The sequence below is a fragment of the Lonchura striata genome, chromosome 1, assembly GCF_050655825.1.
Source record: "Lonchura striata isolate lonStrDom1 chromosome 1, ASM5065582v1, whole genome shotgun sequence".
NCBI classification, from domain to species: domain Eukaryota; kingdom Metazoa; phylum Chordata; class Aves; order Passeriformes; family Estrildidae; genus Lonchura; species Lonchura striata.
This window is the reverse complement of record NC_140703.1, coordinates 58,191,110-58,263,198: the sequence shown is the minus strand read 5'-3', so window position 1 is coordinate 58,263,198 and position 72,089 is coordinate 58,191,110. Positions and strand designations below refer to the sequence as shown.

At 36.4% G+C, this 72,089-nt stretch overlaps 1 long non-coding RNA gene across 1 annotated transcript; it reads left to right on the top strand.

Annotated features, from left to right (window-relative positions):
* Positions 1 to 53,848: 53,848 nt before the first annotated feature.
* On the top strand, positions 53,849 to 60,906 carry LOC146768685 (uncharacterized). Its single transcript, XR_014954388.1, has 2 exons — positions 53,849 to 58,608; positions 59,709 to 60,906. It is a non-coding gene; the product is annotated as an uncharacterized LOC146768685 (long non-coding RNA).
* The last annotated feature ends 11,183 nt before the right edge of the window (positions 60,907 to 72,089 follow it).

Sequence of the window (72,089 nt, the reverse complement as noted above, 5' to 3'; positions counted from 1 at the left end):
CAATGAAAGAACATGGATATGAGCATGGGACATACTTTTAAAAACACTCTATGTTGAGCAAATTATTTTCTTACCACTCATTCTAGTTATTGATATTTGAGTCCTACCTATCCAAAAGACTGCATGTAGCTCAAGTCTTCACCATATGCCCATTGTCCTCATAGTGTTCAAGAGTAAAGCTTTCCTAATCAAGAAAAATCACACCATATAGCAGATAATTTGTTTTCTATGGCCTCTCCCTGCAGTAACAATGCTAAAAAAGCAGTTGTGTTGAGTACATGATTGAATAAATGCATGTGACTATTCAGCTTGCTGGAAGAGGTGGGGGCAAAATACAAAAATTGAAGTGGTTTTGAGCACTCGCTTTAATCTGTCAAGTTTAACATCTGTCTGATACAAAGACTTCCAGGACAGGATATTCTGTACCACATGAACATAGGCACTCACTAGATAAAAGCACACAGGGAAATTAACTATCAGATAAGAATTTAAAACAGGAGGTGGACATTCATATTCTCAGAATATTCTACAAAGCAGGGAGCACACATGTGTGAAGGAAGCTTACTTTTAAGGGTTTCTATTATCAGTACTGCAAGAGAGTTTTGTTAAACTTCTGAAAGCAGTAGTATTGGAAGACAGCCTCTATTTAAAAGCCTCATAAGGAGATGTGACATTCAGGACAGAAACTGAGATATTTTTGTCTTGACAAAGATAGACATTTGAAAAAAAAGCACATTAATTTTCAGAAAAAAAAATCCCTGGAATTCTGAACAAGTATCCTGCTGAGATCCAGTATAAAAAAATCTAATCAAAAGAAACAATTTGAATGTTTCAAAAAAGACTGGTCACATAAAGACCTGGTTTCTGAACTAGTTTTTCTGGTAGAAGCTGACATGACTGTGCAGTGAAAGTAAAGAAATATGAGACTCATAGGAGAGAACCTCCAGTAGAGAAAGAAGAGTTTTTACTATCTGCTCAAAGGTACCAAACTGCTTTAAATCTTCCCTGGAGTTTTTTAAACACCTAGGCTATTTAGATATAGAAGTTTGTTTAGCCCTAATCCATGGCTAAAAGTGTATTGCAAAGCTGTTGCATATTTAATTAGTTTGCTGTGCAATTCTTGTAATAGAACTGAGGGAAAGGTTCATTTTATTGAATATCAGTCAAGCTTGTAGAGAAGTGACTTTGGGAGATTAAATTAGTCATCTACGCTTTCTCTGAAGTAAATGGACAGACGTAGACACCTCCAGCAGGCAATTCATTCTGCCTTAAGTTATCTGTCTAAGGCTGTTTGGATGAATCACCTTTTGACAGTATCTCTCTCTTTATCTCTTTTAGAGGGCATCTTGTTAGCATCACAGAACTTAAATTTTTTAGGAATAGAAAACTTTACTAGTGTTTATACACAGCTTCTTTTAACTGAATAAGCATGGACACTTGTTATGATTTTTAGAGTTTTTAAACACATTATTGACCCAGAACTGAAAACAATCTCTATGACTCTGGAGGAGTACTCAAAGTTCTAATAAAAACCTAAGAGGATAGAAAGGTCACCAAAAAAACCCAAAACAAAAGCCAAAACCAAACCAAACCAAACCGACCTAACAAAATCCCCAAACACCCCAAAATTGTACCTTGGAGCACTAGGAAGCACTGACTTACAACTCTGACAAGAAGATGAAAGAAAAAAAAGGTCCTCTATAAGAAACCAGAAAAAGCATGTGTTAGTGACCTTGATGAGAAGTATTAAGACTGTGTTTTCATATTAATTTACATGTAATAATATCCTCTTTCCACTATCAACAGCATATGTTCAATTACATAGAAAATCGGCACTTTTCTCCTTTGCTTAATGTTTTTGAAACAGGAAAAATACAGGAAAAGGGGTATTGGTTTTATTTCCTGTGATGACTCATTAAGTAATAAAATTACAGTTGATTTTATATATTTTAAAATAAATTCTGTTGTTTTGCAGAGGACCAGTAGATCAGTTCAGACAAGCTATATTCATGTATTAGAGGAAATACTTTTTCTGGACCAGTCTGTAGTGTTTTCTATTGAAATACATCTGTGGCAATCAGATATTCTGTGTCATTGATGTTCACCTTTCCTATGTTACGTTTAAGTTATGTAACTTAATTGGGGTTTTTTTCATCTGTATGCATATATCTCCACCCCAGTCTCTTTTTGTCAGTCTCTTCATATGTACAGAGACTTTAGATATTCCAAATACTGGTATTCCTGTTAGGATGTGAATTCCTACCCATAAACACTGAGCTATTCATCAACAGAAACTTTTCAAAAGCAGGTATTTCAGTTAGAGGAATTCCCCTCTCTGGCACCCTCTTTAACACTGTCTTCAGACAGTGGAGCAAAAAATGACCTTAAACCTTTCCTCTTTTGAAACTACACTCCCTTTGATATTACACTGAAAGATAACGGAAAGGGCTGGTACCTCCACAAAATAAAATTGTGTGAGGTTGTGTGCAGGCAAATGGGATAGGAGGAAAAGCTGACTGGCAGACTGTGAATAGCATACAGAGCCTTTGCTGATGTGAGCTACTGGTTAGAAGTCATGCTTACATGGATCCAAATCCAAACCTATGCATGATCAATGTGACCCCTTGCAATCCAAGATTTAAACTTAGTCAAAATATTCCTGACAGAGCTATAGTAAATACAGTTCTTTCCAAAATCGGACCACATCTCTCATTCCAAGCCTTTCAGGCTGTTGGTGCTTTAGATCTAAACCTCACAGGAAGGGAGCAAGGAGAGGAAGAGATGCAGAAGAGTATGAACACCACCAGTTAGTGAGGGAAATCGCTGATCTGATTCATATACTGGTTCATAAGTGTGGTTGTCTTCTGTTTCATAGAACAACAGAATTATAAAATTGTTTCAGTTGAAAGGGGCTTGAAAGATCATCCAATTTCTGTCCCTCTGTCATGGGCAGGGATGCCTTCCAGTAGACCAGGTTGCTCAAAATCAATTAAAAAACCCCAACCCATTAACTTTTTTGCCAGAAAAACTAACACCACTGAAAAACCAATGCTGGTGAGTACATCCTGCTAACCAAGTCTATAAATGAAGTTCTGGTACTCCTGATTCACTGATCAGTAAGTCCAAAATGGTAGCTGCCCAGGCTGGCTCCACATCCATACAACCCTAGACGTGTGAACTTTGACACCTAACATGTGGATGATGGGGGCAAAGCCAAACCCCTGCATCCCTCCCATACATAAAGAAAGTACTCACACATTGGTACCCAGCAGCTGGAATCTACACCGCAATTGTTATCTCATCAGTCTTTGGCAGATTTAGATCTTTGCTCATCCTGCTGCTTCATCCATCCCTTATTACACTCTGATAGTCCACAATGCTTTCCTTTTCAGCTATTTTCCTATCAGATACTCCTAAAATGCAATTTTCCAGTCCAAACCAATTCCAAGCATGGCCAATGAGTCTCATTATCACAATGTTCTTGGTAAAATTTAACTTTTAGTACTGTGTTGGTCTCTACCTTCCTCCTATCTCAGCAGCAAGAGCTATAACACAACGACTTCTATTATCTCCTGTCCTAAATCAGTCACATTGTCCTAAATTTACATCAGTCTTAAACATATTCTAGTATGGGTAATGAAACATTCACTCAGCAGAAAGCTTCAAAACAATTTAAAATTGTATTCACATTTTTCAGAACACTAAAAATGTCAGTTTATAGACACAAATGATCACAAATCTGTAATAGGGATTTACTGTATTTTTTCAGATGACAATAATTGTTTCACCTAAATACCACTTCATATCAACACGTAACATAATGGACAATGCACAGGGTGCAGCAATATGATTGACATAATATTTTCTGAAGAACTTTGGGTGGCCTTTCCACAGGTAATTTGAGGAAACCCAGGAAACTAGCAAAAGCAGAACTGATTCTAATAGAAGAAATATTCTCCTTAGTTTGCAAATGAAGTTAGTTTTATCTCTTCCCAACTGAACATGTTGCACTGCTAAATTTGATCCACCCTTTTATCTCAACAAAGATTATCAATTAAATATTGCATAAGCTAATAAAATGATACCTGAAGTTTGTCCAGATGGCTTTATTAGAAACAATAATGTTTGATATAAACACTACTTGGAAAGGGAATACTGCTTAAATATGTCAGAAGTTACAGGAAGTTTTAATGCTATCTTGACAAAGCAGGAAATCTCAATAGATAGTACTGAAACTTAAGGTGACCTTGCAAATAGGTTATATAAAACATTTTATTAAATGGATGTTTCCTGGCATTCCACTTTTTCCACCATTTGCTGTCAGGTTACATTCAGTGAAATGAAACTGTATGAATAGCCATCCTTCAAATACTAAGTTCCATTGTTTTTCCTGCCTCCCAGGGCATGAAATAGCTACCCACCACCTGCTGCTCACAGGCAGGTTTGTCAGGTTGCAAGTCAGAATTGATATACACTGATTTTTTAGTGCCCGAAACTATATTATATCTCTGTAGTGCTTAGGACAGCTCCTGTTGTCCTGTGCTGATCTGCAAACATCCCTAGAACAAAATTAAACCAAAAAATTCTAGACTAGTCTATCTGTATTGGAATTTTACTATACATCATAAAAGGACTTTGAATGAAAATTTTATATTTGGGGCAAGTAACAGAACAGACAAGAGCAAATTTATTAAGCATCTGCAGCTGAAATTATTTTGGATTCATTGATTCAATGTTTTTCATGAAATAATTGTATGTGGCTGTTCAGACTTACAAACAAACACTTCTGTTTTCAAAAACTATGAGAGAGAGAAAGGACAAAAAATTGTTCAAGGAACTTTCTCTTAGCTGACACTCTCCAGGTGCACCCCCTATACGTACATATTCCAGTGTATTTTCTTTTCTTAAAATTTATTTATAACCATTTGAAAAGGTAATAGTATTGAGTTGCTTAATTTTTTTGAATTAGGAAAAGCTGGAAAAAGGTACAAAATAAGGAAGAATCAATCCATATGAGCAATGGGAAAGCTTTCAATCTGTGTTCTTCTTATCACTTTTCACTTGATGGAAAGAAAAAAAAAATCTTTGACATTGGTCCAGCTATCATAAAATGTAATCAAAATTCTTAAATCTCAGAATAAAATGTTCTGAATAGGTTAGGAAGTCAACTTTACTCTATTTTTATGAAGTACCATGTCCTGAAAGAAGTTATATTCCCAAAAGAATGAATAAAAATACTATGTTTTTTCTTGCAGAAAAATACAGGTTTAGGATTTAGTGGCAAACTAACCATAAGACACGCTGTTATTTTTTTAAATACTGAACAAAACCTTGTAAGATCCACAAGGAAGGATTCAGCCAAAAATGAGATACATTTACAAAAACTGCAATTTTTTTAAAAAATGCCCTAAATTTTATTAAGAAATCTCTAATATTGATATGGCTGGTATTGTACATAAAAATATTTTTGATGACACATTTACCCCACTAGCAGTTACCGATCCAGCAGCACTGGCCTTCCCTGTAAGCTGTCACTTAGGCTGTTTGTGCTCTTCATGTTATGATTTGTGCTGGCTTGTTTTTATTTTGTTTTCTTTTGTTTTTACTATTAAAACTCTTTCTTTATTGGCATGAATTTCCAAAGAACCCTATAAACATTGATTTCTCCAGGAAAGCAGAGAAATCTGATAGGTCACTCATACCTGCAAATGTACAATGAAGATATTAAGTACTGTAGTCAGGAAAAGAGTAGGAAAGCTTGATGGCATACCTTCATCCTTTTCATTGAAAGAAAAACAACAGACAAACACCACCACAACAATGAGAAACAATGAGAAACTCCAAAACCAACCAACAACCAAAAACCCAACAAAGAAAACAAAAAGACATGAATGGCTGTGATCTGTTGGCCCCACAGTTGTACATCAGGAAGCCCAAGGTATAATGGAAACCCAAGACTCTGTACCCTTGACTGTCAACTTTTTTCAGAAGCAGTTTAGAAGTTTCATTCATGTGATTTAAAAGCTGCACAAAACAAGCAGAAAAGAGAGAACTGTCTATAATTTGATTAACAGCTAATGGAATAGAATTAAAATTAATTAAAATTACCCTTTAGCCATGGAAGTTAGATACTTCTTTTATTAAGCAAAACAACCCCTTAGCTGGTGACAGAGAAGGAATGATTGCAGCTAAATTGATTGAAACTTCACCTAGTGTCCTTGTGTACTCTGTGTAGTCAGTGTTTATAAGATTCTTTCATGTTCACAAAAGATTGTTTTTCCTTTATAGAAGGCTATACCTCAAAAGCAGTATTGACATTTGCAGCAGACCCATGAGATCTGTGGGAATGAGTGTTGTTCTATACAGTTTAAATAATAATTTTAAAATAAATTCATATTTCTGAAGTGGGAAATTAATTTGCATAAGACATAGCAAATGGGTATATTTTTCACTAAACAATTTTTTTTTATTTTATTGGGCAATATTTATTTCCTTTTCATACTCTTACTGGTTTTTAGTTTTCTATCACTGTTGAGATCCCGAATTGTGCTCCTGTTGGCACATGCCACACATTGAAAAAAATTCATAAATATATTTAAAATTTATTATCATAGAATTGACTTACCTATTGATCCAAAAAACCCCAAACCAAAGAAACAAAAACCTCAAAGCAAGAAACAAAAAGCGAACCTCAGCAAAAACCCCAAACAAAACAAAACACATGAAATGTCAATGATGCAATAGGAGAAACTATTTTTTTCTCAGGCTGAAGCTGACTGAGAACATATCCTATATAAAAAGAAAATGCATTTCTGTGGATGCACTGATGCTTCACCATCTGTCCAACATCTCAGATTTACTCTCCTTAATAACTTCATATTTCACCATGCAGTCCCTAAAGAAGCATCACTTTAAACTGGGTCACATGGAAAAATGTTCTTCAATAAAATCTGAAGGTCTTGCTTTTAGCTGCAAGGACCTCTAATCTAAATAAATGATGTGCTTATACAGTAAGCTGCATTTATATATATGGAAATAGGGAGGAGCAAATGTAAGGGAAAGAACACTAAAACAAAAATAAAGACCAAAGAAAAAAGAAGGAGAAATTAGACTGGAAAGAAAAGGAGAGCTAGGAAAAGAGATGTAAAGAGAAGGAAAAAAAAAGAAAAAAAGAAAAAAAGAAAACAAAAATTTCCAGAATGATGGCAGTGAAAGACAAAGGGATTTTCAGATTTGCAGAGAAAGCCAGAAGATGCTGGCAGCCATTTATCAGTCTGCCTTCATGAAACAGGTATTGGAAATTAACTCAGGAACCCTATGAATTACATTCAATCCATGCTCTGGGCTAAGCACTTGTCAATTTTAGCTGCTATTGCAACCTGTTACTTACAGACTACATGGCTGGCAAGCTAATGACACTAGAGAGAGTTAAAGAATAGCAGCATAAACTATGTACAGCGACACTTGTCACAGTCTGAGCATATCTTCCCACTGTCTGGTGGGAAAGCTGAAAGCCCAAACTCTTGCCTCCTCAGTTAGCACTTGACCTGATATCAGATTTTTTCACATAGGAGAAAAGTACATACCTGAAGAATTAATCTATGATCTGCCTGTCCAGAGAAAGCTTTCACAAAGTTTTTCTGAGCATTGTGAAAAAGTGTTTTGACCAAACTTTTCTTGAATGTTCTTCCCTCTCCTGGTAGGATAATCCATTCTGAAGCAGAGCTCTCAAAACAGACAATTTTTTCGAATATGTTTATAAAAAAGTAGGCAAATATGCTCTCCCTATAAAATGTAGGCCACTTATGTATACAATGTACTTCTTTGTTATGGATCACTAATGCTTGATCACTTAGGATTCAAAACCACCTCCAAGGGAAGTACATTTTATATCTACAAATTCATGCATTAATAGTGGTGCACTGAAATATTAAAAATACACTTTATTAGAAATGTCCCCACACAATATACGGGAACTGCTTTATTGTATTTTTTCAGCTGATAAGCTTGTCTAAGAGTGAACTATTTTAATAACCAAACACATTTAGAGTAAATGTCAGACACTGTGATCCTGTGAGTAGCAGCTGCTTCTGCTGTTGGTGGGGAGAGAAGGAGAGAGAGAAAGAAGTACAAGTACCAAAAAACAGAGTGAATGCCAAATTAGAACAAATGTTTGTCAAGTAAAAAGGGCAGCTTTTTGTTTGATGAAAGAAACTTAATTAGAAAAGTCACAGAAAGAACCTGTCTTGAAAGTACCAGATCCATTTTTTTCAGATAAGCTAATGAACCACATTGAACTTTGCAAAGAATTGCTGAACCAATAATACAAGAGGAAAAAGAAATCTAGAAAATATGCTCCAGCATCACTTGGAAATAAGCTAGCTAATTCTTAATGTGATGCTCCATCCCAGGAAAGGAATTGAATGACACATTGCCTTACTATTTTTATTTTAGTTTGCGTGAGCAATGGACAAATAAATGCTTACAGAAAGAAATTACTTTCACACATTGTTTCTCTTTTGCAACAGACTGTAAGTTCAAAATTCAAATACCTTGTTTTTTGTGCTAAGTCACCTACATGGTACATTATCTACCCAGTTTGCTGTCTAATTCTATCAAGGTGGGTTTTTTTTCCCCTAGCAGCAACCATAACAAGAACCTATTAAGGAACATAATATTTTGCATTAGACAAGGGCATCTTGACTGTATTAAATAACTAAGTAAACATAATTCTTTTAACAATGACAAAACAAATAATGAAAAAAAAAGCCAACCCAAATAAAAATTATTACATAGAAACTCAGTGTAACTTTAAAGTTGTCTTAAAAAAGAAGATATATTCTAAAGTATTTTGGAGAGTTTTATGTTTCATTGGTATTCTTTAAGCGCTTTTCTCTCAGTTTTAGCCTTTCACATTATACCCATGTTTGACACAATATTGCAGGATTGGAATTCAAGTCTATAGCATGTATATAATTGAATCATAAAGCACCTATACTCCTATGCCACCAATTAAGCAAAAATACTTTTTTCATGATAGGACAGACAAACAAAAAGACTCATTAAAAAAAAAGGCAAGTAAAAAATATCAGCAGAAGTTAGGATATAAAGATCCACAGAAAATTCACATTATATGGATTTTCTAAACAGAAAAAAACAAGCCTTTAAGAGGTACTTTCCCACATTTTCTTTCAGTTTATCTTTAAGCTTTTGGAATTGAGCCTTTGTGTATGAGGTTCTCAAAAGGCTCATTGAAATCTTCAGAAATTTTCTATCTGTATATAGAATGCCCTTCTCAAAGGACAGAAAAGCATGGCTAAAGATAGGACTTTAAAAGTTTTGGTATACATAAAAATCAAATGCTTATCTTAGCAGAAGATGTTATATTTAACTAACAAAAAACATTAAGTTGATTTGGTAGAGACCCTCCTACTCTGGGAGAGTGAGGAGGAGTATAGCTCAAGCTCATACTCCTTCATTTTTATAACACAATAGGTAACATTTTATAAAGAGATTACTCTAATAAATATAGTTTAAACATGATCATAAAGACGATAAAATACAAATATTATAAAATAATAAATTATTTGACTCTGCAAATATACACTTATTTTTAGTATGGTTTTATTTATCCCAAACCCACAGAAGATTCCAGTTGTTTTACTTTCTGCAGGAAACTAAGAAATCCTTATGCTTTCAAACCCTCTTTATTTTTTTGGTAAATAACAATCTTTGGATGAAGAGATAATCTGATTAAGCATTTTCTCTAGTGTCCTGTATTGTAAGTCAAGACCATTTCTACATTCTTGTATGAATGATACCAGAAATGAATCACTACCCAGAGAGGTGGTGGTTGGAGGATGTGTTATCTTCAGGGAGACTGCAGCCTCTGATAATGAGTCTGGGGGGTTCATTACCATATTGGGTAACTGATGAGTTCCTGCAGAAACCCTGATCAGACCAGATCTGGATATTATTCATATGCATGCTAATACTGTTTTAGATTCCAGCTGAATGAAACAGCTCAAAGTATTTAAATTATTGGGATCTTAATTACTCCATTGGAAGAGAACTCATGCATTGTAGTGGTAATTAGTTTACATTTTTCCTTTATTTCTATATAGTATCAATGTTTGAATAGAACTGTGTTGTGGTCTGCACTAAAAAGCTGAAATTTACTATATCATGATGGACTACTAAATACAGACACATATTTCACTTTTCCCTAAGTTAAAAAAAAAAATAGAAATAAAAAAGGGAGCGGTTCCATATGACAACTCCATGGAATTTGTTTTGTAGTCTTGTCTCTGCCTTAACCATCTTGGGTGTGTCCTACCTTTGAATTTGAGTGAGAGAGAGCTAAGATACACTTTAACTTCCCTTGCAGTCCAGTTTCAGTGAGGGAAGAAGCTTGCTGCACAGACTTGAAGTCCCACTAAACCCACATTATTTCCTTCTCTGGTTAACTAAGAAACCATGTGTGCAGAACAAACCATTGCTTTACAGTCTATATACAGGTTGTGCATGCCAGCTTCAATAACAGATAAATCATATCACTATATTTAGTGTCAAAAACAGTGAATCGAGTGTAAATCATTGAGTCATATTTACGCTGAAAAAGACATAAGAGTAAATTGGATAAAAGCAGGAATCTTAGCTGTAGAATTAGTCCAAGATTGCCCTTTTCAAAACTAGCTTTTTAATATATATTTACTTTTGTAGAGTTAGACTAAAATTTTGTCATATTTTCAGAGTCAGAAAATATGGTAATCTTGCTATTTTAATCTAATTTGCAAGCTATTATTTTCTTGAAGTATGTGAAAGATGCATTTTGTTTCCTATACATACAACTATTTATGATTCAGGTAAATTATTAGACTTATGACTTGATCAGCAATTTTTATTTCACATATTTTACTATGTAAATTTCTTTAATTTGCCTTGTACTGAAAATATTTATGCTGACCATCAAGCTACCTCTGATCAGCTACAACTAGTTAAAGGAATATTTTATCTTTTCCATTATTTACAGTCATTCTTGGCTCCACTTACTTAAACCAATATGTCACCTTCTTTTCATTTTTCATGCGTGGTCACAGCTTACAATGAACTTGAAATAGATCTTTATGCCTCTGTGAAATATATCTATAATTTTCCTTTTACTTTTGTAAAATGGAAGTCAAGCTGGAAGAATATAATGTGTGATAAATTGGTATATTTTTCATTACTAAAGAATGTGAACTATTTTCTCTACTGTATATTTGGCTGCTTTTGGCTTTGAACTTTTGCACTTCAATCAAAGTGCAATTTTGAACAAAACTGGTTTTTAACTTTTATGGGAGGCTCAGCTAGATTTCTTTTTTCATTGTAACTAACTTGCAAGAGAAAAGTTACCAGCAGAGAAGACCTCATTATCAGACATGGATCAAAATATATATCAAAAATAACCAAAGGTACACATATATGTATATATGTAGCCAGGAAGTGATTATGCTGTGTGTCACAAAAGCAGTGATTGCAAGTAATGCTTAGAGACTTGCTGCCTTTGTATTGTATTCCTTCCCCTTAAACTTTTGCTCTTCCTGCTGCCACCACTGAGATAACAGTAGGAGCAACAGCAGAGACAAAACACTGACTGGCTGCTGTTATTGCTTGAATCAGGGCATCTGGCCATCACAGGAAAAATTGTCAGTTACTTTTCTAAATAGAAATTTTAGAAGTACCTGAAAAAACCCATATTCATTCACTTATTTCTTGATTTGATGAAATTAATGCATTTGACTAATCCTGAAATATTAGTGGAGCCTTATCACGCTCTACAGTTCATTTATATACTACAAATAGCTGCTATTTGTCATGCTATTGTGACGCCTAGAACTACCTTTTATCTTTTCCATTTTTTGTCCTTTTTTCTTACTTCGATCACATTTCCCATGTTGAACAGCATAACATTTGCAAATGGATGGATATTCTAATGACTGTACACTAAAATTTTTATATATGGCACACTAGTTGTCTCTGTCCATAAATTCTCAGTACAAACTTCCAAAGCTAACCTCACAGTATTAGACAATTTAGGAGAAAGGAGCAGGTTATTGTCATTTTCCTGATTTAAGAGAGATTATTTTTCCTTTCTCCCTACAACAACGACAACACTGAAAAGTGACCTATTTATCTTTTATTGTCCGGCTCCTAGGAGACAGAAGGTATAGGCAGAGAGTGAACATGCATGTCCAGCTTACGGATTTTTTCCACCTTGTTTTCTGTGGAACAACAAAAGAATTCATGCAGCTGGGATCTGCATTTACTCCATTGTTCACCACTTCTCATGCACACTGGAATTAAGGTTGCTTTCCTCCAGAGATGAATTCACGAGACTTCAATAAATTAAATAAGACACTGAAATTGAATTCTAAGAAACCAAATATCATCCATTGCTGCAAACAATGGGTGAGGGGAAGGGAGAACAAATTAAACAGTGAATTTCCCCAAGTTCGTCTGACACAGTTCTTACCCTTCTTATAGAAGTTCTGACTTATGGGATAGATTCAATTTAAGGAAGAAGTTACAATAAACCAACCAAATAAAAAAACAAAAATAGTCATTTGTAAGCAGATAATGGAATAAGATAGTAGTTTGCTCTTGTCAGACAAAGTCTATTATATTCCCATTCTTTGGGTGAATAAAACATGAAAAAATAAAGTAAAATTAATCACTTCCTACCCTCTGAAGTTTTTGGAAAACCAAGCTTTAAACAGAAATAAAAAGCAATTGCCAACAAAATGCATACAGATAACTATCTCTTTCTTATTTATTTTAAAGCATTACAGATGCATTCTGATGACAAGTCATCAGTCAACAGTGACAGTCAACAGAAAAATATATAAGAATAAATTGGGTTTTAATTTTTCTTGACTAAATATAGACATCTATCATAACTAATGCACTTCTAATAGCACAGCATTTTTTCCATTAAGTAATCTCATCTATTTTGTTATGTGTCTTAAACCCAATTAGAAAGCAACAGTCCTAGCACTTAAAAGAGGAAAGGCAATATTTCTTTTGACCAATGTAGGTGAAATCTACTGCAATTAAAGTTATGGCAAAGTTTATGCAAGAACAGAGAGATCATATCTCTGCTAAATAGGCTGTGAAGTCCTCCTACTTTTGGTGCTTAATTATTGGTGTCATGCTTGTAATAGTGGCATCTGTGCACACTCAACACTCTAATGGGCAGCTCCTACAGGACTAATGAATTTTAATTGATAGTGTTTAGCGTGGCTTTTGGTTTGTGGCTCTTGTAGAGGAGGCTATGCCCTTCTGCTCTTCTGTCCCCAAGTGAGCTGCATCTCTGTTGGGGAGCTCATAGGTACAGATGGTCAACAAAAGGTGAAGAATTTCAGAACTCTCTGGGCATCAGTTGCTTTTCAGTAAAGATAAAGCTTGAATTGCTAATCAGCTTCCTTTTTTCCACCCAAGCTGTTTACGCTGTGGGCTTAATGATAATCTCTTTTAGTTAGATGACACATTCCTTTTTAATTCAAAAAATGCTTCCTAGTTTGGCAAATCAGAAGGCAATCTCCTGCCCAGCCTTCCCATAGGTAGCTTTAAATGTAGCATCCTTTGTCAGAGGCAAAACAAAAAGACCTCATGGTTGCACTTAATAGTTTTATCCAATCCCTGAGCTTTTGCAAAGGAATCAAAACAAATACGTCTTTCTAAAACTGAACTTTCCTTTCCAAATATTAGTCTTTCTGTATGTATGTTCTTTTCACATCAAATATTCAGTCTTCACATTAATACTTCCTTCATTTTTGGTTACAAAAATATATAATAGAAGGCAAAACTTATTTTGTAGAACTATCATTATTTTTGCTTTGTATAAAAGATTTCTAAATGCGATGGGGAAGTAATTTGAAAAAAAATATGAGTGGCATGAGTTTATTATTCAAAATTTCCATCTTTGGGAAGAACAAATCTTTAAATTTGCAACACATCAGAGGCTACAGAGAGATATCCTCTAATAAAAATCTGATTTATATAGAAATTGGAAATTGTCCACCTCATGGCCAGCTACCTAACAAAGCTGTCATTAGTTTTTAGAAAATTGCTTGCCTGTTTCCTTTAGCCTATTCATCTAAAATGAAAAAATCAAAATGTAGGAATGTGCTGCTTGTGAGTAATATTTCTGAAAGACTACCACATTCTGTTAAAAACATCATAACAAAATGAAAAACAAGATCCACAAAGCCCTATTCCTTTAAGCACCACCTTATACTTTTCAAAAGACAAAGAAATAAGGAAGATTTTTCTGGAAAAAATGTATTAACCACATTAACTAGATATCACTATGAATCATTACTTCAAATAACCATAATTTAGTATTTTTTCAGATGAGAAGAAGACTGAAAGAGTTTAATGTGGCATTTGCTTGTTTGAATACTGAAATAAACAATATTTGTATTGCTTTCCAAAACTCATCTGTTCACACCAATTTTGATGTACACAAAGAAGCCATAATGCCAAACACAGGCATTCAGCTCTTTAAGAAGCTATACCTTTTTAACATGTGGCTCTTTTTTCTAGAAACAAGGCCCATGTCCATCAAACATTAAGTATGCATGCCATTGTTCACTGTGACTTCTAGAAATAATGACATAATAAACTGTTCCAGTGGAGTTAACAAAAAGAAATTAATAAAATGAATCATTAAAAAAGTGCTGCTTTTTCTTTGTATTCCAAGCTCAAGCAGTTCAATATGAAGGGATTTCTGTGAAGCTGTCATTATTTGATAACAAGAACATATCAGCTAAAGGTGATATAGTTTTATACAAAAGATGTTCAGAATCTCACATCTATTGACTTCAACTTGCAAGTAAAGCTTTCAAAGCAGCCTTTAAGAAAGATAGTTCTATCATTTGTATTTGTGAGGAACAGATCTTAATAATTCAGTCAGAATTTGGAGGGCAACAAGAACTAAAGGAAAAAAGATCCCTGTAAGCATTTGAAAGCTTTTAGAGAAGTTGGTCTTCCATAATGTTTGTGCATATATTGGGTCATATATGTTAATATTTTCTGGCTCTACTGGCCTGCTTTATGGGTGTAACACAGCTATAAAAATAATAATTTAAAATAATTTAGCTACCTGGCAAAAAAAGGTTTATACCTGTTTAGAACCAATTTTTTTTTTATAGTGCCATGTCTCCAAGTCACATGAATGTGGACAAACAATACGACACCTACTTAAAATCTAGAAATAATATTCTCAGAAGAAACAGGCATATAACAGAAAGTTAAAGGATTTTTTCTGAGTACTGATGAAAGTTTCTTAAAACATTATTGGAAGATATACTTTTATTCAAACATTAACATTATGTGCTTGCTTTGAACAATGAACATCATCAAACATGCAGTGCTTGCAGTCTGATATTTCTAATTCAGGAATTATCTGTGCAGAATTTCATATAAAACACTGGATCCATTAAAAATGCTTTCTGCAAGCCAGCTTTAATATCTTCTGTGCCCAAGAGGGTTGGTAACAATATGTGAGGATCATAGCTGGGGTGATCAGACCTTTCTGTTACCAAACAAACTTAGTTATTTCATTTGCAGAAATGGCACTCCATTTATCAAGTGAGTTAGAATGCCAATAAGTGGGCAGGTGAAAAATGTACAAAGATGAGGTCAATGAACGATGTACAAAAAAGCCAGTGAGTGCAGCAAAATATTCCCCAATGCTGCTGAATACTAAAAAGTAAGGTACATGGTAGATTTAATGGCATCATACGGAGTAAATAATCTCTAGAGTGCCAAATATCTTAAAGAATTATGTATGTCACCTTCAGATAGGGTTATACTCTGTTCCCTGATCATTGTGAAACAAATGAAAAAAAAACAAAACTGTGTATTGTTGCCATTATTTTACTTTGAAGATGTTAGAAATATTTCTACAGCAAATGGAAAGTAATACATCAGATCACACTCAGATCACTCTATATTGTTGTTACATACATATATGCATACACATACAGAGACTGAAAGAAGTATATAAACCACAAGTTATCTAAATAATTTTATAGACACCATGGAATTCTGGGAAGCCTATCAAACCTGCTTAGAGATTCCGTGCTCATCATGAACAAAATACAGGCACAGAATGCAAATCTGGAGGGGACATGTTTTTCAAATATGAGCAGTTATTCTAAAAAAAAATATAAAAATCTAAGACTTCACATTATAGTTTCCTCAATATAACAGCTCACTGGCAATGAAGGAACAGCCAGTCTCCCAACCCAGCCCTTTTCCTAATCCTATAACTCTTACTGTCTTTGCACCCATATGATTTCTCATCAGGTCTTCAAGTGAGACAGAATAAAGAACCAAACTCACAGAAAACTATTTGCATTTCCTCTCCACCACTTTTATTTTGGGTGGTGTTGGAATAGGTGATATATTTTAAACGCATTTTAAATTTCTAAGTTTATTCATTATAAGGTCAGCCATCCAAAACAAGGCAAGCAAGAAGAGTGTGGCTACTCCTACCAGTGGGAGCTATTTGTTAAATTGTGACAGTTTAAAAGACAGCACTTAATTCTGAGATCTTCTGATCAGAAAGAATTTGACTTGAATTCACTACAATTACTACTAACAGGTCCTTGTCAAGTGGATTGCCTAAAGTACCAATCACTAGGCAGAAATATCTTTGATAGAATGATGAGTGATTAAAAAAAATTAAGGGGAGAAAGACCATGTTGTAACAAACATCATTGGTATAATAAGACCACCTGTATAATAAATGTGTACCATCCTTTTTCAAATAAAGTATCATATAAAAGACTTCAGTTGTTATTATCATTGGTGATAAGAAATTAATATTCAATGCTATTTCCTTACACAGGCATTTTTTCCTGTGCTTCAGTACAAAGCTGTCTGGATCTTGTCAAGTAGCATTTTTGCAGCTGCCTCTAGATGCCCTGCCATTAGAAGGCAGCCCTTTTTTAACCTAGGAGATAACCAGGAGTTATTCCATCTACCAAAGAAACAAATCGGTATCAAATCAGAGTTCCCTGGCAGGCCTTCTAACAGTGACTAGTGCTTGCTATTTATGCCTCCAGCAAAGAGGATTGCATGCTGTAGTTTTTTGGTTGCAGTAGTTTTTTGGCAGATCACCATTCAAGGCACAGTGCCAGGGGTTTACCCAAGCCTTGTTAGAAGCCTGGATCCATGGGTTCACCTGCCATCATGAGGTCAGAAACTTGAAAGGCACTGGTATTATTTAAGGCAACAGTTCAATTTACTTTAAACATGAATTCCACTGTAAGAGTAGCTTGATGCACACTTATGTTGAACAAATATATTGATCACCCTTTGCAAAGATGTACTTTAATATGTTGTAAAACATTGCTAATATAGTATAATAAATAAAATTGGAGAGGGTTAATTGCATGGCATTAGATCAGCATATTCTGCAGGAGAGATATGAAATAGCTCAGGGCACTTGCTTCCTTGCTTCCTAAAGGAACATTAACTAGCTTCCATATGTTAGTCCAGTGATCAATAGGCAGTTCTATTCCCAGACCTTTGTTCTAGCTCTCAGTAGCATGATATCTAATCTATGTCCTATCCATTATCACTAAAAAAAAGCATAGTGTAAATTGGCATATTGCCATCACCTCCAAGGGAACCCTGTTAGGATGCTCTGGGGCAGACCTCCATCAGGATACTCCAGATTTCTTGGTAAGAAAAAGAAAGTCAGTAAGGAAAATTCATGCAAAATAACTTCTCTGTAAGCCGGTAGAAATAGTTTCTTTAAGCAGGATGAAATCAAAGTCAGATAGATGTAGTTTTTTCGTGTGCAGATTTTCACATTTCACATTTGCAGCTTTCTTGCCTTTCTTATTTGTTGGTTCTGAGCATCCCACACCTGGGATCTGTCTTTCCTCTTCTCATGTCAGCTGTTCATTGGCAAGAAAGAGACCTTTCAAAGTCCTTTGACTCCCCAAAGCTCTAGGAAAGCATTCATGGTGATGGTTCTATGTGAAATACCATATATGAAATGGCACTGATAAAAAAAGTAGCATGTTTTTGAGATTCCATCTTTTGCTTACAACATGCAATTTCCACCCTGCAGAAATTTCCACCCTGCTTTTTTACAAATTTTCATGGAATGTTATTGACTGAGAAGAGGGAGGAGGAAATGAACCTTCGCTTAAAATTACAAGGTTTCTTGTAAATATAGACTAATATGTGTTCTATAAAGATCTTCAGGAAGGAACTGTACATATCATTGTGTGATATGTACAGATAATCAACATAAGAATACAGAGTAAAGTATCTTTCCTAAGCATCCAGCAGGTCACAGAGTACCCGTTGATTCAACTTCTGCTTTGCTTAATCCATGAGTCACACAGAATAGACAAAGGTCAGGTATTCTCGTACCTTTGACTCCCAGGAGCACCAGGATTGCCTAATCACCATGAGGCAGAAAATTTTTTTTATCACTGATAATCTAATAAGTAACCATTTCTGCACCATCCCACTGGTAGTAGGGAAAGAGTGGTGTCATCTCCATGCTGCTCACTGAAGGACATAAAACTGAGTTATCCCTCACCTGGAGCAGAGCAGAGGGACATGATATATGGTGTTCTGGCATCTCACAATAAATAAAAATATTTACTCAAGATTTTCACTGTGGCTTGATGCAGCATCCATATGAAGCCAAAAGTCTGCACAGAGATGCTATGGCCTTGATATGTTGACTTTGATGGAGTAAATCCAAAGCCTATTGGTGTAACCAAGTGAAGCATCACATTTCAATTGTGCTGAGGCTGAAAATTTGTGCCACTTCTAACATACCATTTTATTTTTTAAAGTATTTTTTTGAATAGCTGAATCACTGTATTAATTCTGAAAACCTTCTGCAACAGGGTGTTATTTATATGTCTAACAATCACAACAATCAGTACAAACACCAAGCATAATAAACACAAATTTTCACAAACAGTTAAAGCAGCTGCTTTTCATGGTCTAAGCACCAAAGAGAAATATTTAAATAAGCAATACTTACAAAGACAATGAGCAATACTTAAATGTAGATCTTTCTGGGGAAAAACAGCAGCTCCTTCCCCAGTCCCCCTTCCCAAAATCCACAGATGAAAGAAGATTGGGGATGATTTTTGGCAATAAAAGCTTTAACAGGAAGAAGGCACACACAAAAGATGATAAGATATGATTATTAGAAAGTCTGCAAAAGTCTCACACTTGCACAACTACAAGATGGCATTGCTGTGAAAGCAATTAAATCAATAAAGAGAAAAGGAAGAGAACAAGATTAAGCTGTATTTATTTCTGCCTTTGTTGTTGCCAGTGTTTTTGCGCAGAAGCCTGGTCATTCCAAATGTTTATCTACATCTTACCAAATCACACCTAGTTACATAAATAAATAAATAAATAAATAGGCAAATAGTAGAGAAAAACACTATAAATAAATAAATAAATAAATACAAAATAGGGATGCATTTAATCCATTTTTGCCAAGGCAACTTTATTTAGAAAGCTGTTTACCTTTCTGAAAAGCCTCATTAGGCATAAAAACAAAGAATGAAGTTGATTAATGTGCTCTAAGTGTGATGTTCAAATTGTAATTTTCATATACGTAAATGGATGCTTCTGCTGTATTTTGTTTGATAATTTACAGAGTTAGAACCATCCAAACCACTAATCAGTTTCTTTTTATGAAGACAGCTGCAGAAGATCCTTTTAGAATGCTAATTTTCATTAGTGGCTTCGTTCACCAAGAACTAGGGCCTTCCTTACAGATAACCTCATCACTGTACACTGGGGAGACCTGGTTCACTTGAAATTCAGCTTTTTGGGGAATTCTTTTTTAATTTTGCTTTTCAGTAGGGTAATCTGAAAAGAAGAATAAAGGACAGCACAAAATCACAAGTGGATGGACTTAAAAGATAAGAGTGGCTATAAATCATGACCAAGGTAGTTTATATCATCCACTCTTCCTCTTTTATTTTTATTTTTTTTAAGTATTATTATCTGCTGACTTGGCAGGGAAAAAAGTTGCACTAAGGTAGAATTTCTGTAAGTACTATCTGTATATCTTGTAGGATGGTGACATTAATACAGATTGGTTTTGACACTTCAAGTTTCTACTAATTCTTTTCTAAAACTTCTTTAATGCTACAAATCATATACACTGAGGCAAGAAGCAGAGAAGAAAAAGTGATTAATACATTTGGTTACCATGTATGAAAAATCATGTTCAATCAGAAGTAGTTATAGCATGTTGTGTTGTATTTTACAGAATTACCTCAGTTTCTCTCAGCAGTGCTGAATCTGGCTCAGTGGCAGCATTAGTTTCTGTTAATTTAGAATTTTCATGCTCTAGCAACAGTATTAATTTTTTATATCACTGTAAATAGTAAGTAACCAATCAAACAGTCTAAATATATTAATGTTCTGTCTTTGTGCATAGGTATGAGAAGATTAGACTAATTCTGCTGTACAAAGAAAACAGCCTCATAGTAGCACTGAAAGTACATTGCAAGGAATGACTTTCCTTTAAATATTTTGTGCAGAACCAGAACAAAATTAGAATACTCTCCTAACTTTAATACTGAAAAGAGCAGTAATGAAACAATCTATCAGCTTGTATAGAAAAATCCAGGTATAAAGGTGTTGAATAAACTGTGACGGTTTCAGTAATCAGTCTGAGAAGAGCTGACACAGGTTCAGGAGCTCCTGGAGTATCTCCACAATGATTAGAGATCTGAATCTACATTTCAGAATGTGCTCTGTTGTCTTTCTCAGAAATATGTGCTTATTCCCATAAACTCCAATTTGAGCCCTTTCCATTAAATCTTCCCAATACTTTCACTTAGTCTTCACTGTGCCTCCTCTCACCCACCCCTTGATTCTCCAAGCAGCATACAGATGCCTGTTCCCCTGGTCTAAGTGACTGAAATGGTTTGTAGGGTTAAGCAAGTAGATTTGGGATCCCTCTTGTGGAGAAAGGGCCACACTGATGAAAATACATAAGCAGGATGGGTTTTTCCAAAAAGCAGAATGGTGTCCTGTGGTTAGGCACTGTATCATCTTTCTGTAAGAAAAAAGCTTTGCCTTTGTGAACTCTCATTCTGCCTAAACTCCATAATTCATTGACACAATGGGAAATGTTTTCCATTGATGTAGCAGAAGAATGAGAGATTATGGAAGTTGCGCCTTAATGAGAGCTGGAGTGAGGAAAAATGTTTTCAGAGTGTTACTAAACTGAGAGGTATGTACTAAAAAACCTTGAGAGAAGGCAAGGAAAAGATTCCATAAAAATTAGTGGCATGAGCAGTGCAGCAAATGTAAATGGCAAAATGAGAAAGGGTAACAGAAACACTTAGGTGTTTCTACCATTGTTTGTACTGCTACAATACAAAAGAAGCAGTCTGTTTATGCAAAACAGCTGATTTTAGACAAATAAACTTCCAAAGCAGCTATCCTTTTAGGTGCACAAGAACAAACTGTCTAGTTGAGATATGTGGAAACGAGACCATCTTTACAGTACATGTTTTCTGTGATAAATACAGCAGTCCAGAGTGAGTGAAAGAAGAGGAGATAGAAAATGCTCCTGGGTCATAAGTGATTATCACGGTTAGGGTACTGAGGGTTGATAGCAACAGAGGTCTTGGAGTCAGAGAGGCAGAGTGTAAGAAGAAAAATTAAGGAACACTGCTAGTGTTAAAGAAACTCAGCAATGAGGGCACTACAAAAACATCAGTTGCTGATTTTTTGCCAATTTATTTGTATTTCAGTTATGACTGCTGATTGTCACTACCTAATTCTGTTGCTGCTATTCCTGCCTGCAGGGTCATGCCAGGCTATAAAAAAATAAATTAGCAGAAAGGAGAAGAAAAAAAAAACAAAACAAAACAAAACAAAAAAAAAACCAAAAAAAGTAGTTAGGCAGTAAGTGATACTGCTAATCATTAAATGCTGGCTTTAGCAGGTCTTTGACAGCCATTTGGCATCCACAGAAATAATTTGTCATGTTGACAAGCCAAACACAGCACCTGATACATGAGTGTATCAATATTCTTTATAACAACTGTAAAGTAGGGATTGTTCCATATGTTTCTTACATTTCATAGTTTGTCTCAGAAAACCCATAGAAGTGTAAACATGAGGTATGCAATTTCTCTTAGCAGGAGAAACACTTTAGCTGAATTTTCCGAAAATCTAGGTATTTCACTTACAGTGATATAACAACTACATTATTCTACTAATTCATATCTGTTCTCAAGAAAATTGTGTTCATATAAATAAACAATCACCAAATTGTCACAAACACAGAAAACAAAGTGTGCCAAAATGAAGTTACCTATTAACATGGAGCAAAAAACATCTGTGTGCTGGCACATTGTCTCTATTTGTGGGGAAGTACTTTTCCTCTGAACTTCCCCCAAAAGCTTTGTCTGAAACATGCTTCACTAAAAACCAAAAAAGTTATGAGAAAATAATACTTTCACCTAATTTTGTCACAAAAAGGAATGCAATCTTTTCACTGAAAAGGCACATAGATGGTCTGAAAGAGATGAAAGAAGGTATTAGTTTATAGCAGCTCTTCCTCAGAGTGATAACTGAATCTAACAAAACACATTTCAGTGTTAATTGTCCCCATTGATGTCTAATAGTTTAATTATATTATTTTTAAACTTACTTAGTGCCCATATGGTTTCCTTTTTGCCCTTGAGTGTTACTCAAATAAAAGACAATATAAGAAAAAATTTACTTCCATTAAAATTTTTGTAGTCACATAGCACATTTAAGGGACTATAGTAACTGCAGTGCATTCTGATGTCCAAAAAATTTTGAAGATCAGATGACAATGGACAATTTCAAGAGTTAGCAACTCCTTTGGACTCATTCTACTTTTTCAACATCTGCCTTGCACTGGGCAGCCCTGCACTGAATGCAGTGACCCCCACGTGCTCTCACAAGTCCCACAGGGCAGGGACCACTTTCCTCAACCTGACACTGTGTTCTTCCTGCTGCAGTCCACCCTGCCATCAGCCCCAGGGCACGCTGCTGAGCCATGTTCAAGTTAGTGTCCTCCAGGACCCCTGCCCTGCACTGCAAACCCCAAACTCTGCCATTTCTCTGAGGCGAGAGCCGGCTCCCAGACTGTACCGGGGCAGGGGCTTATTCCACCCCAGGTGCAGGGCATTGCATTTCCCCCCAGTTAACTTCATGGGGGTTTTATACCTCTACTCCTCTGGCCTCTCAAGAGTTCTCTGAACCTCAGCCTTGCTTTCCAGTATATTATCAGCTGTTTTCCATCACAATTTCTGAGAGTGCCCTCCAGTCCACTGCCTATTTCCTTAAGGAAGGCATAATGTACTTTGCCTCCAGGACTGGCCCCTTTATTATGTATTTCATAACCAGACATTGCTGAGCTTTGAACATTGACCCACCACCCTTTTAGCTAGATGAAGCCTCCACAATTTGATCTTGTGCATGATCTTGATTTTTGTTAAATAGTTTTACTAAACAAGTTGAATGGGGACAGAACACGCTAATAGTAAAGATTAGGAAAAACAGACAGAAAGGTTGTAAGTTGGTAAGAGTATCCCCAAAGAAGAAAAAAGATTCAGTTATTAACTTTAAAACTGGATAAAACTTGAAATCTTATGTGGTCACAGAGAGTTAAAACAACATCTTTTACCCCAAAAAAACCAGTTTGGTTCTTTGGGGGTTTCTTGTTGGTTTTGTTTGTTTTCATGGTTGTTTTGCTTGTTTATTTGGAGTGCCTATTTTTTTTTTGTTTCCTTTTTGTTTTATAGGTGAGGCTATTTTGTTATTTTAAAAGGCATTTAAGTCCATAGATGCATTTCTGCTGAGTTTAATAGTCTTACCTCAAAACATGACAAATTTCCCCACTTCTTAAATGGGTTTTTTAAGAGATCAACAGTCTCAATTCCTTTCTTTCTCCTGAGACCAATGTCAACTTCCTACCTTTTATGGTGTCTATACTCAGCTTCATTTTAATATCAGATCTCTCCAGCTCAGACAGCTCCCTTTCTCTTCATCTCAAAATGTTCCTGTTTCAATGGGACAAAGAAGCAGTAGACAAAAGACTCTTCCAGTAGACAGAGAACTGTCTATACACTACATCATAAAATGTCTAATAACCCCCATTGACACAATAAAAGTGGTTACATAAGAAGAAGGAGACTAAGTGTTTTTCATCCTTCTCTTACTGTTGTAGTAAGTTTATTGAGTTGAATGTTCTGTCATTTTATGGCATGTTCCAGTGTCTTCTGAGTTATTCCAGCTGTTTTTTCCCTGTGTTATGCCCACCTACCCGATTGTCCCTCAAATAATCCCTTCCCTACTTTCCGGATTCTTCCCTGCCTATCAAGGCAACCTGACCCCTTCACCCTGTCCATCACCCCAAACCCAACCCTTTATCCTAGAAAGTTCCCTGTCACTCAGACTCAGGTCCAATTCTCAGCCAGACCCTCTCTCCTCCCCTTGCCCTGATTTGTTTTTGTCCCAGAAACCACGCCCTGGAAGTTGCTCATTGGTTGTATTGTTGTGTCCCCCGCCCCATTTTGAAAAGTTTTAAAAACCCACACAAGGTGTGTTTGGGGCTCTTTCTGCTTGTGCTGCTCTGTGACGCTCCTTCATTCCTTCTCCTCGCCTCTTCCAATAAATTTGCTAGACTTTACACAGCAGAAGAGCCTCCCCTGCCTCCTTTACTTGGTCCTCGTTGCTCCTCCAAGCGGTCTCTGGTGCTGAGCATCTGTCTCAGAGGTTCTGGCTTAGGCAGGACCCCAGCCTGGCCAGTTCCCCACTCTTGCCACTAGCCTCGGGACACTGCAGAGCTAGTCAGGGCTCCAGAGGACAGTGGCACTTTATAATACAAGAAAATAAAAAAAAAAAAAAAAAAGTGAGAAAATAAGAAAATGTTCCTTATCAAGTTCAGGAAAAGACTACCTAAATTGTCAGCTTCATCCTTAAATTTTTTAGGCAAGAAAGTGAGGAAAAGAGCTACATGTCAATATCTCAATTATGCATGTTTCATAACTGTCTATAACATGATCCATTCTCAAGACATTTATTGTCTGGCCTGAGAAACCTCAAGATACCATAAAAGCAAGTGTTTGTCATGGCTCTGTTTTTAGGCTTTTTACAGCCAGAAACAAATAGAGCCTCAGGAAAGATGTTGTAGAAAAGATTTGCACACAGCAGACCTAGCTGTATGCAAAGGTCTATCAGGAAATTCTGGACTGTAGCAATTATTTTATGTCTTTCATTAGTTAATGGAGTGTGCTTTTGGAGAGGGTCTGACTTTAGAGTGTTGTGGAGCAGTTCTTGTTCTATCAAACACTCCTGTTGAAACATGCAAGAGACTCAGGTCTCTTCCAGCCTGCATTATCCTATGAGCCAGTTGCAACTTACCACCTCAAAAATACTGAGGCTTTCTTCTACTAACACTGGTCGGGTCTGACAATTACCGTACACTGCTGTGTGTCAAAGGAGGAAAACAGACTTAAATCACACATGGAATCACAGAACAGGTAAGGCTGGAAGGGACCACTGGAAGTCATCTTATCTGAGCTCCCTGTTCAGTCAGGGTCATCCTAGAGCCTCTTTCTCAGGGTTGTGTCCAGAAGGCTTTGGAATATCTACAGAGGAGAATACTCTACAACCTCTCTGGGTAGCCTGTGCCCATGCTGAGTCATACCCTCAGAGTAAAGAAGTTTTTTCTCAGTTCAAGAGCCTTCTGAGTTCCAGTTTTTGCCTGTTACCTCTTTTCCTGTTTCTCAGCAATACCAGAAGGAACCTGGATCTAGTCCCTTTATAGCCTCCTTTCAGATACTGATATTGATGAGTGTCATAGTTTAGCCTCTTTTTCAGGCTTAACAGGTCCACGTTTCTCAGATGTTCCTTGTAAAAGACATGCTCTAGTCCCCTAACCATCTTTGTGGTCCTGTGCTGGACCTGCTCCAAGAGCTCCATGTCTCTCTTGTACTGAGGAGTCCAGAACAGGACACAGTGCTCCAGATATGCCCTGGTGGGAGCTGAGTAGATGGGCAGGATCACCTCCCTCCACATGCTGGAATGTTCTTCCTAATGCAGCTCAGGATGCAATCAGCCCTCTTGGCCGTAAGGGCACACTGCTGGCTCATGGACAGCTTGCTGTCCCCTGGGACCCCCAGGTCCTTCTCCACACAGCTGCTTTCCAGCAAGTCAGTGGTAGCTTGTTCTGGTGCAAGTAATTCTTCTTGAGATGCAGGACTCTGCACTTGCCTTTGCTGAACTTCTCTGCTCATCTCTCCAACCTGTCAAGATCCTTCTGAAGGGCTGTGCAGCTCTCTGGGATATCAGCCACTCCTCCCAGCCTTGTGCTGTCAGGAAACTTGATAAGGAGGTATCCACCCTTTCATCCAAATAATTGAAGGATAAGTTAAATAATATTTGGCCTAGTATTCAACTATCTTAACAATAATAATACCCAATTAAGTCCTAACACCAGACCTGAGATTATATTTCAGCTCTATATTGCTATTACTCTTTGAATCTTTAATCAGAACAGCCTTCTGTGAAGTATTTTGTACATGCTATTTAAAGTGATGTTGAAATGCTCTATTCTAAAGAATTAAAAAGATGTTCTATTTGCTGTATGGTATATGCAGATCCTGCAGTTGTACCTCCACTTACCTATGTGAAAATTAGACACAGGGGAGTATTCCAAGAATTTTTACCTGGTCACCTGCAAAAATTTATCAATGAATTTATATGTACAGGAAGCACATACAAAAAAAAGCCCAACAAAAACACACATCCAATCCTTTGAACTAAATTACTAGGAATTTAGAGAACAGTATTAATAGAATACAGTTTTAGGGCAGAAACTGAAAAAAATAGACCAGATGGGAAATCTAGGAAGGCAGGATGTAATTATCCAAACTGGACTTTCATCAGGACACCAGGACTGGCATAATTATTCTGGAAAAAACAGTGGAATCTCTAATGACCTAGAGTGGCATAAACAATGATTTTTCTCAGCATCTGCCATGCAAGTGTCCTCCTATGTGTTCATGGGACATCAGCCTGATGGTGATTCAGACAAATCTGTCCATGAACCTGTTTTGAAATACCAGTTAAACTGGATGAAATATCACTAAAACAAACATAGGATGTGAAGGAAATCTGTCACAGCTCCTTCAATTTGTTTTTTCATAGGCTTTTAGTTTAAGGAATACAAGAAATGCCATCAGGAAGCATGGCCATGGTGAGTTCAAGTCTCCCACATGTACTATGGAAAGATGTTTGCACAAATGTTCACATTATACTTGCAAGTCATTCTTTGTAAGATTTCCAGACATCCAAATAAGGAATAGAAACTACTTCATGCAATTTATGCAATCATAAATTACTGTTAGTGAAATCCTACTCAAGGCAAATATGCTGAAGTCTGTTGACATAAGTTGATCAAACAATTCTCCACAACCAGATTTCTAAAAATCAAAGTCTACTCCTGGGTAATTTACAAGTAGGAAAAGGTCACACTTTGTTTATAAATGATTCATTATACATAGTCTGCTCAGCACAGCTCATTCAGTCCATTAATAAACAGCACAGATGACAGTCTAATATTTTAAATTTTTTTTTATATATATCCTTTCAGACATCTAGCTTTTATTTCAAAGTTTCAGGAGTCTTCCTTGTTATGTTACTGATAAGGTCCCCAATGTTAGAAAATCACCTAATTTTTCAGAGCCTAAGCCCTCCATCACCTCCAGTGATCTACACATTCTCTCTCAGTAAAAAAAAAGGCTGGTGAATTAGTCAGAGGCAACTTCCAAATCCAAGGATTCATGTACTCTTCCTCCAGTTTGTTCCCATTTAATCCCCAGGATCTGGTCTTGAGCATACCTAATTAGAGCTCACACTCTATCACAGTGTCAGAGTGCCTTGGACATGTGCTGGTTTGGCTCATTTAAAGTTTGGTTCTGCAGTACTGCATTCTACAGAAACACTTCCCTTGATATCCACAAAGGCTGCATAAACCCATGGTACTTCATAAGTAGAAGATAAGTTTAACATTATATCTCAACATACAGTAGAGCTTTTTTCCTTCCTGTAAGAAGCACCATTGACTGAGAGCAGCTGTGTACTGCACAAGATCAAGTTTGAGTGATTTTAAGAAGTCACCTCATGTAGAGCCCATGACAGTAATTCAATTTTGATGGATGAAATTCAAGCATACATGCTCTCCTGATGATTTCCTATCCTGAAAATATTTAAATACAATGAAAGAATTACAGTATTCTAAAAATTTCAGTTTTTTATATTCAATAGGCAATGAAATAGGAAACTCCTAACCACATGGCAGAGCCCTTATACTTTAGGTTCTACAGTGTATATGCATAAGCAGCTCACCACCAGCAAGACTTAACAAAGTAACTCTTACCAGACACTCTGAGTGCATTGCTATCCTGAAACACTGACCTTTTTCTACCTTATAATCAGCATTTATGGATAGCATGTCCCTCTGTGACCAGTCCTGTACTACTTCTGTGCTCTGCTCATACCACTTGCGCAAAATGCCAAAGGAGTTTGCTCTTTTTGAAATATCATCTGAAGAAATAGGGCAATTATATGAAACATTCTCCATAAAAACAAAGAAAGTGATATTACCAGCTTTGCACTCAGAAAGGGAAATTTCATGTTAATGACACCAAAATGCTTTCCTATAGGTATTTCATCACAGGAAAATAGTGTCTAGATAGTATACTGACAGGCAAGCAAGAGAAGATTATGAAACATCAAGACTAGAATAGCTCCCTGCTTTTCTCAGGTGCAAGCTATAAGAGAAGAAAAGGAAAAGGAAAAGGAAAAGGAAAAGGAAAAGGAAAAGGAAAAGGAAAAGGAAAAGGAAAAGGGGAGGGGGAGGGGGAGGAGAAGAAGGGGAGAAGAAGGGGAGGGGAGGGGAGGGGAGGGGAGGGGAGGGGAGGGGAGGGGAGGGGAGGGGAGGGGAGGGGAGGGGAGGGGAGGGGAGGGGAGGGGAGGGGAGGGGAGGGGAGGGGAGGGGAGGGGAGGGGAGGGGAGGGGAGGGGAGGAGAGGGGAGGGGAGGAGAGGGGAGGAGAGGAGAGGAGAGGAGAGGAGAGGAGAGGAGAGGAGAGGAGAGGAGAGGAGAGGAGAGGAGAGGAGAGGAGAGGAGAGGAGAGGAGAGGAGAGGAGAGGAGAGGAGAGGAGAGGAGAGGAGAGGAGAGGAGAGGAGAGGAGAGGAGAGGAGAGGAGAGGAGAGGAGAGGAGAGGGGAAAGGAAAGGAAATTATATAGCAAATATAAAAATTAGAGAACTCAATCCAGTGTGAAATGACAACAAAATACTATCACATGAGGCTGTATCAGTAACTCTTTACTGAAGATTTTTTTTTTCTACTGAATAATTTTAGAGTAGAAGTGAATGTTGTTCTGATGGAAACAACACTAACCATATCAATGAAGTATAATATACACCCTATTTATCATAAAATGAATGTCATATTTCATGTTGGATTGCAAGAAGATCCATAAAAAGAACCACAGAAAAAGCAGAGAGAATAGGTGCAACTGGCCTCATTTAGTAGCCCATAACTTCAAACTTCAAAGTCACAAGGTAGAATAATTAAATTTGATAGAAACCACCTCCCATTATTTGAAATTGCCCTCATTTTAGGAATGCAAGGGCTGCATAGTTCAGCTTGAATTATCCAAATTATTCAGTGTCTCATAGTAATGAGATAAAGGATTTTGCATCATCTTAGAAGAAACAGGTTTGGGGAAAAACACACAGTATAAAAAAATATATGCCATAGAAGGAGGACAGATTAAAGAAATTTTGATTCTCAGCACAGCTTAATTGGGTAGAAAGTTTCATGAGAAGAACACTGTAATAGAGTTTGAAAATTAACATATCAGTTAAATAGTGTGTTTTGATCAGTCATTTACAGGCCACTCACTTCTGTCTAAGAATAAATATTGTAATTGTCTTTATGGAGTAGCTTCAGATAGCATGTAGAGGTCAACATGCAATTTAGATCTGGTACAGGGTTGCCCAGCAGGAAAAGCTTAGGAGAAGGAGCCTTGGGCTGCATAGCACAATTTTTGACAGTAAACTATTTCTACCCCTTAAAGACATGACAGTTGTCATTTGATTGTTCCATTTTTATCTTAGCACTAGAGAGTCTTTTAGTCTCTTTTGCTTGGTTTCACAGTGATCTGATCCATACTTGTAACCAAACTTTTATATATTTTTCATGGCATTAATTGAGAGCCTTACTAGGAGCTGTCCTTCTGTATTGCTCCTAGCTTCCTGATCACCAACAAGCCCAGTCTTTTAGGAACAACATCCCAAAGCAGAGCAAACAAATATTAGTGCTTGCTATTTTTTGCAAACAGAAGAAAAAAACACTGATGGCTCATTGAAAATTCTGGGAATGTACTGCTAATGCCAATAATAGCCAATAGTAGACAATTTACTATTTCAAACAATGGCAACACTGTGATCGTGAAAACACTGATTTGCATGATATATCCATCATTGCACAGCTAAGGATTGCTCCATAACATATAAACCAACACATGGTTTGACTGAGGATTTTCAAAAAGATTTGGCAGAAAATAATAGGTGGGAAGCATTATTGAAATACTGACATCTCAAAATACAGAGTTGTCATCTTCTGAAAGTTTAATCTCTACAAAGATGACACTCATCAGGTAATTTAACTCTAAATAGTATCCTTGAAAGTTCTTTTAATATTTAGATAGAGAAATCTGTCCAAGAAATCTGTAATAACAAAAACAAAAAAAAAAAAAAAAAAAAAAACCACAAATACAGGTGGAACAACAAAATATGCATTATGGTAGACTTGCAAAAGTGCAACTAATATTAAATATTTTTCTCTTCATGTATGAAAAACAGGTATCCTATGACAAACTACTCAAAGGAAAAGAGAAAAAACTGTTTTATTTATTAAAGGCAGTGTTTAGTCTCAATCATTTATAGCAAGGATTCTTATCTATTATAATAATAGCTTGTAAACAGAAATTTAGGAAATCTAAATGCATATATGCTTATAGTAATATACTAATATTAAATACAAAATAATAGCACTCTAGTTATATGATTGTAAATTATACTTCAGGAAAACAAACATGACAAAAAGTTCCAGAAAGATTATGTTGCCATACACCAATATTTTTTAAATAGTTTTTTTTTTATTGCAGCACATCAAACATTTGTTGCTGCAATGGAAATTGAAACCTACAAAGCTTCAGGATGGTTAATGATTGTATCTTGCTATTATGCAAAGATTTGATGTAGCTTTTACCCCTTTCAACATCAGTTATCTTCATTTTTACAAGGCAACAGTAAACAAATTTTAAAATTATACTATTCCATCTGAAAATAAAGAAAAATAAGAACATGTCTAACAAGGAGACAAACAAAATTCAGATCATCTGGAACAAGAGCCAAGTGAAATGTTTTGTTGTCGGATACCCTGCATAGATGGACAACTTAGGTTCCTCTATTGTTTCCATGTGCTTAGAAAAATAAAAGAATTTAGTGGATTGTGTTGGGTTTTGCTGGGGAAGAGTTAATGATCTTCAGAGCTACTAATATAGGCTGTGTTTTGGATTTGTGCTGGAAAGTATTGATAACACAGGGATGTTTTTGTTATTGTTGCGCAGTCCTGCCTGGAGTTGAGGTCTTTTCTGCCTCTCACCCCACCCCATCAGAGAGCAGGTTGAGGCTGCACAAGGAGTTGTAAGGAGACACATCTGGGACACCTGACCCTGGCTGACCAAAAGGATATCCCAGACTGTATAGCATCATTCTCATCACTTAAAGCTGAAGGAAGAAGGAGGAAGGTGGGGGGGGGACATTTGTAGTGGTGGCATTTGTCTTCTCAAGTCACTGTTCCAAGTGGTGAGCCCTGCTTCCCTGGAGATGGCTGTACACCTGCCTGCCAATGGGAGATGGCAAATTAATTACTTTGGTTTTGTGACATCTTGATTTATTAAAAAAAAGAAGAAAAATATTCTAAAAGAGACTGCTTCCTTAACTCAAATTTTGCAACACCTTTCTCATTTCTTTGAGCCTTTTATACATTTTTGGCTGTTGACTCTTTCATTCAGGCCAGTAAAAGAGTTTTAAAGAATTTGCTTTGCCGCAATGCTTGTGACAGAGCCAATTTGTTGCAACAGACATTTCAGCATTCTGTGCAGTGGCTATCAGAACAAAGCAAAACATACGCAGTCTTAAAGATACTCTCTTAAAATCTGGCACCATGTTTCAAGACTGATCTGTATAACACATCCTATCCTAAGCACAACTCTGAATGTCGTGCCTATTAATGCAAAGGTTCTTTCAAAGACCAAGCTGGATTCTATATTTTGTTGGTTTTATAATGAAACTCCTTATAATCAAAGCAAGTATTTTAATGTAACATTTTTCTGTCTTCTGCAATCCACTATTATCTCAAAGAGATACATAGCGAGATTTATCAATATGTCAATTACCTTTAATTAAATGAATATCATCTCTTTAGAATAAGATCTTTGCCAGAATATGAAAAGAAGTGTTGTAAGTTGGCTAGCCAACCTTTCATCAATTGGCTGATTGCTGACAGCTCAGTGGTACATGAATCCAGAGCCAGAATATAATTTGCTAGCATACTGGGAAAATTATTTCTGGCACCAAACTGCACCTGCATGTTATAAGAAAATGCTTTTAGACGTTTCCACAACCAGAGCAATGAGGCCAACAGAACAAATCTGGTTGTCAAGTCTTGTATGCATGTCACTGCATTAATATGGCATTAATTTGACTTCTCTAGATAAATCTTTGTGAACAAAACCAGGAACAGCAAATTGATAAATTTTAAAAGTCAGTAGACTGCATTTACAAAAGACTTTATATAGTTTAGAGGCTTGAAGCCACTAATGAATGGAAAAATAAGGACTTCAATATGTATCTCCCTAGTGAGGGAGGTTCCTCCCTGAATCCTAAAAGTGGTAAGAGTGAAGATGCATGTTTCAACAATTCCCTATTGAGTAGCTAGTTCAAGCCTTTCCTCCCCTCCTCAGGGTGCAAAAGTGCCCTTACATATTTCTGAATCCCCACTCCCAGGCAGTGTATATAACTTCAAGTCTGTGACTTTTACTACAGGACCAGGAAGCTAAAAGTTAGGTGTCTTTAGAACAATTTTTAAAAATTGAATACCTAAGTGAGAACTTCTGTGTCGAATTAAGAACAAGAGATATCACTTTTCCAAACTCAAGCACTTAATATTGAGATACCCAAGAAAAACTTTCTTAGATTCCTTCAGTAGAGGAAAAGGCACTCCAAGAAGTTAATGTAGCTCATTGAAATCAGTATCATCATGCTGTCTTTCTTCATGGAATACTAACTTTATTGCAATGGGTTCTTGACTTCTGTGCCTCAGTTAGATAGTAAGAACCTTCTGTAGATATCCTAGGGCAAATTATCAGCTAAATAATTTCATCTATGTACATCCTACTGTGATATGGCAGTAAACTCCTTTCCTTCAGTGTGGATTCACTAAGAAGAAATCATGCTTCACCAATCTGATAGACTTCTGTGATGACACGGCAGGGTATGTCAGTGAGGGGAAAGCAGTGGAGGTTGTCTGCCTCAACTTCAGGAAGGCTTTTGACAATGTTTCCCATAATATCCTCTTAGGTAAGCTCAGCAAATGTGGATTAGGTGAATGGACACCGAGTTAGATCCAGAGCTGGCTGAATGGCAGAGCTCAGAGGGTTGTGATCAGCAGAGTAGAATCCAGCTGGAGGCCTGTAGTCAGTGGCATTCCCCAGAGATAAATACTGAGTCCAGCCTTATTCAACTTGTTTGTCAATAACCTGGATGAAGGGATAGAGTGAGCCCTCAGCAAGTTTGCTGAGGATGTGAAACTGGGGGGCGTGGCTGACACACCTGAAGGCTGTGCTGCCATTCAGTGGGACCTTGATAGGCTGGAGAGTCGGGCAGAGAGAAATCTAGTGAGGTTCAGCTGGGGCAAGTGTTGGGTCCTGCACCTGGGGAGGAGTAGCCAGCACAGGCTGGGGCTGACCTGCTGGAGAGCAGCTCTGCTGGGAAGGACCTGGGAGTATTGGTGGATGAAAAGTTGATCATGAGATATGTTGTTTCATTATTTTTTATCCTTTCTAACTAACATTATATCTGAGGATACCTATTTAAGTCTTTGCATCTTACTTCCAGTAGGTTATGAGCCATTAATTAGACTAGTACACAGGAGACTAGTATTTGGGCTGCCCTGTGTTCTTTTGGTCTCAGGCTATGTGAAATGTCCTTAAAGGACAACTAAGTAGGCAAAAAAAAATTTTTCTAGTACTTCCTTTCCTATTTGAAGGAAGGTGAGTAAGCACAAGAGATAAGCAAGTAATTTATAGTTAAACATTTTCCTTTGATCTGTATATTGCTTTTTCTATTTCAGGCTAATTTGATTAAGTACATGCAAAGGGGGAGCCAAAGGAGTAAGGTTTTTTCCTTAGGCAGCTAGCCAGGAAATGCAGTAGTAGAGACCTAATTTATTATTGTTATTGTTATTATTATTGATCAATCTCCAGCTGATAAACATAATTGACTCAAAATAACAGAGAAGCTGAATTAAACCTGAAATATTTGAACATACTTTATTCGGGGTTTTCTAGCACTAAAAGCTTGAATAGTTTCAACTGCTTTGAGTACTACTGAAAATGTAGGTAGAATTGTATTATGGCCTCACAAGTTTATTTTGTGTCAGCTGAACTTCAATAACTGACAGTATGGATGCTGTTACCCCACTGCAAATATGAAGAAAAATGCTCTAGCTTATGTCCTCTCTTGTTAAGACTTAAGCAAATGCATTTCATATTACATTTCCTGTCAGTTACACAGTCAAAGTACAAAGTAATTACTACATCCGATTTAGTCATCTAGATGCCTTTTATAAAGCACAGGGAGGAATGGCAGCTGTGTGGAGTGATTCATCTCATTCTAAAGTAGACAGCTAAAGTATATCAGAAGAAATATGCCTTAAAAGCACCTATTCCTTTTTTTACTAGGGAGCCTTCCAGTTGAGATGCAGACATCTCACCAAATTTGTAAAAGACAAACACAGTCACAACAGCTCAGCTTACACATGACAATTAATCTCTAACAATAATTTATTTGTATGTTTGAGCTGTGAAGACTTTTTCTATGTAAAGACAGAGAAATGTACTTTTGGTTCCAAGCACTTATTGCTAATGTATACACCACATTGCCTGCTTGGCCTGGTTGTGAAATATAAACACATGAGGACTCATGGGTTAGAGGACTGACACTGACTTCAGCCCTCCTGGATCTCCAAGGAGGCACAGGTCTGTGTCCTCCATGCTAAGTAAGACCTGTAGACAGAAGCAAACCCCAGTTACAGCTTCATGAATTGTAAGTTCAGAATATGCACTTGTTTTAACTGACTTCAGCAGGAAATATCTGGTGGTGTAACCTAGTAGGTAAACAATTCGGGTCTTGTTTATATCATCATCTCATATACTTTTATGCTTTTTTTTTAATGCTTAGAAATTGGAAGAAGATGAACAGCAGAATTAGACTAGACATGCATCTTACTAGATAGGTATGCTGTACTGACAAAGGGGAGCAATTACAAAACAAAACAACAAAAACTAAGAAATATTAATCATCAATGAAGTTAGCCAACAATTTGCAAGGTTTACTCATTCTTCAAATCTCTGTTCTATCATAGAAAGACACTATGTGCATCTATCATATCAAATCTATCATAGAAAGATTTCATCTTGATAAGTTAATTTCACAGAAAATCCTAACTTCTCTGAGCCATAACTTTAATGCACATAGTCTAGACTAAGATTTTGCCAGGAGAAAAACTGCCACAAGTCAACAACCAATGAATTGGCATCAGTTGAAAAAGGAATACGAATTAAAAGGAAAAAAAAATTCTGTGCTTCATATAAAAAATATATAAAGTGGTCTGTTCCAGGTAGCTTAGGAATTATTCAAAGTGCTTTAAAAGAACATAAATAGTATATAATTTAAGAATTAAAATATGTCCTTCCCTGCCAAACCAAAATTGCTGTCAATGTCTTGTCTAAGACTGTGGTTAATAGTATTTAGAAACAATACTGCTGAGATATTATATGTTTTGCAGTGTGGATCATGGATCTTAGTTACTTAGGAGATTATCTGCTAAGTGCTGTTCTTTATTTGAATGCATAACATCAACAGTTAAGCAACAGTTAAGTTGCATCTAATGATGCACTTCATTATAACCACATGTTTTTAGAGGCTTATAACTTTGTATAAATTCTCTGCTCATAATGTTATTCTCAGTCCAAAGAAGGCATTTTGCAACAGTCTGACACAACACCATTTGACTGCTTAGGATTTGCATGTTCAAAAATGTGCTACTTCTTTTGCCTCCTTTTTGATGACACATTAACATACTTGTCATCTTATGGTACTCAAAACTCACCAGATTTTTTCAGGCGCCAGCTTGCAGTTCTCAACAACTAGAAATGCTTCTGACACATTTGGGAGAGTGCTTAGAAATAACACAGGTTTAAGTGCTGCTCAGTTAGGGAAAGGTCAGTGATACTTGGAACTGCCCAAAAGGAGCGGTAATGCTGAAGTAGATACCAAGATTTGTTACATTTTCCAGTCAGTGGTAAGAGACCAGTCCACTGGCATAGAAAATCATGCCTCTTCCTTTTTCCCTCTCAAAACAAAGTAGACATAAATTTGTTTATATTGGCTGAAAAAAATATTTACCTGTCCTAAACAATTACAATCCTGTAAAGATGCTACAGTTAAACAGGTGACCATGCATATCAACATCTGACATGTGGCCACAGCTCAGTGGGTTTGAGTCTAGGCATTTTGTGGTGAAATATGGGTCTGGACATCTAGCTGCTATTCTCACGTGATCCCCAGGGTAAGAGTTTAGAGACAGTGTCAAACTAATTAAGCACCTCAGAAAAGCAGCTGTAGAATCCCATCCAGCCTCCTGAATAATGCCAGTGAAGCATGGGCTGTCACCTCCTCACATTTGCTCCACAGAAAGCCAAACCCACTGATGTCAGAGTCACTGGGAATTTGCAGATGTAAAGGGAAAGGGGAAAAAAAGGAGGAAAAAAATGCAAAGAAGCAAAAAAAAACAACCTTGAGTTGATTTGGTCTTACAGCAGTTGCTGAATCTTCACAAAAATGAAGCTGTGTACACCACAGCAACAATGGTCACAAATGGAGGCAGTATCACAAGAGGTATCCTCCTTGTCTTATGAGGCTGTCACTCCAAACGGTATATACTGTGAAGCAATAAGTAACAACTTCTCCAGGTCCCAGAAAAGAGAGAGATAAATGGCATTTAATTGGCTGTGTCTCCCAAAAATCTCTCAAAGAAACTACAGCCACAGCAGGCTGAGCAGATGAGCCCTCAGAGACTGGGCTCAGAGTCTCAGACAAAAAAAGAAAGATTTCCATCTGGTAACAATGATGCTGATGTCTCAGAGAGACCCACTGTGCTCTGCAGCAACACCTAGCAATTCTAAAACTAGATGGATGAAATTAGCTTAATTACTCGTCTGCTTATAAAATTCAAAATCTTACATTATGTTTATGTCGTTATTACAGTCATATTTGGCAGAGAAAGAAGGATGTGGGCAACTGAACCTTAAAAAGGCTAAGATGAGCCAAACTGAAGCAGTCACTATCATCTGTTGTCTTGTTATATTATTCAGGAACTCCTGTTATACAGTATGGATCGCCTAGGACTTGCATGCTGAATGTAGCAATCCTCCATCATGCTGCTTGGCACTGAGTGACTGCTGAAAAACACAGCAACCTTGGTGGTTGACAACCTCTATATATTCACAGGACAGCTACAGCATGAACAGCTTATAATACAACTTTCTGCACTCTGCCTCTGTCAAAATATCACTATAGTCTGAAGCTTTTCATAGGTAGACATCATTTCCAGAAATTCCACTTCTATTAAAAAGCATGATTCTCTTCAGGCTTCTAAATATTGGGAGTAGCAGTAATTTGGACGAGACAGGTACTCCTTTAATTTTGAGCAGAGGTTTGGGGCAGCATGGCAGGGCAGACAGATTTCATTTTTGCAGCCATAATCTCTCAGCAAAACCAGAAAATACTGTTGGGCAAATATGGTTGTTCAACACATACTGGACCTATAGACTTCAAAGAATAAAACAAATTTAGACGCTGATCTCTGAGTCCTGAGCCTTTGTAGTTTTCAAATCCAGGGTAGATATGACTATGAAATATTTTGTTAGTTTTTACAGAAGATATCCAATTGGAACTTCTGGCATGTAGGAAAACTGAAATTCAATGTAGAAATTTGTTGTTTAACTGCCACTTTCATCCCAAAACTTACTGGTTGATCATTTTTTGAAATCTTATACACTTCCTAATTCAATTGTTGCTGTCTTTGCAAAGTCTGTTAAATGCCTTTAAACACACTAATGTGATTCCAGTTGCACATTTGCTCTTGCTAAGCCATGAACTAACAATTTTGTAAGTCAGAAGAGCAGACTCAACTAAAAGGTGAGTAGATGGTAGTTGCTGAAGATTACGTAACCAATGTATATAATAGGTAAATTAATAGATTCAGTAAAGGAAGGAGCCATATAAATTGTAGCACCTTTACTTTTTTTTCTTTCATTCTAAAAGGTATGAATAATAGACTTGAAACTAAATTCAGTGTCTGAAGAAAGCACACGACTATGTTAACCTAGTAGCAAAAAGAACAGTAAATAGCTGTCATTAAAATAATCCTTCAGGATTCTTCAGAGCATAAGATGATTACTCATTTTAAGGAGAAGCCCTCTCTCTTTAGCCACCTTCCTTTTTTTTTCCTGATCTAAATCGGTTTTCTTCCAGAGAATAACCTGCTTTATTTCACTTTCTAAATCAAATGAACACAACTGCTATGTATCCTACCTAAATTTCTGTTCCAAGGGGCACCCAAAATATGTTAGAATTGTTGAAAAGACAAATGGAAAAACCTTGATTTGGCAAGATGTTCTTGTCAATAAAGAACAATCAGAAAGGATCCACATGCAGGCTGTAAAGCTTATCCAAAAAAGGGATCATATACAAGGCAATGGTATTACTTTAAAAACTCTAAAAAAATTCTCTGGAATACCTAGCAGGCAAATGAGGAATTTTTGTTTGTTTGTGTTGGCTAGGGCTTTTTCATTGCATTTTACAGCATAATATGAAACCTAGGAACACGTTATAGTACTTTGTACTAGATTTTAAGACTTAGTAAGTGTCTGTATTTTGCATAAAGCTATTGGATGAGGCTGTGCTTTCTGGCATAGCTTACTACTGTTTGATAGCATTTTAAAAGCATACTGTGCTTGAACTATCAACACACAATAATTGTTAGCTTTATGCTCCACTAGTTACTTTGTTATGTGCAATGGAATAATTACTATTAAGTTTTGTACTGTGGCACTTTTGTCACAGTTAGATATGTTAGCTTGTTAGATATGGAGCCTCATTTTGAACTTTTTATTTGCTTTCTTTGCTGTCCCTTCCATGGCATTAATAATGTACTGCAATTTAATTGAAAATTGGGCCAGAAAACATTAAAGGAAATTTCAGTGATTCCAGTCATTAAAGATTTACCCTTTCTGGCATGTAAGTGGGCTTCTTTGCTGAGTGCTTATTTATTTGATTTGTGCTTAAAGCATGTGTATATTTAAATCCATTTCATTAAATAAAGCACTGGGCAAAAAGTAGTTATCTACTTTTCTTGCAATCATCTCAAAACACTTTAGCATAGCATTATGACATGGGTACTAAAGTGCATCACAGGAAAGAGTGGGAAAATAAAGCATCCATCCAATACTTAAGAAAATATTAAGGACTAAATTAGGTTTTTTAAAGCAGATTCAGATGGGGAAAAAGGTATATGAACTCAGGTTTCAAGGTGTAAAATAGATAATTAAAGTTCATCCTAAAAATTAGGACTGTACTTACTGTTTGTTGATTTTGGGGGACTAGGAAGCCAAATGTGCACTAAAGATGAGTGAGAATTCATTTTTCACAAAACATATCTCTGTCACATTTTTTGTAAAACTGATTATTTCTTTGATCCTAAAATGTTAATTTCTTCATTCTTAATTTCTTAAGGTTAATGAACAGATCAGTCTTCTTACTGAACTGACCAATGTTCCAAGGAAGTGGGTTTTGTTTAGTTATTAGCAGCAGAAGTGGGACAGCAGGCACCATAGGACAATATTCATGAGGGGATTCTTGACTCAGAAAAGTGGTTTTGGGCCATCTGGTTTGGTCCAGGGACCAAGGGAACTCTTCAAAGAACTTTAGCATGCCTGTTAGGAAGACATAACTATGGAGGATATGTCTTCCAGGTAGCTCTGGCATCAGAAACACACAAGAGAGCCACAGGCACAGTCCCCAGCACCTACTGCAGCCAACACCATAGCACATCACAGACCTTAATGAACCAGGAGCTCCAGCAGGCAGATGCAGCTCTGCATGCCCAGTGCAGGAGAAATTTCTGCCTCAGGGCCAGTAATGATGGGCTACTTGTCTGCAGGACATGAGCCATGGCAAGGGTCTGGGTCACCAAGCAGAGCTGTCAGAAGAAGTCAGCGGGCTGTACAGCATCAGGGATTTAGGTACTCAGTTGTCTTTGTGATGCAAACAAAATAGTTTTGATTAAAAGAGATTGGTTATGATTGAAATAATTCTTAACTTTTTCCTACTTCTTGCTAATTTTTAAAAATTTTTGGTTATTCATTTCCCCTCTGATTTTAGCTGCTGGAATTTCCAATTTTAGAGAAACTCTTTCTGTCCACAACATATTCAAAATAACCAGAACTGAAGCAGCTCAGTCCCTAGAACTCCAAGTTCTCCATTCCCTAGTGAGAATCTTTGAGAAATATAAATTAAAATTAGTTTCAGTGCATTGAATTAATTATTCCATTTATTGGTTATTATCTTGCTTTGTGGTTTTACGTGCCTCTGAACTGTAGATGGAATTAGAAAAAAGAAAATCAACTAATTAATCTTGGGTTTCCAAAAGAGACAGAAGTGTTTGAAAGATGGGAAGAAAGTAAAGTAAAACTTCATCAAACTGAAAAAAAAAAATTAACAAAACTCAAAAAAAATGTTTAAAGGATCATACAGCTATATAAAACGTAAATTTAGTTCATGTTTATGCACTGCAATTATTAAGCATCTCTGGGTATATCTATATTTGTATGTATAGAAATTTAATGCTTTGGCAGAAAATGTCGTATTTCTATAGCACTCTAGAGATTATGAATAAAATATTTAATTCAGGAGGTTGCAATTGCATTTCCTAAATTATTTCACTGACCTTTTCCTAACTTACATTGGCCCACAGCAGATGTATAAGCACTGCCAAAAAAATCAAAATGTATCATTTACAAATCACAGGAATAAAAAAGATAGGTGTTCAGAAGTAGGGGCTATTTAAAATAGGCATCAGGGACAAAATGTTTAGAACTGCCATATATTGTGAAAGTAATTCTTATAGTCAAGTAACATATGCCATGTGTCTAAAATGAAGGATGGCAAATGAGGATCTAGCAGAGATTTTTGATAGTCATTTTGATAGTAGAGCAGCACCACGCTAGGTATGAGACTCACCAATTTGACTCATGTTGCAGCATAAAAAATAATTCATTCTGTCAAAAGAAACCACTGTGTACTAACTTTGCCAAACTGCATCTTGACTCTGTGTCATATCTGCTAAAGCTTAGTTTGGTTTAGGTTGGATCTAAGCTGAAGCTGGACACGAATTTTGCAATGCACATCAAATGGTGATGGACTTCCTGGCCTGTGTCTCCACAGTCCTACACATCTCTTCCCATTTCATGGTGAGGACACACCATGGAACCACACAGCTTTTTCTTAAACCAGTGTCTGTACTCGTACTGCTCTAGGTTATGTGTATAAATCTGTACTTACTAGCACTTGTAAAATATGTTTCCTCCTACCACAAGCAAGATATCTATAAAACCATCTGTAGAGGCCCTTCCCATTAAGCATGATTTGTCCCACCATCTCACCTAAAAGACATGGGATACCACCAGCACCACCTGGAATAAGATATCTTTCTTTGTGTTTGAAAACAGAAGTGAAGGGGGGCCTTATGTTTACCTGTAATTAAATTATATTGGTTTACATGAAAGAAGAGAACAGTGTATCTAGATACAGAAAGTCATAACAATTTATGCAAAATATTGCTAATTTTAATGATGTATATGGATATTACCTAAATTACAGCTTCCCAGGAAGATTATACTACACGGGAAACACACCAGGTTTTGAACGCTTCTTATAGTCCTTCTGATTTTGTAGGAGAGCTATCAAAAAACTGTTCTGAAAGGGACTTTTTTCTTTAAACTAATTAGTAGTTTATATTTATTTGAAGAGGTCTAAGGCCTAGCAAAATTGTGGTCTGGCAAAGCTCAGAACTGAATTAATAAACACATACAGAACTGACTGTAAAATATTTCCATCTTAGTCCTCTAGCAAGAGGGGTATTTAAGCACAAACAAATGAAGATGCATCTAGATGATCTGGCACTTTGGCTGCAGTAATTTAGTGAGATAAGATTTAATGAAGACTAAGATAATACTCAGTAGAAATATAAAAAGGAAAGCTTCTCTACTAAGTCATAAAGCAAGAGATTTAGGAGCATGCAGAGGGTAATTGTAAATAAATCAAATTAACTCCCAGTGCAATGCATTTTGAAAAGTTCCACTCTGGAATTTATATACATATGACACTATTGTAGAGCAGGAGAAATTATTATTGAGGTTCTACTTTGCTATTCTTCTGTAGGCACTTAAGCATAAAAAACAAGCTGTACTCACGAGTGTCAATCTGCAAAATTATGTGTTCATCTCCATTCAAGGAGTGCATAGGTTCTAATACTAAATTCCACATAGCAGTGGAGAGCACTTAAAAGTAAATTAAATCAGTTTATAGGATTGTCTGTTTCCAATATGATCCTCGGGACTTGGAAGTGGATGGGGGTTTTGGTTGTTTCTTGTTTTGGTTTTTTTTTTTTTTTTTTTGGTTGGTTGGTTGGTTGTTTTAAAATTTAAAAAAAATATTATTTTTGTTATAAATTGGATTAAAACTAACATAGTTTGTTACGGGCTTTGGTTAGAATTTTGAGGTGATTCAACCTGTATATTTTTCTTAAAGTATGAATACTAAAACAACTATCAAAAGAACTATGAGTAGCTACAGTATGTTTGAATGCAAGTTAAAACAGCATAATTGGACTAACATGTTCATGTATTCTTAGGGCTGGCATAGTTTTCCTTACTCCTGTGGTCTTCTAATTAAACTCAGACAAGACAGAGCAAACAAGCAGCACTTATTCTCACTTCTCAAGAAAAGCTTTTTAAAAATCAGAGCAAATGAAAACACATCCATTCCATAAGCAGTGTTCAAATGAAAAAAAAATTAAAAACAACACATCAATCAGATTAGTATACTGTCAGGCCAATCTTCTACCTCAAGATGCTTTCTGTTAGCACATTTCCCATCCCTTATCTGCATTTGAAAGGCTATTTCTCTGGGCAGGCTTAAAAATGTAAACCACATTCTCCCAAAGTCTTCCATTCCTCCTATAATTGGAACATCATTTTCTTAAAATATTTCTATATTTATGTTTCCCTTGGTAATCATCAGTAGTATTTTTCCCTTAGTTCCTGAGATCATTCTTTCTCCCCTACCCTAACTTTGGAGATTTCAGCAGCCTTCTTTTTAGATACTCTTCCTACAGGTTCATTTTGCAGTCCAGCCAGTAGAAAAAACATGAGCTCTTGCCTCCCCAATAAATTTTTTTTTCAGGCAACTTGACAGTAATTCAGCTGGTCTGGTTTGCATACTTATTTTAGGATATAATGAAATGCAATCTGAGAGTCCTTACTCTTTTTGAAGAAAATCTAGGATCATTGTTTCAGTCTTGGACATCTGAAGCTGGGTGAAATAAATTGCACTCCATGTAGCTTAAATTTTAGTTCATAGCACAGTAACCATGTTATCCAAAAGTCAGCTGTTAAACTGCACAGGGAAGAAGATTATGCTGATGCTTCTGTTTCTCCACATTTTATAAATTGATAATCGTTTTTCCCTTTCCCATTTTTTAATCTAAAATTTTAACCACTTTAAATATATTACACCTCAATATTTTCATCCATTCTTTTCACATTCATCAGTGTGGTTTATGATCATGATAAAATAAATAAATAAATAAAGTCTTGGAGATAAATGAATTATCACTTTTTATTTTCTAACAAAACTAGGTTTAGACTAGATATTAGGAAGACTGTGGGGGTGGTGAAGCACTGAAACAAGTGGCCAAGATAAGTCGTGGAACTTCAATCCTGGAAGTCTTCAAGGCCAGGTTGGATGAAGTTCTGAGCATCCCAGTCTAATGGAAGGTTTCCTGTCCACACTAGGGGGTTTGGAACTAGGAGATCTTTTGGGTCATTTGCAACACAAACCATTCTATGATTCTGTGATTCCACGATCCTCTGAAACTCTTAAACAGCTACAAGGTCTAAGGAAATCTGGAATCAAATCATTAAAAAAAAAAACCAAAAAAAAAAAACCTCCAACAACACAACAACCTCAAATTACACAAAGATAAGTGCATAAGATTATTGCTGAAATATGTGCATAGTGCAGGCTATGTGTCCGAAGTATCCACACTGCAAATATAATGGAGTAATGAGCCACCTTCAAAAACAAGCCAAGGGGCAAAATACTGCACATAGCAATACATAGGACTGGTAAGAAGGTATTGTTCCTAGACTGGAATGACCACAAGTCCACTAACCCCTTTTCTCCTGGCTACATGAATCCCCTCACAGCAAAATGAGGAGCCCTTTCTAGAGAGAGAGGGCCTATGTATCTAGTTGAGAGTTCCTGAGAAGATTACAATTGGCTATTCAAGTAGCTTTGTCTAGTGGAAAGAAGTGTCCTTGCCCATGGCAGGAGGATAGGAAATAGATATTCTTTGAGTCCCTTCCAGTCCAATCAATTCTATATTTTTATGCCATTTCCATGATGTTGAAAGTGCTTCCTGGGGAATTCTTGATCTGAAAAAGAGAAGGTTACCTCTCCTGTTGCCTAGATCTTCAGATGTTATCCAGGTCTACTTACAAAGAGCAGCTCTCTGATATTCCTAACCCAAGATGCACTTAATACTGCATGTGTCTCTGCACAGCATGTGGATACCACATGCATTGAAACCATTGGGATCAGAATCAGCTTGTGCCTGTACTGTTTCTGGAGGCACATTTTGCAACATGGGACTAAGGTTTGGCAACTATGGGTCAATAAAGAGAGCCAGTTTCTGAGCCTGATCCTTGGGCACTGATTAGGGGTCACATCTTTCCCTGGCTCTGTATTTGGACATTTCAAACAGCTCTTCTGAATACAGACCTGTGGAGGGGCTTGCTCTATGCTGAGCTGATGGAAGGCATCTATATGTGCCATATGGAATCAAGACCCAGGTTTGGTTCCTGACACTCTCTGTTACATGTTTTAGACATAAACCTGTCACTTCAAATGTGACTGTGTCCGTCTGCATAGCAATCTGCTCTGACAAGGGTAAAGCAAACAGAGTGAGAAAGCTAAGAAATATTTCAGTCCTTTATGCTAGATTAGGCATGGTTTCTTGTTGTCTCGCTCTCTAGATGGTTTACTCCAAAAGAAATTAAGGTGCCTTAACAAAGCTCAGTGGAAAGGATGAGCAACGTGGTCACTGGTAGAGAGAGAAGCTTGCAGAGTTGCAACCGGAAGACATAAGCAGGAGTTTACATAATAAAGAGAGGCAGCAGGCAGACCTACATGCACAGGGCAATAGTTTGTGAAGCAACAGAGAGCAACACAGGATGATAATCACAAGAACTACCAAAATAGTCTGTGTAATTGCTATTGTAGCTCAGTTTTGGAGAATCGTCATTTTTTATCACAGCAGCAGTGTCTTGCAGAGAGGCTGCAGGGACAAGAAACACATTTACCCTGACCTGGCATAGATGTCTCAGATACTGACATCCACACTGCAGGCCACCTGCATGTGCATTAGTGAACTCCAGCTTTAAAATTAGCTGAGGAAAATGCTGTCCTGAAAATCATATTCTCTAGCTAAAATACTGAAAAGGCAAAATTTCATAAATTTAATCTAATCTAGCTAATGTTTAGAGAAGCCTTACTTAGGTAGAAGAAACAACATGATAGAGGAAACAATAAAAAAAGCCCCTACTGTAAATATGAGAACATGGCCTCATTTAAATAAAATGCAACTATTCTTGAGCAGTAGACAGATGCCTGCTGAAAAGTTGACAATTCTTCCATTAAACCTAGCAGGTTTTATCTTTGCATCTGGCACTATGCATTACATTTATTTTGACAGAAGCTGAGATATTGGGAGTATGCATAAGACGATAAAATCCAACATCAAGATGAGATGTTGGAAGGTAAGCTCATTAAACAAAATTAAATCCATCTTACTAAACAAGGTTCAAAGGCAAAAAGCAATCTAGGAAAATATCAATGAAATAGGTTACCTTTCTATGGAGTAAAACCATAATTTGTCCAAAAAAAGAAAAATAATAGTATTGCTAACACTGCTGCTGCAGGCTTTTTCCAACATTTGTGAATAGTTTTGCAATACATTCTTGTGATGTGGTTTCAGGGAAGGAGACAAAAAGATGATGAGTGCAAGGTAAAACTGATTGTGCATGAGATGAATGCTTTCCATTCCTCCCAGTAGTGCAGTTGAGGGTAAGTGCAAGCAAACAGATTTTATTCACTTCTAAATTGAGCAGAAGACAGTTTATTTGTTTACTGTATTATAGGAGCACATGCAATTTAGCTAATGTGCTTTTTTGTTGTTGGTTTGCTTTGGTTTTGTATTGGTTTTTTTTTAATGTCTTTAAATTTGTGCTGCTGCAGGTCTCCCTGGGAAAGAGCTTTGTCTAACAGTGCCTCAAGGAGGCTGTGAACGGCTGCTTGAAGTAACTATTAGCAAAGAGCAATTTTTGAGGAAGTCTAGGTTCGGTGGTCCTAGCTAACAGCTGGTTGATAATTCTGTTGAGGATACTCTTTGCAAAGTGCCCTGTGACAATATGCTTTTTCCCCAAAATGTTTTTATACAGTTCATGCAAACCTCAACTTTTAACAGCATATAAGGAAGTGAATTCCCTGAAGATATAGGAAATTACTATCTGAGGAAAGAAGCAGCCCTCAAAAGAAAAGCATTTTTACTACTTTCTTGTACCAGGGTTTAGTCCGTTTCACCAGAAAACAAGCTTGATTTGTTCAACAGTATAAGGAAAATTAGGGAGAGGGGGTTTCTCATCTTGCCAAAAACATTCATTTAGATGGAAATTCTCACATGGTAATCGTGTCAGTTCATCTACAGTAACTGAAATTTAATAAATTATAATCGCAATAAAAATTTGAGTTGAACATTAACTTCAATAATAAATTTAAATAGTCATACATTATTTGAATTCTTATTCAGAAATGAAAGTAGGCAGTAACAATATTTGTATATGAAACAATTTGTTGCCCAAGATGAGAAAGAGTTACAAGAATGGACAATGCAAAATGAGGTATATTCATCAAATGAAATGTCAAAGTCTACTGTGCTGGTAAATCCTCCCAGTTCATTTGATTTCATGACTGCTCTGTTTACTTTTTAAAATCCTGTATTGGCAGTTATGTCAGCAATATACAGATTAAATTATACTGTTGGCATACATTGACATGAAGGAATTTAACCTCCTCAATGGTGCATATTACATAAAATATATTAAACACTTTCTTTCAAATTTATGTGATTAATTAAAAGTAAATTAAATGTTGCATTGAAAAATTAACAGACTATTTTCATCTGAAATAATGGAACACAATTTTAGCAACATGTACTGGTTTTGACTGCTCAAGATTATTAAAGCTTTCTTTTTTTGGGGGGAGGGGGGTGAGGGAGGATACTGAAAGGGGAAAATATCACCAAGAGTGATTGAAGGGGGAAAAAGTCATCATTTAGGCAATAAGTATCTGCTGAACTCTCTCTCAGGTGTAATATTCAATCAGCAGCTATTTAATCTATGTTGGTAACATACATTTATTTTTGTTATGGTCACTACTGTAGCATGAAATTGGAAGAGTATTTCCTTATAGCTGAAATGTATTACAATAATTTTGTAGTGAAAAACAAAGTTCCTACTAGCTGGAAGTTTCTTTTTTTGTTATTCTTCTCTCTGTTCAGGGACAGAGTAACACCGTGTTGTTTTCATGTGTCTTCACTTCTGTTGTTTGCTTTTGTAGGGCTTGGAGTTAAGTGGAGGGTACAAACACAGACATTGACCTCCAGCTTCTTACTTGGAGGGCCAAATGTCTAGGTATTTTTAGGGCTAGACATTTCCACACAGCATGTGTTGTATGGGAAACCACTTGGCTTGACAGCCGGTTGAAGGCCAGGCACCAGTTTTACTGCTTGTTATGTGAGGTTTCTTGTGTTTCACTAATCCCCAAGGAAGAAAAGGGAGCTGGGAACAGGTTTACCCAGCCAGTACATAAGGAGTCAACACAGGCAGCTTCAGTAGTCTCCTGAGCCTGTGAAATCTGAAACTCTGCTTGGTCCCTATAGAAAGAGCAGAGTAATTCACCCATGAGGTTGATGGTGGTAGCTGTATGCAGCATTCCCTCCTCATCTCACGTGAATATTGCCACTACTGTAAACATTCTCAGTGTTCATTATTTATCACTTTTAGGGTTTACAAAAAGTACATAAGAGAGAAAATCTGATAAAACAGATCTATCATCTTCTCAAGACATTCAGAAAACTTTACCTGCATTGTAATAGAGTTTTACAAAATCCTGGGACAATATGCTGAAGTCTGTCTAGATCTTAAGTACTATTTGGGACTTGTCTGTGCCATTCTTCAATTACCAATATTTTTCTAACATTAGGCTCGAGTTCCTTGGACTTTATGGCAACACATAATTATCTTTCCTTTCATTTGTTTAAGTGATAATACTTAAAATAATTTGTGTTCTGTAAAAATCTAGACAATAACCACTGGGAATCTCAGAAACACCCTGAAGGCAACCACTTCTAAAATTCCAAATAATTATCTCTTTCTTTGCTGCTTTTTAACGCAATGCAAGACTTGAAACTTACTAGTGATTTTGACACATGTAAGACTGACAATTATGAATGCTATATACTATCAAGGTATAAAAGAAACAATTTTTTTTTAAAGTTGAAGAGGTCACTACCTTTCTGTCCCAGAAATTACTTTCAAAAACCCCATTTCATTTGGTTGATGGGTTTTTTTCGCTTCATCATTCACTATTGTACAGCACTTTGCTTCATTTCTGAATTCCATCTCTCCCAGATGGTTTTTAATTGATAGGAGATGGTTTTCACATTTACCATTATAGCTGAAATAATGTTCTGAAATTCAAAACTTAAATATTAAAACTACACATTAGGCAGAAATGTCCAGAAGGTTAGACAATGGAATAATTTGTCAGGGGAGAAAAAGTTGGATCATCATTACAGCTAGAATTGAAGAACAGACTAGATAAAACAGATTATTGGGAGATTATATTAAAGGGCAAGTACCAGCTGCCCTCTGTTGGTTCCTGTTTTCTAATTTAACACAGATAATGTGTTATGCATAACAAGGATGATCTGTGATACTCCATAATCCATACCTTGCTATACTGTGATATTGGAAATAGAAGAAAATGCTGGCCAAGTGATAAAGTATATATGTGTATGTATGTAATATATAGTTTGCAATACATAAAAACTACATTAAAAATTGCACCCTGCAGCCTTGAGTTTTGACAATGGTGGCGTGTAATATTGCACAGGGCACCACTGTGCTTTCTGGGGTGCAGTAATCCTCACACACATGCATTCAAGCACTTTTATATTAAATGCTCTTACTCACTTCTAAAACCTTTATGTTCTGAACAAGTGAAGTGTGTGGGAGAGAGACAGCTTCCATAGATATACGGTGCCTGCTGCACTTTTAATTAATTTTTAGATTGAAAATAACTACAAGGGAAATATATGGGTGAGGGAAGACAGGCCGTATTAAAGGAGTTTTTACCACTCTGTTTATGTACTTTATTTCAAACCTTGTCTCATAAGAAACACAGAGCCTGTTTCATCAAAGAGAGTAACTATGCAGTCTCATTTCAGCCTATGTCAGTGTAATTATCAGTGTGTTTTCCACAAAAAACTGACCAGGATTTTACCAGTTTCCTTATAGCGACAAGCCTTCCTCCCCAATTCCAACACTTCTCTAATTAAAATGATTATGACATTTCAGAACTCCCCTTTTCCTTATGCATGCTACCTAGATAATACATCTTAATTTAACATTGATTATTAGTGTTGATATCACAGTGCCCACTGAATTTGTATTAGCCTTTGATTGTGACAGATATTAGACCCCTGCACCACTTCATGTAACACTGTGTAACCGAGCTCTGCCTCCAGCTTTTCCAGTTAATAAAACCCAGGTGAAATTCCTCCCCCATCCACCAATAAATCCTGCCTGTTCCATAGAGCCGAGTCAGGCGTGTCGGGGGAGGGAGGCTGTCCGGGCTGGAGCATCCCGGGGGAGCGGGAGCATCCCGGGGGAGCGGGAGCATCCCGGGGGAGCGGGAGCATCCCGGGGGAGCGGTGCCCGCAGCGCGGCCGGGCAGACGGGGGCCGCGCTCGGGCACGCCGGCTGGCTGCCGATGAGACCGGCTCGTCGGCCGCGGGAGGGGAGCCTGCCACGGGCCGAGCATCTTCTAAGGTTTTCTGTCACCTGCAGAGCGTCCATGACAGCTTTTTTAATGGCACGCATCCTGAGCCCGGCAGCCCCGTGCCTCGGTAGCCGTGCCTCGCTAAATCAGCAGCGTCCTGCTCGCCCACGGCGCCCGGAGCTCTCCGCGCTTCTTCATTGCCGAACACGCCGGGCCGCGGATTCTGGGTAAACACCGCCTCTGCTGGGGCTGGATTCCTGGCATTGAGCTGAGGTGTAGCCCTCACTTTTAAACTGGAATTAATGACAGATCGTCCAGGATATTTTTGCTAAATATTTCTTTCTTGAGAGGGAACTGTATGACTCAGCTTTAAGCTTAGGTTTATTGTTTTGGTTTCTTTTTTCGAGCCACCAAAACTTTCATAAGTGGAAAATTTTACATTAGCTGGGTTCTAAAGCATTAATTTATCAGCACTCATTCTGCACATGCACAGCTTTATACAGGAATATATGAAAACGTCTGCATGTAAATTGTTTTTGTATTTGATGACTTTTTGTGGACAGAAAGAAAATAACATAAACAAACAGCATCTGTGTGCTCAAATTAAGAATTTGTCACTGCTTCCATTCAAGTTCTTAAGCATGAAAACATTTTGCAAATGACAAGAGAAGGACAGATCTGAATTCCTTCGCAAAAGCTGGCACTTGTTTTTATTCCTGCATAAGAAAGCTTTCACAACTTAACCCTTGGTGTTCCAAAATTTGTAATTTCTGCCCAAAATAAAAAATAAACACACACATAATTTCAAGACACACACATGAGACTGCAAAAATGAAAACTATATCAGATAAGGCACACATTTTTACATAGACTTGCACATGTATGGATTAGAACAGTTAAAATCCTTTTAGTTAGGATAAAGTTGATCCATGTTGATGTTAAAATTGATAACCTTCCATAAACCCCCTTTTTTAGCATACAACAGCTCAAAGTTTTTGTCTCTTACCAGGACCAAAATTAAGTTACAATTTATCTGTGAAAATTTGTCCTCTATCTCTACAATAATTTACCTAAAAACATTGGTATGCAAGGCTCTTAGGGCCTTTTCTCCTGTAGCTTAAAACATACCAAAAATAAAATATAATAATAGAAATATAGAAATCATTTTGAGAACACAGGTTCTTACAACTACAACCAACAGAAATCTAGTCCTTTCTGGTTTTAAGATTGCTAAGAGGAGTATCTCCTGCTGATGCTGATTTTTTTTTTTTTTTTTAACTACACTGGCACAGTTGACTGGAGGTAAAATTCAGTGTCAAACTGATGCTAGAGGCACCACACAAAAGTCCAGCATCAGCTATTCTCCAGTTCATACAAATATGCTTGCTTCACCATATCATTCCTATGGCTGTAGCATATTTTTATCTCACTCTGTTTTTTCCCCATAGGAATTCCTTTGTCCCTATACTTGGCATTATCCATTCTTTCCTGTGAAATATATGCCAGTGTTGTCCTGATTTGCCATGTGAAATTCTCACTGAAGTTGGTGGAATGGTTGGTGGGAAAGATGGAAAAAACTTCCTAGCAGAGCCTGTTGCAAATAAGACAAGGGGTAAAGGTGGTGGATGACTCATCCCTAGAAACATCCATGATGAGAGTGGATGGGGCACTGAGAAACCTGATCTAGTTGAAGATGTCCCTGCTCATAGCAAGGGGGTTGGACTAGTTGGCCTTTAAAGGTCCCTCCCAGTCATAACCAGTCTATGATTTCTCTGCACAGGTTAAGCAATTGTATTGGTCTGAGTTTACAATAAGTCTCTGAAGTCTGGTACTTCATTGGCAGAATTTAATTATCCACCACAATCATTCTCTTACTCCAAAAGGAAGGAGCAACTGTGCATCACAAGGTGTTCTTCACCCTATGCTGCTGTACATCATATATACACATATATATATTCTACCAGTAAATATAAATCATGCATTCATCTAGAAAGCCAGTAAACCAGTAAGTAATTGCTTTCTTCAGTGTTCCTGCTACACTGCATGTTATCTGCCATGTAACTGCTACTCAAACAGTGACAATGCAAAGGGCGGAATGAAACACCTTTTATTCTCTTCACATAATTCTATTTTCCATCCTTTTTAAGCTTTTCCGGATACAAGTCACTCAGTTTTTTGGGCTTTTCAGCACAGTAATTTGGCATTCATTCACAATCAGATGTCAAATTTATTTTATGTATCTGCTGTATAATTATACAGTTCTCCTTGGTATTTGAAAGAGTGCATGTAGTAGAATAAATTAGCTTAAAAATAACATAATTTTAGAGCTTCTAAAATTTTCTAGGTTCACTTAACAGTAATAGACCTTTCAAGAATATTATCACTCAATACTTACTATAACTTATTTTTTTTTCACAAGCTATTCTTATAGGATACCAAGAGAAAGTCAGTTGTTGTACAGTTCTGGACATGGAGCACCCAGAGGACTTCTGAATTACAATAAGTTAACCAGAATTGACATTGACACGTCCGATCCAGTATTTCTTCGCAAAGTAGTAGAATTTTATGTATCATAACTTCTTCCAGGACAAGGTTAGAACTTATGTTGGGGAATTTCCCACTAAGAGTTTACTGAGATTGCTCGTTTACTCTGGAGAATCCCAGTTTACTCAGCCTATGATAAGATTCAAAAAAAACCCCCAAAAAACAGGAAGAAACCAAAACTATCCAAAACTATAATCTGTTAATTCAACCTTCCAATTCTTGTTTTTATTAAATGTCACTTTGCTCAATACTGGTGTCAGTGCTTTTAACTTGCTTACCTGCTGAGATTTAAACAAATCTGTCTACTTCTCAGTTTGTTCATGCTCCAAAATTCATTCTGTACTCTGTGATATAATCAATTAATTGCAGTATAAAGTACTGATTTCTGTCAAAGGTTTTACCCTAGTAATAATATTTTCTATTGTCAAAGATCTACATCTTTCTTCATGTGAAAACCATTTTATAAATAAAATTATGGTAAGAGCCAATGTAGTATTAGTGAGGTTTTTGACCTAAAAATTAAATGTTATGAATTTTGGGCAGAAATAATCTGAAATTTAGAGGCAGGAGTGAAGATAATAATTTGGTTTTAAAGTTCTAATGAACTATATAGTAAAACTGAATTGCACAATTAACCTTGGCTGATAAACACTGGTACAATGCAATTTTTTAACTCTCCGACTTCCTCTGCCTCTGAACTAATGAGTAGTTCCAAAGGGACACCAATATTTTTCCTTCCACGTTAAATCCATGTTTCTTTTTATACTAAAACAATAAACTCGTGTGGAGAAAATGAAATATATGGTAAAGAGAAACGGACAGGGGAAACAAAAATAGGGTTGTTTTTTTTTTTTTTGACAGTTTATTAGCAGTTAAAAAACACAAAACACATATTACAACAAACTGACACTCTCCTCTCTGTAGGAGAAAATTCTCATTCTCATGTATAATTTAACTTTGTCATGAATTCTTAACAGACCTGTAAATTGAAAAATCAACATCTACTCAGGGATAGCAGGTGAAGGACATGCAGGCTGGCACCAAATTTCCATCTCCTTAACATGGAAAAAAAAGGTCTTACCTTGTTGCCTGTTATTGTAAACATGTCCTGTGGAGACACCATTATAATTTTCTCTTTTTTTCTAAGCATATTATATATAACCTTTATAAGTAGTTCCCTCTAGATTTTTCCATTTAGAATCACAAATATATTAATTTAGACGTGGAATGTAGGAGGGTATAAAAAGTTAAATCCCATCTTCTTTCCATGAGCTTCATGACACACAAAACTACAATGTAGCATAAAACACCCACTGATCCTTCATATTTGTTTGTGTAGGAATTAGCTGCTACACAAAACTGCGCTGCTGAATAGACTTTACATGTCTTTTGTAAATTTCTCTTTGACTCATATGGAGCTGCTTTGAAAAGGAAACAGCCTCGATATTGCTCTAGACACAAGATAACAAAACGTGTACACTGTATAGAAGAAGCTAATGTACTGTGAGCATTAAAGGGCAAATTGCCATCCACTCAGCAAATCTGTGCAGAATTTCTCCCAGTGGTTTTCATGGAGTGACACATTAGCTAACAATCACAGTTTAGCTCTGTTTGATCATTAGGAAAAACAAGAAAGAATGCTTTCATTTCTGTACTACAGCTACTACAGTTTCAGTCAGAAGACTTTGGAATTTAGCCACAAAACAATCTCAATTTAAATCTTCAGAAGACACCTTTAGCATGGACATTAAAATTCCAGAGCAAACTTTGTAGACAAGAGTATTCACAAGATAACCTCACGTGCCCTCATATGGAAGTGCACCTTTTCCATGGTTACACAGTTCATTTGCACGGAAACATAACAATTTCAACCTGCTCCATTTTTGCCTTTCCTTCTTTAAGTTTAAAAATTAAAATTCTGCAGGACAGAGCATTAGGATTATAGTCTCATGAGCAATTAAAGTCCGGATGGTGAATTAACTGCAGTGATAATATTGTGGTCAGATATTTCTGTTCTAACTTAAGAGCTTCTGTGGATCATCTGGCCTGTGCCTGTGAAAAGTTCTCATATTTAACTTTTGGAAAGGACTTATCACCTGGTTATGCCGTGAGACTCAAATCTCTCTTTTCAACAACAAAGATTTGGTTGGGTAACTCTGAGATAGCAACATCTGCTTACGCAGCAAATGAGAACTCTTTCCATAAAGAGAAGGCTGTTCTGACTATCTCAGGGTATATAGTGTCATAAAACCCACAATTGGAATAAATTATATGTTTCAAAGGTAACTTATGTAGGTGACAGACTGTTCATCATGTGATTTATACCGCTTAATTCTACAGAACATATATACTTTATTTATTATTTATTTTTTCTGCTTTCATGCAAGTACACAAGATAATTTTTCAAGCTCTTAATTCCATTTGCAAATACTTCTGACCTCCCTTTAAGGTCTGTACACCATTAAAGACTGACACAAATCAACTTACATAAAGCAATTCCAAAGGGACAAGTAATGTCAATAATGCAAATACAAGACGGACTATATGTACAAAATATGCATTAGAATATAAACCAAGTAAAAAGGGGTATCTTTCCTTGGCAGATTGGGATAAAATATAGTCCTGTTGGGTTCCACACCCTCACCCCCACCCTCATTTTAAGGTTGCAATAAAACTACCAAAATAAAATATTACTTCTCTGTAATGGGATAACCATATGTTAAGGAAAATGCAATTAACATTGCTCACATCCTTATAGTTTTTTCAATCTGCCCAATTAACCTAAAACATCCACAGTGTAGATCTATCCTGATTATGAGACCACCTGCAAGAGACATTTTCTGGGAAATAATCTCAAAATATTATGGTTTCAGAGAACAGAACAGCAAATTGATGGCTTAAGACTTAAGTTTCCATGACCCACCTCTACATCACTTTATAACAGAAATATTTTCAACCAAACTATATTAGATATTTAGAGAAAATAACTCAAATTTGCTCAAGAGCAGACAGATTGGGGGACAGAGGAGAATCTAATTCTTAAAATTCATTCCAATAGAAAATTTTTTCAATAGGAAACACCCGTCCTCTTAGAAAGTGTTGACTAAACTAATTTTTGTTAAAGACAAAGAAAATAATACCTTTATTAATAATTATCATGAATAGTGTATTATAGGTTGCCATCTGTGTATAAGCAATGTAATAATTAGAATGAAGGTATTATTTTGCTGATCTGTACTTCAAGGAACAGAGCTGACAGTTTCTCTTGGATCAAAACTAATGCTCTTAACTGAGCATATCCAGTGACTTGAAACCTATTGTTTTTCATGTATTGGGGTAGCATTTTTATTATTATTATTATTATCAAGAATTTGAACTCTAAGCTAAAAATGACCCTGTTGTCTGCTAAACAGAAATTGGACCAAGCTACAAACTTATGCAGTTGTATCTGACAAATTCATCCAGCAATAGTTCATTACTTGATATGTCCATTTAAGATAATATTCTCTCTTTTCACACTATTCAGGAGAGTGATAGCAAAATGAGATAGCTCTCTCCTCATTAGGGAATTCTTTATCTACTGATTGTCAATATTGAAAGTCAGGGCATTTTCCCCCAGCACTCATTATTCAGTGATGGCTGTAGTTTCAAGTCCATTCCCTTTTTTTATGTGCATAAAGAAACAACTAGAGAGGTTCAGCTTGCCAGAAGTATCCTGAAGCAAAATCATCCATTCGAAATCAATGATGAGTTAGACAGTGCCCAACACCTGTTCAATCAGTGGGAAATAATTCAGCACAGGTGTTAATGGCAAGTCCAGTTTGCATAACTGCAGCTTCATGCCCTGGAAATTCAAAAGGTCATCATCAAAATTTTACAAAGACAAACTAAAAAGCAAAAAACTTTGTAATAGTTACATGATAAAAATAATGTTACCAGATACTTAGATTTTAGATAGCATTGACTTGACACAATTATAGAAAGTGAAGGTCTCTAAGCTAGCTTTTGGTGCATCCTTAATTGATTAACATGGAAAACTATTCCGGATTTCTGTGTGGAAATTAAAATTACTGTTCTGACTAAATCTTAAGAAGTCTGGATATAGCCCATTATTTTAGAAGCTTTATCTAGAATTTATAGCAATAATTTTTTAAAAAACATATAATAATAAATCTATTCTTAATAAAAGTGCATTCTGACTTAATCTAAGCAAGTTTTAGTTCAGGGTACAAGAAATCTTTGGGGGTCATTGAGTCATCTAGCAGGTTGCTTGCTCACTGACCAGCTGAGATTTAACATCTCCCAGAAGTATCCACAAGCTCTCTAGGCAATCTCTTCCAGTGATTTACCACCCTCACTTAGGACTCTTTAGTTTAAAGGGTAAATTTGCCTTGCTGCACCCTGTGTCCACTACATCTTGGCTTTCCATTGTGTACATCTGTCAGAAGTCCCTGTGGCCAACCCTTTAGGCAGCTCTGCACGGCAATTGGATCCCCCACAGCCATTTCTTCTTAAGACAGAATAAACCCAGCTCTCAGACTCTGAGTTTTCTTTATGTTCTCTCTGGCTCACATCTCTCAGTTCTGTTCTTCAGCCCCCAGACACCAAGGCAGCTCTCCTCGGAACTCATTCTTTGTCAACATCTGCCTTGCACTGGGCAGCCCTGCACTGAATGCAGTGACCCCCACGTGCTCTCACAAGTCCCACAGGGCAGGGACCACTTTCCTCAACCTGACACTGTGTTCTTCCTGCTGCAGCCCACCCTGCCATCAGCCCCAGGGCACGCTGCTGAGCCATGTTCAAGTTAGTGTCCTCCAGGACCCCTGCCCTGCACTGCAAACCCCAAACTCTGCCATTTCTCTGAGGCGAGAGCCGGCTCCCAGACTGTACTGGGGCAGGGGCTTATTCCACCCCAGGTGCAGGGCATTGCATTTCCCCCCAGTTAACTTCATGGGGGTTTTATACATCCTCTCTCCAGTCTCTCAAGGTTTCTCTGAAGTGCTTGCTCTTTAAGCTATTGATTGTTCTAATCAATTTCGTGTCATCATTCAAACTTGCTCTAGGTAAAGAAATGAAAACTGACAAAATAGAAGATCTTCACACATTAAACAACTGACTAGAAGAAAGAAAACAAGGTAGGACTATTTCACCATTACCCTTAGACAAGTTCTGTAGAGGTTGAAGTCCCTGCAGCACAACACATTACAGGACTGTAAAAGAGGCTAAGCAGTGAAAAGTAGCATTTGTTGTCAGTAGTAAGTTACCTGCAGTAATGAACATACTGCTCAGTTATGGGGATTTGCAGTCTTATTTCTTCAAAGATGCAGGAAGCCAAACTCCAAGAGATCAGTAATGTATACAAACATATAAATATATATTAAAAAAAAACTAAAATAAAATTGTTTATGTTTAATAATGATTACTGATAATTGGTTTTTGGGAAAAAAATTGTGATTTCTAGGTTATAACATGGCTTTAGTTGGTGCTCACATAATTTTCATTATGCAATGGAAATTCCTAATTATTTTAATGTCTTTAACCAGCTAGTATGTGCATGTGCTATCAATGCTTTTTAAAATAATGCCATACAATTATCATGGTGTGCATTCTAATGCATCTAATTCAGTGATTTAATTTATGTTTTCTTCCTAAAAAAGTTCCAATGCTCCTTATGCAGTTATCTGAAAGCTGCAAGTGTCCTTTAAGCCAAGTCTGAGAAGCTCAAGATACATTTAAAATACAATATCCCTTTTCTCTCTCTTATTTATCCTTTACCCATAAAGCATGTCATTCCTGTACCTGTTATCATTAGTTAGTACTATATTCATCCATTGCCTTTTAATGTATTGCCATTAAACTGGATGGCAAACAGTGGGCAGGGAAAATGATATGGTCAGTGCCCTGGGGATGTAACTGTAATGGATGGATGGACAGTAATGATTCACTTACTGCAATCAGTGCTACTCCCAGTCAGTTTTGTGATGCAATATTAGTTGCAGAAGAGATATTAAAAGAGAGAAAAAAAAATAGAAAAGTAGATTAGCCTACATAAATGGGAAGGAAATAGCAAATAGTTGTGGCTTGAACCCTTCTGTTTATTGCTGGGTTTTAAAGTTCAGAAATAGATGAAAATTATAGGAAGCACTAAAATGGAAATTAGCTTTTTGAAAAAGTTCAAGGTTGCTGTAGACATTCTGAAAGAAAATTATGTCTGTCCTTAATGCTTTTACTACAGGCCTCAAGACACAACAAGGCAAGGTGAAACAAACGGGCTTAAGTTATGTTTTTTCATCCCAGATGAAGGCTGAGTCCCATTGGAACTGGAATAACTTCTACAGACTGAATAAAAAGTAGTTTTGATCGAATCCTCTCAGATCAGCTGAGGAGAATAAAGCCGCTGAATAGAGTAAAATTACCCATGTACACCAAATGGCAGCAGCATAAGTACTCTTCTAGTAAGGACATACTGAGCTGGTTTAAAGCATGATGAAGTCCATAGGACTTGTACAAGCTTCATTATGGCTTTGTATGTGTCTTTTCTTCAAATTCTTTACTTCTGGTTCATGTAATGATAATGCATTACCTGATATTTACTTCCGCTATTTTATCTATCTATTGGGAGAATAATATGCTGATAATGATGATGGAATTTTTTTTTAAATGCAGCACACTGTAAAACACAAAAGAAACACAAGATGGGATTGAATTAAGTAGAAAGTTCAGAGATTAATAAAATGGCTTTATTTAAATGCTCATCTACAGAATACTTTTATAGCCATTAGAATGCTGAATTCATAGTTAATTAATTAATACGTTGACAATATTTTTTCAATGCCCTTTCTCTTTCAAATCCATTTTTCTGGTGTCATGTCTGGGAAAAAATGGTTTGCAAATACTTATTGGAAAAATTACTAAGCAGAACCAGACTGAGCAGGAGGTGTAAGAATATATTTTTGATTGATAGAAGGATTGAATGCTGTAAGAATAATAAACAGTGTTTAGATAGCAGCATAAGAAGCATTACAACTGTTTAACAAAATATGTTTATTACTATATACATATAACAAGAAACTGAATGCTACTTTAGCTTTATATAGTTTAATTTGCTTGTCTTCTGAAAATGGGCAAATATAACAGCTGTTTCCAATGTTCAACTTTCCAAACCTCACTCTCATCTAGCAAAGCAGTCTGCTAAGTTCCTGAAATTTGAGGTAAAGATGCAATTTCTGTACATGTTAAACCAAATTGGAGGTGAAGATGTAATTTCTGTATGTGTTAAGGCGCAGAATTATGATGACTGTAACGACTGAAGAGTTTAAAACTGTATCCAGTACACTTCTTGCAAAGCTTAAGTGATGTATGTAATTACATTTTTTAATTCCATGTAATATTTTCTAGCATATATGCATGTGTATTACAGTTCTCTAGCTAAACATTCATTCTCTGTGCTTTTATGTAATCTAAGATTTAAAAAATGTAATTGTTGAGCAAACAGTATAAAAAAAAATCAAAGAATGCAGATGTAATCTACAAGAGCAGAGCTAAATGTAAACCTCTTTGTCAATAAGACATGTTGCAGCGCAGGGAGCCTTTTCCTCCATGGAACATGGGGAGAATGGGCAAAGCAACAATCTCTGCTGAAAAAGGAGTTGCTGCTCTGCTTCTACCCATTTTCCATGTGTGATGATCAGTGATTTTTTACTATAAACATGGTGCAGTTAATTGGTTCAAATAGCCGAATTCTTTTCTGCTCCATCATTGTATAACTGTTTTAGTTCAAATCCACAAGCAGCTGTTTAGAAGTTAAAGTAGATACTGTCCTTCTTCACAAGGGAAGGTTATACATTTACCATTTCTCTGCTGCAGAACCAATCTCTTTGTTTCACATATGAGTTTGTGCTGGATGGCTTAGGAATGCAGGAAGTTATGCATTGCCCCGGAGTTCAATAAGGTTTGGGCAGATTTATGGATGAATGACATGCTCAGGCATAATACAAAACACAGCCCATGGTACTCCCCAAAATCAATCAGTTTGAAATCTCTTCCTTTCCTCTCATGTCTTATCAAGAAGAAACATCCCATAGCATCCTCCAAAACCTTGGAATTTTTCTGCTCCATTAAAATCCCCAGACAATTACCTCCCACATCCTGCATGTATTGAGTGCTGTTTTTCATGTGTGTGCAGCCAGTGTAAGACAGACAGAGAAGGTCCATGCAAATTTTTCTTTAAGACAAATAGTAATACAGTCAAAGAAGGTTAGATATTTATTTCTGCCAGAAGGAAATTAAAAATTGTCTGTAGTTTATAGCAATTCAGAGGATTTGAATAGTTTATGAGAAGAATTACTGGGCCAAAATGAAGCGTCAGTCTGTGAATCAGGGCAACACCTCATAAGGTAAAGCAAGTGTTTGGTTTCTACAAAGTTAATAAACGAAGTGAACTCAGCCTAGTGGGAGCAACCAATGCTGTTACTTGAGTTTATTTTCTTTTTTTTTTTTTTTTTTTTTTCAGACAGAGTTTCACTGGAACATAAAAAATCCCTTAAATGTATATTTTTGGTACTTCAACATAGCCTGTCATTTTCTGCTACAGTACCATAGGACTCTGGGTCATGGGAATTTTCTACTTCAACATAAATCTGCTGAGGAGGGTTTTTTTAACGGCTTTTTTTAAAGTAAACTCAAAGTAAATAACTTGTACATCTTAGACCCCTGCAAAAAAAAAAAAAAATAATAATTCTCAGTCATTGTGCTGCCCAAATGACTTTCTTGATCATCCTGGTCACTATAACAGACATTATTGAGACATTTCAAGAAAATTCATCCCTGCTTTGCAGAAAGGTCCCTTAGAATGATAGAAATGGAAAAGTGTCAGGAAGTTATCATTTTGCAGTAAAAATTAGGTTTCACAACACTAGTCTGCTTATAATTACGGTGATGAGACTTGCACACTTACCTTCAAATCACTTTTCATCACTTGCTCTATCCAGCCACGACCAGTGTTCAGCTGTTTTGTTCCCTGCAGAACTGAAAACCAAGAAACAATGGTCCAAAGATACTAACTAGTGCAAAGCTAGGGCACACAGCAAGTGGAAAAATAAATGAAATACAGATAAGATAGTCTTCATCCCCTAATTTCTCCTCACGTCATCAGATCAATCTCCACAGAGCAAAACTATCTGGTGCTCCATATGAAATCAAATTATTTTGGCACTAACACAAGTATTGAAGTATTGTTCCCTCAGTACTTCAACAAGCCATGGGCAGAGTATATTCTTAGCCCTAGATTCCTGTCATACCTGTCCTAAAAAAAGAAATAAACAAATAGCTGTAACTGCCTGGAGGCTGAAAAGACTTTTAAAATATTTTACTAGTATTATTGCTAGGTTTGTTGTTTTTATTTCATGCCTAAAATGCTAGTTGAAATTAAATAATTTTAGCAGTCTGTTGCTGAGATGTGATGTGTCTGAAGAAGCCCCCACTGATGGAGTCAGAACAGCTACCTCCACTAAAGTTAGCTACCCTTCTGTGTTCTCTCTTCACCTAAGTGGGAAGAGCAAGTCCATATTTTCCTACTCTGCCTTACCATGTCATCTATTTCTTAGGAGACAGCTCTTGTCTGTCTAGCTTCTTGTGGCAGCAAAGCCCAAAATTAAACTTAAACTTGCCCTTTTGAGAAGCAGATAGAGGCCTGGAATTTGGTTTACAAATATTTGTTACAAGGCACCTAGATTCTTCCAGTGTCATATCTAAAATATGGTTAATGAAGTTGTTAGTTGTAGATTTCAGGTGACTATTGATCACTGACAGGAGTAAATAGGTGATTGGTAGTCAGAAGCTCAGAACAATAGAAGAATTCTAAGAATTACTACAATTATGTAAAATCATGCAGAACCATTAATAAGGAAAAAATACATTTTTCCCCTACCCTGAATATACAGGAATAAATGGGAAAAAATGGAGAAATATAAATATACATATTAATGAGACAGCACCATCTAATCAAAACGCATTGTCTTCTGCCAGCTCAATTAACAAATTATTATAGAGGATAATGTTACACTTAGGAACTCTAAATGTTTATAAACAGCCCAATTACTATACTGTAGTAACTCATCCTCAAACGCAATCAGGTTTAATATTTTATCAGAAGAACAGAAGAAATTGTATAAGATCAAACAACTACATTGACAAAGACATTTTTGCCTACGTTGAATAAATATGTTAAATTTTAAATAAATGTATGTGACTTTTGTTAGTTTCACAATAGCACAAATAAACAGACAAACATCAAGTTGACAATCTCTAAAGATTGTCCAGACTGCAATAATCTTAAATACCAAAACCCAAAAAGCACCCTAAAACCCCAATTGGCATATTATCAGCATTTGTATATTTAGTCAATGTGTTTTACTCCAGCAGCCAATGAGAAAGCTTCCACTGAATTCACTGGGAAAAAAAAACAATAGATGGGTTTACACTGACATCTTTACTAAATTTCTCTGAAGTGTGTTTAAAAGCTCTATTAATGCATCCTAGCTTTCAGGTACATTTAAAGGGCATTAGTATAGAGGGTTTTTTTCATCTCCAGTTCCTATGAGCTTAGAATGAATGGATATAACTATGTAAAATTGCATACAACTGTAGTTGTTCCCAGCAACACTAAACCATGCCTTGTGCTGCCCTTGGCAGTGGCTCTGAAAACCGCTTATCATGGAGGACTAGGAAATCACCTTTGCTTCCTTCTTCATTACTGTTCTCTTCTCTTTTGGTCCTATGAGACAAATTATCTAGGGACAAACAGAATTATTCAGGAATAGTGAAGGCCTATCATGTTATTACTTAAACACTGAAGAGAAGCAGTTATCTAAACCTGGGAGTGACAGCTGTGACTGCCAGGATTTGTTGCCAGCTCTAGGAATGGCTTGCTCAATGCGCTTGCCAGCTTTTCTAGCCTTGCTGTAAAATGGAACTAACATTTTTTGATGTCACAGAGGTAAGTATTTTGAACTACTTTGAAGGCACAGAGTACTGTAATAGTGTTAAGTATTGTACTTTAACTGCATAGACCTAAGAAGAGAGTTTGGATTTCTTTTTTATTTTTTTCCCATGGAGATGGGAAATTAAATTCAGATTAAACCTGATTTTGACCCAACTATGAATCTGAAACCAAGGATGAATGCGAAAGTCATGTTTTCAAGCATGTCCATGTCTAAGTAGAGGAATAGTAGCCTACAGTTTCTCATTAATCATCTAGTTCCATGATTAACTTTTCACTTTTTATCTCCTCAAAGTTTAAGAAGTATTAAAAGATGAGGATCACATGAAATGAATCATATTAATATCTTCCCATAAGTATTAAGCAGTGTTATTCTGAGGCTTAAGTAGAAAAAAAGAAAATAGAAAACACAAAACACAACCTGTGATGTCAGAGTAGACCACTAGAATTAACCAAGTCTGTAGAACCATTTTTCAAGGTACGTCCATGAAAAAAACCCTATGTTGAATTAAAATAGAACCAAACTTGTGCATAAAAGCAACTAAAATCACAGAATCAACAAGGTTGGCAAGACCTTTAAGAAAGTTCAACCTGCAATGCAGGGAGTGTAAAAACTATTTATATGATAGCAGTAAAGACTTATTCCAGTGTAATAGAATGCAGCACAGACTTATTCTGCTGCATCATACAGAATCTAACAAAATTAGAAATTTTGACTTAAAAAACAATGTAGAACATGTATCAAATTATTTTTAGATCATGGACATTTCCTTTCCAAAAAGATACTGCTATTCGGCATCCTGGACCTTGTTCAGACTGCTCATGCCTTTTTACAGGCCATAGTATGGAAGAGAATGTCCCTAAAGCAGCTTCCTTTGTGTAAACTGCAAACTGAAGGCAAAGAAGATGCCAAATTTTTCAGGGTGTGTGTTTTTGCTTCAACACGAGCAATAAGCCAAGGCATCTGAAAATCTCTATTAGGGAATGCACACCCAAGCGTATGCTCATACTGATGTAAATGGGCCTGGAATGCCAGAGTCCAGTTTACTTTGGATTGACTGTAATGGAGGTCACAAGGCAGATAATCAAATAAGATCACAGAATCAAATTTAGTTTTCTCAATGCAGTTATGACTAATAGATACTCATAAGAGCCTTAATGCAAAGAGTGAAACTGTAGTAAAAGAACAGATGCAGGTGTAACCACTGTATATACAATATCATAATAAACTATTCATATACATTTATTTCATATTTCTGTGTGTAGCAATGTGTATCAACAAACATAGCCCATGGAACCCTCACAAAAAGGATAAGGCCAGCATATTTGCTCTTCATTTCCTATGCAATCTGTGACTAAATATGAAAGGCAAACAACTGCCATTAATTTTCAGCACATGAAAACTAGGGATACCAAGTGAAATTATGTAACGATGTATTTAATTCAAAATAAAACATAATTTTCCATACAGCTTAGAAGCTTGTCATATGTTTGTAGAGCTGCTAGATATGGATTTAAAAAATGAAGAAAAATAAAAAGGAGAGATCATCAGTATTTACTAAACATAAGAATTTTATCCCGCCTCAGAAAATCCCCAAATTATTAATGCAATTTTGGAATAGAGAGAGCAAGAGGAGACATGACTGAATTTCTGAGGATATTAGGACCAAATGCTAAGTCTCAAGGGGTGCGTCTTGGGCAAAGGGTCTGAACCCAGAGAGACAAGAAGTAACCCCAGCAGGAGATTACTAAGCCAAATTCTTGACAGACCAATCCCAAAGTTTCTCTCCCTTATGCCTCTCTCTATAATTGCCTTAATGAACTTCAGCCAGTTTGAAATAATAGAATAGAAATCTGTCACATTCTTTTGTGAACTTCACCTCAGCTCCTGCATTCTTCTGGGAAGGAGCTGAACTTTTGTGTCTCACTCTCAGCAGCAAGCTATAATATATGGCCAAAATACTTAAATATTAAAGACTAACTTTAACAAGGGTGAAGTGACTATTAAAACTGAAGATACAGGTGAAAGATAAAGGAATTTATTCAAACTCCAAAGTGGAACAAGTTAACACTGAAAATGAGTGGTTTATATTTGGAATTCCAACAGACTTAAAATTCTATGGATAATATAGGTAGTGCCATAATATATAATGTTTTTCCACTAAAAACAATTAAGTTAATTTTGCTGTGTTGCCCAAATGTAATTTACAGTAGATATGTAAATTCTAAGAGGGAGGTAAATAAGGATTTGTTATAGCACAGCAAATTAGTTAAAGATGAATAATGAGAGCTCATGCCTAGTTTATTGCTTTTTTTCCTTGAAAATATATTGAAAATGTTGACATTACTTCAGAGAGCGTAAGATTTATGTATTTGGAGGCTAACAGTATATTATCCTATGTCTGTACTCTCTCCTTCACAGCTGTCATAAATGTTCTGTAACACTTCAAATTTTATGATGCTAATTAGATCTAAAATGCTTGTGTAACTAATATGTTAGTATATTGTAAGCTTGTGCACAGCTAAATGAACTTCTGAAGAAATTGCAATACTTCGTAATTGCAATGTTTGTACATTATATAATTATACTGAGTTTGCATTGGGTCTAAAAAAATTTGCACATAGTGTACAATCCCTGAACTTAATGAGTACACATAGTTTTAGAACTGATTCACGGTTCATGGTCTCAGTGGCATTAGAATTAGATAAGATGTTAGCCTATTAATCCACCTCACATATTTTATCAGTGAGTGGCATATTTCTTATAGTTAGATATCAACTCAAATGTAGTATGCACAGGTTTTAACTGCAATTGTAATTTACTTCATGCGGACTTAAAATGACTGATTTGTCCTCAAATTATATTTAGAAAGAATTAAAAGAAATCCAAAATTATTGTATATATTTAAACCAAGAAATTCTGTTAATTCCCAAAAAGCAACTTTTTTTTTTTTGCAAATTAACCAACTTTGCATACCAGAAAGACAGATAAAAAACCAGAAATGGTCTCTTTTTGCCCCACTTCATTGTGACACTTCACACTCCAAAGCTGTCTATGCTTTCTTCTCTGATGCAAAGAAACAAAACTTCTACATCTCTCTGGATGTAGACCTTTTATCTAAATCCATTTTAAGAATCCTTCTGCTTCAACCTCCTAAATAGCTTAGGTGAATGCCTTTCTCAGAATCTCAGTAATTATTTCTGCTTTCTGGTCTTAATATATTTTTTTTCCACAGATTTTCCTACTACTACATTGTAGTCTCATTTAACAAAACAAACAAAAAAACCCAAACAACCAAACAAATAAAAAACCCCAGAACAAAAAACCCAAAAAAACAAAACAAATCAAAAAAAAAACCCATAACAAAACAAAAGAACTTTGCTTGAAGTGACTGACTTTTTGACATTCATTTTCATTTGCTCTTGCTTTTCTCCCTTGGAAGTTTGCCTTGAAGGTGGATCTCTGTTAAGGGAGCAAAATAGTCCCATTAGACTCCTAAGGACATATCAAGTCAAAACTACTACAAATGGTAGAATGGTGGTAGGTGAATTAGAGCCTCTTCTTTAGTAATTTAGAGCTTCTCTGCCAATCAACCCTACGACCAGTTCTAATAATCACTAATGTCTGTTACATGACATATTTTGCAATCTTTTTTTTTTTTTGTCAGAGTAATTTTCTTGCTTAAAATTTCTTAATCAGCAAAGATTGACTGCATTTGAAAAAATGGACATCACTATTCAAATTATTCAGTCTGTGCTACCATCACTTTGGGACCACAGCCCAACATAAGAGACAAAAATTAAGATCTAAATCTATACTTCCAGAATGGAACTGGCTGCTTGCAAGTAGTGTGTGTTACAGCCACATGCCAGATTTCTATGCTGTACTCAAAATTTTAATATATTAAAATATCTGAGTATTAGCAATCATCTGCCTATATTCAGTAACAATATTTTGGACATTTCTGCTCCAAGTACCAGTTCACCAAGGAGAAAGAAAAATATATTCCATCTGCCTTGAGTACAACATAAAAGAAGGAGCAAGTTGGCCTGAAGTATCCCCTCTTCTCTTTAGACTACTGTGCTGTTGGCAGGAGTGTATCCTCTTTTGACAGAAGAAGAAAAGAAATGATGATAAAAAGGCAGACACTCACAAAAAAAAAAAAAAAAAAAAAAAAAGTTTGGTCTTTCTGAAACAATAATCTCTGCAGGGATGAAAGAGGAGATATCAGCCTGCTTTCCATGAAAAATAAAACAAAGGCATGTGCTACACCAAATATTCCTGTACATCTAGTGGGAGGTAATTGAATTAAAAATACCCACCCTGAGGTGGAAATAGTTCCTGTACCTAAAACAAAGGCTTCTGGGTATATGACACAATTTCAGAAACTATTTTTCCCACCCTGGGCAATATTTTACAGCTGCAACCACAGGTGCCAAAGTGTTCCAGAAAGGACAATACCAATAATTGGACTCATAAGGGTTCTTTCTGGGGATTTCAAATGAAAGATGGACTGGCTGAGATTTATGGAAAGGCAGAGTCCAGGCTGTCGAGATGTTACTTGGGCCTCGGGTCTTCAAAGACACACAAACAGTAGTGGGCTGCTACTACAGGTAGTAGTAAATAGGTTGTTTATTGCAGGAATATATCAGTCTTGAAGGCAAAGAGTTCAAGGTGTTCAAGTCCATGCAAAAGCTTCCTGGTTTAGAGTCCCAAGCAAGAGCTGTACAGCAGGGCTGCTTTCTGGTGTAGGGTCCCAGGCTCCATGCAGGAACAGTGGCAGCAGCAAGTGCTGTCCTCTGGCATAGAGTCCAATGTCCCGGGCAGCAGCAGCAGTAATAGAGCCCAATGCTCCGAGCAGCAGCAGGGACCACAGCCTTCTTTCTTCTTTTCATCTTCTGTTGTCTTCTTCTTGTGGTTCCTGATGTTGTTGTTGTTGATTGATTGATGATGATGATGATGATGATGAGGAAGATGATCCTTAGACCCCACTATGGGGATTTTTATTCACAAAACATCCAACCAACTTAAAAATCTTTCTAAACTAATCTGAACTTGATTCTAATGTGTGAAAGTAGTATCAATTCTTACCTAAAAAACTGCATAGATAATATTACCTATTTACACAAATGTACTATCTGTTTTCTTACTCAAAATTTATGTGTATAGGTTTATCTATCTACATGAATAGTTCTATCTTTTTATGCAAGCAGTTTTATCTGTTTTAAGTGAATAATTCTATCTATTGTAGTAGAAAGGTTCTACTATGTTTTTATTATGTCTAGGACTAAGGTGCTGAACTTTAAACTAGGCCTTAGGGCCTTACTAGTGAGCACAGTTTCTTAAGGAACTTAGAATACATTTCTACTTACTTAAAACCTAAAGCTTTAAACTTAAATTTTCTTAAAACTGTAACTCACATTTCTACTAACTTGAAACTTGAACCTACACTTCTACATATCTATGTGCCTTATTCTATCTTTATTTCTCTAAAGGCTTTAATTCAACCCCTCCATTCATTTCTCTCTCTAAATAACTCTCAGAGAGGCTTACATTCCAACACAGGCTGTAGGACTGGGGACACAGGAGCTTGAACATAAAGAGAGGCAGATGAGAAACCACAGAGGAGGAGAGTATTAAAGGAAAGCTTTTCAGAAAGAAAAAAACAGCTAGGGAGATAGCCAGCCTACCAGAAGGACTCCGAAAAAAACTGGTTAGTTAAATATATAGGAAATGTAAGAAAGGATGAAGGAAACAGACAAAAGTGATTTATGCCTAAAACATTACATTCAAGAATCAAAGTGAGGGCAAAAACACAAACTGTGTAGCAATGGTGGTTGAAGTAATACCATACATTACCACTACTTGTTTCTTTCTACAAATGTACTGGATTACACTTTCTAGATGTATTCTCTCAATGTCTGGCACTTGCAGGTCCTTGCAGTTTGTGAGGAAACACACCTTAATTTGTGATGTGACTGATCCTTTCTCTGGATCTGTTAATGCACAAAATAGTTTTAATCATCTGTTTGTCACTGTCACCCAATCTGCCTTGCACTTTGTCTATTCCTTCACACTTTGTGCAAACATTAGATCAAGAGAAACAAGCTTTATTTGAGAAAATGAAAGGGTTAAGGTCTTCAGAACAAAATGAGACATGAGTTTCCCTTGATGAAGGACAAAAATAATTTAAAAAAATTCTACAACCACCCCCCAAAAAACAACTTAAAAAAAAAAAAAAGAAAACAAAATAGCAAGCAAGGAAACAAACAAAAAATCCCTAAACAAACCAACAACACCAAAATCTGATAACTAACAAAAAGCCTCAAAACAAAGCAAACAAGAAAAATGCAACCAAAACCACCCCCACTGGATAAAGCTCAGCACTAATTGTCTTTTAGAAGTTTCTTTATATTACTGAACTTAGCATTTGGGTAATTTGTAAATTATTTGGACTGGATCATCTCCCTATTCACTACAAGCTGCACCTTTTTTTATTTTTTCCATTTATTCTGCTTCTATCTTTACTCTTTCCTTGGTGTTTTTTAATCTATTAAGAAGATAGTTTGAGTAATGGAAATCCTTTCAGTATGGCTTCAATAGCTAAAAATTTCCCTTTAAATACAAAATAATATTTTCAAGCAGGCTCTTAGGACTCACTAATTGCAAATAAAGAGATATTTTTTTCTCTTTGGAGAGATATTTCTAGTGCATCAGATTACTACACTACTTTGCAGATTGTACCTCAGAAAGTTTGCATTTCCCACACATTTTATTAAAATTAATCACAATCTCATTGTTATTTCTTCAAAGACACCATACAGAACATAATGGATTAGCTGTCAGGCTTGTTTCTTCTGCACTCCATTACTTTTGTATTTTCAGGACCTTTAATATAATATGAGGAACCTCACTCCTGAAGAGAAAAGGGAAGCAGGACATTAAAACACTCTTTCCAATCTGAACATTAGATCAAATTACTGATGAAGAGCCACACTGTGTTGCTAGGAAGTAGGCTTTTACAATGGATCCCTGTTCATTCTCTTTGCTTAATTTTTATTTTGCTCCCTGTCTATGTCTTAACACCATTCCAACTGGCTCTCTAAAAGACAGATCTTTTAAAGAGAGACGTAATCCCTAACACTTTGGAGGCAAGTCAGTCTTCTTAGTTACTTGGTTTCAGAGTCAAGGATCAGTCTCTGAGGATGTTGTTTAGCCATATTAACATAGTGGCTGAATAAAGACAGTGAAACAAAGGGTATTTTAAGAGTTGTAAAGTTGTGCAGGGAACACAAGAGACAAATTAAAAGGCAACGTTAATGGCAACTTCGTTGCTATAATACTTTACAGACTGTGCTAAAATATGACAAAAGAACAGAAAAGAAACATGAGCTTGAACTGCAGAAAGCTTGTGATCTGGTTTATAAAACAGTCAGCCCAAATACGATGTTATCCGACAGTAGGGGAAGAAAAAGTAAATCCTGAGCTGATGCTACCCAGTAGTACAGGAGAGCCCTTATTATTGGAAAGCAACAGATAGTATCAGTATTTTTCAGGATCTTATAAGCAAAGGAGGTTTACAAAGAAGGAAAAACAGTGAAAAGTAAAAAAAAAAA